This window comes from Oncorhynchus keta, unplaced genomic scaffold (genome assembly GCF_023373465.1).
Source record: "Oncorhynchus keta strain PuntledgeMale-10-30-2019 unplaced genomic scaffold, Oket_V2 Un_contig_17269_pilon_pilon, whole genome shotgun sequence".
NCBI classification, from domain to species: domain Eukaryota; kingdom Metazoa; phylum Chordata; class Actinopteri; order Salmoniformes; family Salmonidae; genus Oncorhynchus; species Oncorhynchus keta.
The window spans coordinates 35,178-107,266 of record NW_026280366.1 but is presented as its reverse complement, the minus strand read 5'-3'; the positions used below and the strand labels follow the sequence as shown (position 1 = coordinate 107,266).

Genomic DNA, 72,089 nt, shown 5'->3' with positions numbered 1-72,089 from the left:
GGGTTAGCTGTAAAAACCCACTGTCCACTGTCTCAGCCTGGGTTAGCTGTAAACCCACTGTCCACTGTCTCAGGCTGGGTTAGCTGTAAAACCCCACTGTCTCAGCCTGGGTTAGCTGTAAACCCCACTGTCTCGGCCTGGGTTAGCTGTAAAACCCCACTGTCTCAGCCTGCGTTAGCTGTAAAACCCCACTGTCTCAGCCTGGGTTAGCTGTAAAACCCCACTGTCTCAGCATGGGTTAGCTGTAACCCCACTGTCTCAGCCTGGGTTAGCTGTAAAACCCACTGTCTCAGCCTGGGTTAGCTGTAAAACCCCACTGTCTCAGCCTGGGTTAGCTGTAAAACCCACTGTCTCAGCCTGGGTTAGCTGTAAAACCCACTGTCTCAGCCTGGGTTAGCTGTAAAACCCACTGTCTCAGCCTGGGTTAGCTGTAAAACCCACTGTCTCAGCCTGGGTTAGCTGTAAAAACCCACTGTCTCAGCCTGGGTTAGCTGTAAAACCCCACTGTCTCAGCCTGGGTTAGCTGTAAAACCCACTGTCTCAGCCTGGGTTAGCTGTAAAACCCACTGTCTCAGCCTGGGTTAGCTGTAAAACCCACTGTCTCAGCCTGGGTTAGCTGTAAAACCCACTGTCTCAGCCTGGGTTAGCTGTAAAACCCACTGTCTCAGCCTGGGTTAGCTGTAAACCCACTGTCTCAGCTTGGGTTAGCTGTAAAACCCACTATCTCAGCTTGGGTTAGCTGTAAACCCCACTGTCCACTGCCTCAGCCTGGGTTATCTGTAAAAACCCACTGTCTCAGCCTGGGTTATCTATACAACTCACTGTCCACTGTCTCAGCCTGGGTTAGCTGTAAAACCCACTGTCTCAGCCTGGGTTAGCTGTAAAACCCACTGTCTCAGCCTGGTTTAGCTGTAAAACCCACTGTCCACTGTCTCAGCCTGGGTTAGCTGTAAAACCCCACTGTCTCAGCCTGGGTTAGCTGTAAAACCCACTGTCTCAGCCTGGGTTAGCTGTAAAACCCACTGTCTCAGCCTGGGTTAGCTGTAAAACCCCACTGTCTCAGCCTGGGTTAGCTGTAAACCCCACTGTCCACTGCCTCAGCCTGGGTTAGCTGTAAAAACCCACCGTCCAGTGTCTCAGCCTGGGTTAGCTGTAAAACCCACTGTCCACAGTCTCAGGCTGGGTTAGCTGTAAACCCCACTGTCTCAGCCTGGGTTAGCTGTAAAACCCCACTGTCTCAGCCTGGGTTAGCTGTAAAACCCCACTGTCTCAGCCTGGGTTAGCTGTAAAACCCACTGTCTCAGCCTGGGTTAGCTGTAGAACCCACTGTCTCAGCCTGGGTTAGCTGTAAAACCCACTGTCTCAGCCTGGGTTAGCTGTAAAACCCACTGTCTCAGCCTGGGTTAGCTGTAAAACCCCACTGTCTCAGCCTGGGTTAGCTGTAAAACCCCACTGTCTCAGCCTGGGTTAGCTGTAAAACCCACTGTCTCAGCCTGGTTTAGCTGTAAAACCCACTGACCACTGTCTCAGCCTGGGTTAGCTGTAAAACCCCACTGTCTCAGCCTGGGTTAGCTGTAAAAACCCACTGTCCGCTGTCTCAGCCTGGGTTAGCTGTACAACCCCACTGTCTCAACCTGGGTTAGCTGTAAAACCCACTGTCTCAGCCTGGGTTAGCTGTAAACCCACTGTCTCAGCCTGGGTTAGCTGTAAAACCCACTGTCTCAGCCTGGGTTAGCTGTAAAACCCCACTGTCTCAGCCTGGGTTAGCTGTAAACCCCACTGTCCACTGCCTCAGCCTGGGTTAGCTGTAAAAACCCACCGTCCAGTGTCTCAGCCTGGGTTAGCTGTAAAACCCACTGTCCACAGTCTCAGGCTGGGTTAGCTGTAAACCCCACTGTCCACTGCCTCAGCCTGGGTTAGCTGTAAAAACCCACTGTCTCAGCCTGGTTTAGCTGTAAAACCCACTGTCCACTGCCTCAGCCTGGGTTAGCTGTAAAACCCACTGTCCACTGTCTCAGCCTGGGTTAGCTGTAAAACCCCACTGTCTCAGCCTGGGTTAGCTGTAAAACCCACTGTCTCAGCCTGGGTTAGCTGGAAAACCGACTGTCTCAGCCTGGGTTAGCTGTAAAACCCCACTGTCTCAGCCTGGGTTAGCTGTAAAACCCCACTGTCTCAGCCTGGGTTAGCTGTAAAACCCACTGTCTCAGCCTGGGTTAGCTGTAAAACCCCACTGTCTCAGCCTGGGTTAGCTGTAAACCCCACTGTCCACTGCCTCAGCCTGGGTTAGCTGTAAAAACCCACCGTCCACTGTCTCAGCCTGGGTTAGCTGTAAAACCCACTGTCCACAGTCTCAGGCTGGGTTAGTTGTAAACCCCACTGTACACTGCCTCAGCCTGGGTTAGCTGTAAAACCCACTGTCCACAGTCTCAGGCTGGGTTAGTTGTAAACCCCACTGTCCACTGCCTCAGCCTGGGTTAGCTGTAAAACCCACTGTCCACTGTCTCAGCCTGGGTTAGCTGTAAAACCCACTGTCCACTGTCTCAGCCTGGGTTAGCTGTAAAAACCCACTGTCCACTGTCTCAGGCTGGGTTAGCTGTAAAACCCACTGTCCACTGTCTCAGCCTGGGTTAGCTGTAAAACCCACTGTCCACTGTCTCAGCCTGGGTTAGCTGTAAAACCCACTGTCCACTGTCTCAGCCTGGGTTAGCTGTAAAACCCACTGTCCACTGTCTCAGGCTGGGTTAGCTGTAAAACCCCACTGTCTCAGCCTGGGTTAGCTGTAAACCCCACTGTCTCGGCCTGGGTTAGCTGTAAAACCCACTGTCTCAGCCTGCGTTAGCTGTAAAACCCCACTGTCTCAGCCTGGGTTAGCTGTAAAACCCCACTGTCTCAGCATGGGTTAGCTGTAACCCCACTGTCTCAGCCTGGGTTAGCTGTAAAACCCACTGTCTCAGCCTGGGTTAGCTGTAAAACCCCACTGTCTCAGCCTGGGTTAGCTGTAAAACCCACTGTCTCAGCCTGGGTTAGCTGTAAAACCCACTGTCTCAGCCTGGGTTAGCTGTAAAACCCACTGTCTCGGCCTGGGTTAGCTGTAAAACCCCACTGTCTCAGCCTGGGTTAGCTGTAAAACCCACTGTCTCAGCCTGGGTTAGCTGTAAAACCCCACTGTCTCAGCCTGGGTTAGCTGTAAAACCCCACTGTCTCAGCCTGGGTTAGCTGTAAAACCCACTGTCTCAGCCTGGGTTAGCTGTAAAACCCCACTGTCTCAGCCTGGGTTAGCTGTAAAACTCACTGTCCACTGTCTCAGCCTGTGTTAGCTGTAAAACCCACTGTCTCAGCCTGGGTTAGCTGTAAAACTCACTGTCCACTGTCTCAGCCTGTGTTAGCTGTAAAACCCACTGTCCACTGTCTCAGCCTGGGTTAGCTGTAAAACCCACTGTCTCAGCCTGGATTAGCGTTATAACCCCACTGTCTCAGCCTGGGTTAGCTGTAAAACCCACTGTCCACTGTCTCAGCCTGGGCTAAATGTAGAACCCACTGTCTCAGCCTGGGTTAGCTGTAAAACCCACTGTCTCAGCCTGGGTTAGCTGTAGAACCCACTGTCTCAGCCTGGGTTAGCTGTAAAACCCCACTGTCCACTGTCTCAGCCTGGGTTAGCTGTAAAAACCCACTGTCCACTGTCTCAGCCTGGGTTAGCTGTAAAACCCCACTGTCTCAGCCTGGGTTAGCTGTAAAAACCCACTGTCTCAGCCTGGGTTAGCTGTAAAAACCCACTGTCCATTGTCTCAGCCTGGGTTAGCTGTAAAAACCCACTGTCCACTGTCTCAGCCTGGGTTAGCTGTAAAACCCACTGTCCACTGTCTCAGGCTGGGTTAGCTGTAAAACCCCACTGTCTCAGCCTGGGTTAGCTGTAAACCCCACTGTCTCAGCCTGGGTTAGCTGTAAAATCCCACTGTCCACTGTCTCAGCCTGGGTTAGCTGTAAAACCCACTGTCCACTGTCTCAGGCTGGGTTAGCTGTAAAACCCCACTGTCTCAGCCTGGGTTAGCTGTAAACCCCACTGTCTCGGCCTGGGTTAGCTGTAAAACCCCACTGTCTCAGCCTGCGTTAGCTGTAAAACCCCACTGTCTCAGCCTGGGTTAGCTGTAAAACCCCACTGTCTCAGCATGGGTTAGCTGTAACCCCCACTGTCTCAGCCTGGGTTAGCTGTAAAACCCACTGTCTCAGCCTGGGTTAGCTGTAAAACCCCACTGTCTCAGCCTGGGTTAGCTGTAAAACCCACTGTCTCAGCCTGGGTTAGCTGTAAAACCCACTGTCTCAGCCTGGGTTAGCTGTAAAACCCACTGTCTCGGCCTGGGTTAGCTGTAAAACCCCACTGTCTCAGCCTGGGTTAGCTGTAAAACCCCACTGTCTCAGCCTGGGTTAGCTGTAAAACCCCACTGTCTCAGCCTGGGTTAGCTGTAAAACCCACTGTCTCAGCCTGGGTTAGCTGTAAAACCCACTGACCACTGTCTCAGCCTGGGTTAGCTGTAAAACCCCACTGTCTCAGCCTGGGTTAGCTGTAAAACCCACTGTCTCAGCCTGGGTTAGCTGTAAAACCCACTGTCTCAGCCTGGGTTAGCTGTAAAACCCACTGTCTCAGCCTGGGTTAGCTGTAAAACCCCACTGTCTCAGCCTGGGTTAGCTGTAAACCCCACTGTCCACTGCCTCAGCCTGGGTTATCTGTAAAAACCCACTGTCTCAGCCTGGGTTAGCTATACAACTCACTGTCCACTGTCTCAGCCTGGGTTAGCTGTAAAACCCACTGTCTCAGCCTGGGTTAGCTGTAAAACCCACTGTCTCAGCCTGGTTTAGCTGTAAAACCCACTGTCCACTGTCTCAGCCTGGGTTAGCTGTAAAACCCCACTGTCTCAGCCTGGGTTAGCTGTAAAACCCACTGTCTCAGCCTGGGTTAGCTGTAAAACCCACTGTCTCAGCCTGGGTTAGCTGTAAACCCCACTGTCTCAGCCTGGGTTAGCTGTAAACCCCACTGTCCACTGCCTCAGCCTGGGTTAGCTGTAAAAACCCACCGTCCAGTGTCTCAGCCTGGGTTAGCTGTAAAACCCACTGTCCACAGTCTCAGGCTGGGTTGGCTGTAAACCCCACTGTCTCAGCCTGGGTTAGCTGTAAAACCCCACTGTCTCAGCCTGGGTTAGCTGTAAAACCCCACTGTCTCAGCCTGGGTTAGCTGTAAAACCCACTGTCTCAGCCTGGGTTAGCTGTAAAACCCACTGTCTCAGCCTGGGTTAGCTGTAAAACCCACTGTCTCAGCCTGGGTTAGCTGTAAAACCCACTGTCTCAGCCTGGGTTAGCTGTAAAACCCCACTGTCTCAGCCTGGGTTAGCTGTAAAACCCCACTGTCTCAGCCTGGGTTAGCTGTAAAACCCACTGTCTCAGCCTGGTTTAGCTGTAAAACCCACTGACCACTGTCTCAGCCTGGGTTAGCTGTAAAACCCCACTGTCTCAGCCTGGGTTAGCTGTAAAAACCCACTGTCCGCTGTCTCAGCCTGGGTTAGCTGTACAACCCCACTGTCTCAACCTGGGTTAGCTGTAAAACCCACTGTCTCAGCCTGGGTTAGCTGTAAAACCCACTGTCTCAGCCTGGGTTAGCTGTAAAACCCACTGTCTCAGCCTGGGTTAGCTGTAAAACCCCACTGTCTCAGCCTGGGTTAGCTGTAAACCCCACTGTCCACTGCCTCAGCCTGGGTTAGCTGTAAAAACCCACCGTCCAGTGTCTCAGCCTGGGTTAGCTGTAAAACCCACTGTCCACAGTCTCAGGCTGGGTTAGCTGTAAACCCCACTGTCCACTGCCTCAGCCTGGGTTAGCTGTAAAAACCCACTGTCTCAGCCTGGTTTAGCTGTAAAACCCACTGTCCACTGCCTCAGCCTGGGTTAGCTGTAAAAACCCACTGTCCACTGTCTCAGCCTGGGTTAGCTGTAAAACCCCACTGTCTCAGCCTGGGTTAGCTGTAAAACCCACTGTCTCAGCCTGGGTTAGCTGGAAAACCGACTGTCTCAGCCTGGGTTAGCTGTAAAACCCCACTGTCTCAGCCTGGGTTAGCTGTAAAACCCCACTGTCTCAGCCTGGGTTAGCTGTAAAACCCACTGTCTCAGCCTGGGTTAGCTGTAAAACCCCACTGTCTCAGCCTGGGTTAGCTGTAAACCCCACTGTCCACTGCCTCAGCCTGGGTTAGCTGTAAAAACCCACCGTCCACTGTCTCAGCCTGGGTTAGCTGTAAAACCCACTGTCCACAGTCTCAGGCTGGGTTAGTTGTAAACCCCACTGTACACTGCCTCAGCCTGGGTTAGCTGTAAAACCCACTGTCCACAGTCTCAGGCTGGGTTAGTTGTAAACCCCACTGTCCACTGCCTCAGCCTGGGTTAGCTGTAAAACCCACTGTCCACTGTCTCAGCCTGGGTTAGCTGTAAAACCCACTGTCCACTGTCTCAGCCTGGGTTAGCTGTAAAAACCCACTGTCCACTGTCTCAGGCTGGGTTAGCTGTAAAAACCCACTGTCCACTGTCTCAGCCTGGGTTAGCTGTAAAACCCACTGTCCACTGTCTCAGCCTGGGTTAGCTGTAAAAACCCACTGTCCACTGTCTCAGCCTGGGTTAGCTGTAAAACCCACTGTCCACTGTCTCAGGCTGGGTTAGCTGTAAAACCCCACTGTCTCAGCCTGGGTTAGCTGTAAACCCCACTGTCTCGGCCTGGGTTAGCTGTAAAACCCCACTGTCTCAGCCTGCGTTAGCTGTAAAACCCCACTGTCTCAGCCTGGGTTAGCTGTAAAACCCCACTGTCTCAGCATGGGTTAGCTGTAACCCCCACTGTCTCAGCCTGGGTTAGCTGTAAAACCCACTGTCTCAGCCTGGGTTAGCTGTAAAACCCCACTGTCTCAGCCTGGGTTAGCTGTAAAACCCACTGTCTCAGCCTGGGTTAGCTGTAAAACCCACTGTCTCAGCCTGGGTTAGCTGTAAAACCCACTGTCTCGGCCTGGGTTAGCTGTAAAACCCCACTGTCTCAGCCTGGGTTAGCTGTAAAAACCCACTGTCTCAGCCTGGGTTAGCTGTAAAACCCCACTGTCTCAGCCTGGGTTAGCTGTAAAACCCACTGTCTCAGCCTGGGTTAGCTGTAAAACCCACTGTCTCAGCCTGGGTTAGCTGTAAAACCCCACTGTCTCAGCCTGGGTTAGCTGTAAAACCCACTGTCTCAGCCTGGGTTAGCTGTAAAACCCACTGTCTCAGCCTGGGTTAGCTGTAAAACCCACTGTCTCAGCTTGGGTTAGCTGTAAAACCCACTGTCTCAGCTTGGGTTAGCTGTAAACCCCACTGTCCACTGCCTCAGCCTGGGTTATCTGTAAAACCCACTGTCTCAGCCTGGGTTAGCTATACAACTCACTGTCCACTGTCTCAGCCTGGGTTAGCTGTAAAACCCACTGTCTCAGCCTGGGTTAGCTGTAAAACCCACTGTCTCAGCCTGGTTTAGCTGTAAAACCCACTGTCCACTGTCTCAGCCTGGGTTAGCTGTAAAACCCCACTGTCTCAGCCTGGGTTAGCTGTAAAACCCACTGTCTCAGCCTGGGTTAGCTGTAAAACCCACTGTCTCAGCCTGGGTTAGCTGTAAAACCCCACTGTCTCAGCCTGGGTTAGCTGTAAACCCCACTGTCCACTGCCTCAGCCTGGGTTAGCTGTAAAAACCCACCGTCCAGTGTCTCAGCCTGGGTTAGCTGTAAAACCCACTGTCCACAGTCTCAGGCTGGGTTAGCTGTAAACCCCACTGTCTCAGCCTGGGTTAGCTGTAAAACCCCACTGTCTCAGCCTGGGTTAGCTGTAAAACCCCACTGTCTCAGCCTGGGTTAGCTGTAAAACCCACTGTCTCAGCCTGGGTTAGCTGTAGAACCCACTGTCTCAGCCTGGGTTAGCTGTAAAACCCACTGTCTCAGCCTGGGTTAGCTGTAAAACCCACTGTCTCAGCCTGGGTTAGCTGTAAAACCCCACTGTCTCAGCCTGGGTTAGCTGTAAAACCCCACTGTCTCAGCCTGGGTTAGCTGTAAAACCCACTGTCTCAGCCTGGTTTAGCTGTAAAACCCACTGACCACTGTCTCAGCCTGGGTTAGCTGTAAAACCCCACTGTCTCAGCCTGGGTTAGCTGTAAAAACCCACTGTCCGCTGTCTCAGCCTGGGTTAGCTGTACAACCCCACTGTCTCAACCTGGGTTAGCTGTAAAACCCACTGTCTCAGCCTGGGTTAGCTGTAAAACCCACTGTCTCAGCCTGGGTTAGCTGTAAAACCCACTGTCTCAGCCTGGGTTAGCTGTAAAACCCCACTGTCTCAGCCTGGGTTAGCTATAAACCCCACTGTCCACTGCCTCAGCCTGGGTTAGCTGTAAAAACCCACCGTCCAGTGTCTCAGCCTGGGTTAGCTGTAAAACCCACTGTCCACAGTCTCAGGCTGGGTTAGCTGTAAACCCCACTGTCCACTGCCTCAGCCTGGGTTAGCTGTAAAAACCCACTGTCTCAGCCTGGTTTAGCTGTAAAACCCACTGTCCACTGCCTCAGCCTGGGTTAGCTGTAAAAACCCACTGTCCACTGTCTCAGCCTGGGTTAGCTGTAAAACCCCACTGTCTCAGCCTGGGTTAGCTGTAAAACCCACTGTCTCAGCCTGGGTTAGCTGGAAAACCGACTGTCTCAGCCTGGGTTAGCTGTAAAACCCCACTGTCTCAGCCTGGGTTAGCTGTAAAACCCCACTGTCTCAGCCTGGGTTAGCTGTAAAACCCACTGTCTCAGCCTGGGTTAGCTGTAAACCCCACTGTCTCAGCCTGGGTTAGCTGTAAACCCCACTGTCCACTGCCTCAGCCTGGGTTAGCTGTAAAACCCACCGTCCACTGTCTCAGCCTGGGTTAGCTGTAAAACCCACTGTCCACAGTCTCAGGCTGGGTTAGCTGTAAACCCCACTGTACACTGCCTCAGCCTGGGTTAGCTGTAAAACCCACTGTCCACAGTCTCAGGCTGGGTTAGTTGTAAACCCCACTGTCCACTGCCTCAGCCTGGGTTAGCTGTAAAACCCACTGTCCACTGTCTCAGCCTGGGTTAGCTGTAAAACCCACTGTCCACTGTCTCAGCCTGGGTTAGCTGTAAAACCCACTGTCCACTGTCTCAGGCTGGGTTAGCTGTAAAACCCACTGTCCACTGTCTCAGCCTGGGTTAGCTGTAAACCCACTGTCCACTGTCTCAGCCTGGGTTAGCTGTAAAACCCACTGTCCACTGTCTCAGCCTGGGTTAGCTGTAAAACCCACTGTCCACTGTCTCAGGCTGGGTTAGCTGTAAAACCCCACTGTCTCAGCCTGGGTTAGCTGTAAACCCCACTGTCTCGGCCTGGGTTAGCTGTAAAACCCCACTGTCTCAGCCTGGGTTAGCTGTAAAACCCCACTGTCTCAGCCTGGGTTAGCTGTAAAACCCACTGTCTCAGCATGGGTTAGCTGTAACCCCACTGTCTCAGCCTGGGTTAGCTGTAAAACCCACTGTCTCAGCCTGGGTTAGCTGTAAAACCCCACTGTCTCAGCCTGGGTTAGCTGTAAAACCCACTGTCTCAGCCTGGGTTAGCTGTAAAACCCACTGTCTCAGCCTGGGTTAGCTGTAAAACCCACTGTCTCAGCCTGGGTTAGCTGTAAAACCCCACTGTCTCAGCCTGGGTTAGCTGTAAAACCCCACTGTCTCAGCCTGGGTTAGCTGTAAAACCCACTGTCTCAGCCTGGGTTAGCTGTAAAACCCACTGTCTCAGCCTGGGTTAGCTGTAAAACCCACTGTCTCAGCCTGGGTTAGCTGTAAAACCCACTGTCTCAGCCTGGGTTAGCTGTAAAACCCACTGTCTCAGCCTGGGTTAGCTGTAAAACCCACTGTCTCAGCCTGGGTTAGCTGTAAAACCCACTGTCTCAGCTTGGGTTAGCTGTAAAACCCACTGTCTCAGCTTGGGTTAGCTGTAAAACCCACTGTCTCAGCCTGGGTTATCTGTAAAAACCCACTGTCTCAGCCTGGGTTAGCTATACAACTCACTGTCCACTGTCTCAGCCTGGGTTAGCTGTAAAACCCACTGTCTCAGCCTGGGTTAGCTGTAAAACACACTGTCTCAGCCTGGGTTAGCTGTAAAAACCCACTGTCTCAGCCTGGGTTAGCTGTAAAACCCCACTGTCTCCGCCTGGGTTAGCTGTAAAAACCCACTGTCTCAGCCTGGGTTAGCTGTAAAAACCCACTGTCTCAGCCTGGGTTAGCTGTAAAAACCCACTGTCCACTGTCTCAGCTGTAAAACCCACTGTCTCAGCCTGGGTTAGCTGTAAAAACCCACTGTCTCAGCCTGGGTTAGCTGTAAAAACCCACTGTCTCAGCCTGGGTTAGCTGTAAAAACCCACTGTCCACTGTCTCAGCTGTAAAACCCACTGTCCACCGTCTCAGCTCTAAAACCCACTGTTCACTGTCTCAGCTGTAAAACCCCACTGTCTCAGCCTGGGTTAGCTGTAAAACCCACTCTCTCAGCCTGGGTTAGCTGTAAAACCCACTCTCTCAGCCTGGGTTAGCTGTAAAACCCACTGTCTCAGCCTGGGTTAGCTGTAAAACCCACTGTCTCAGCCTGGGTTAGCTGTAAAACCCCACTGTCTCAGCATGGGTTAGCTGTAACCCCCACTGTCTCAGCCTGGGTTAGCTGTAAAACCCCACTGTCTCAGCCTGGGTTAGCTGTAAAACCCACTGTCTCAGCCTGGGTTAGCTGTAAAACCCACTGTCTCAGCCTGGGTTAGCTGTAAAACCCACTGTCTCAGCCTGGGTTAGCTGTAAAACCCACTGTCTCAGCCTGGGTTAGCTGTAAAACCCACTGTCTCAGCCTGGGTTAGCTGTAAAACCCCACTGTCTCAGCCTGGGTTAGCTGTAAAACCCACTGTCTCAGCCTGGGTTAGCTGTAAAACCCACTGTCTCAGCCTGGGTTAGCTGTAAAAACCCACTGTCTCAGCCTGGGTTAGCTGTAAAACACACTGTCTCAGCCTGGGTTAGCTGTAAAACCCACTGTCTCAGCCTGGGTTAGCTGTAAAACCCACTCTCTCAGCCTGGGTTAGCTGTAAAACACACTGTCTCAGCCTGGGTTATCTGTAAAAACCCACTGTCTCAGCCTGGGTTAGCTATACAACTCACTGTCCACTGTCTCAGCCTGGGTTAGCTGTAAAACCCACTGTCTCAGCCTGGGTTAGCTGTAAAACCCACTGTCTCAGCCTGGGTTAGCTGTAAAAACCCACTGTCTCAGCCTGGGTTAGCTGTAAAACCCCACTGTCTCAGCCTGGGTTAGCTGTAAAAACCCACTGTCTCAGCCTGGGTTAGCTGTAAAAACCCACTGTCTCAGCCTGGGTTAGCTGTAAAAACCCACTGTCCACTGGCTTCAGCTGTAAAACCCACTGTCTCAGCCTGGGTTAGCTGTAAAAACCCACTGTCTCAGCCTGGGTTAGCTGTAAAAACCCACTGTCTCAGCCTGGGTTAGCTGTAAAAACCCACTGTCCACTGTCTCAGCTGTAAAACCCACTGTCCACCGTCTCAGCTCTAAAACCCACTGTTCACTGTCTCAGCTGTAAAACCCCACTGTCTCAGCCTGGGTTAGCTGTAAAACCCACTCTCTCAGCCTGGGTTAGCTGTAAAACCCACTCTCTCAGCCTGGGTTAGCTGTAAAACCCACTGTCTCAACCTGGGTTAGCTGTAAAACCCACTGTCTCAGCCTGGGTTAGCTGTAAAACACACTGTCTCAGCCTGGGTTATCTGTAAAAACCCACTGTCTCAGCCTGGGTTAGCTATACAACTCACTGTCGACTGTCTCAGCCTGGGTTAGCTGTAAAACACACTGTCTCAGCCTGGGTTAGCTGTAAAACCCACTGTCTCAGCCTGGGTTAGCTGTAAAACCCACTGTCTCACTGTCTCAGCCTGGGTTAGCTGTAAAACTCACTGTCCACTGTCTCAGCCTGGGTTAGCTGTAAAACCCACTGTCTCAGCCTGGGTTAGCTGTAAAACTCACTGTCCACTGTCTCAGCCTGGGTTAGCTGTAAAACCCACTGTCTCAGCCTGGGTCTGTAAAACAGTCTCAGCCTGGGTTAAAAACCCACTGTCTCAGCCTGGGTTAGCTGTAAAACCCACTGTCTCACCTGGGTTAGCTGTAAAACCCACTGTCTCAGCCTGGGTTAGCTGTAAAACCCACTGTCTCAGCCTGGGTTAGCTGTAAAACCCTGTCCACTGTCTCAGCCTGTCTCAGGTTAGCTGTAAAACCCACTGTCCAGCTGGGTCTCAGCTGTAAAACCCACTGTCCACTGTCCACTGTCCACTGTCTCAGCTGTAAAACCCACTGTCTCAGCCTGGGTTAGCTGTAAAACCCACTGTCCACTGTCTCAGCTGTAAAACCCACTGTCCACTGTCTCAGCTGTAAAACCCACTGTCCACGGTCTCAGCTGTAAAACCCACTGTCCACGGTCTCAGCTGTAAAACCCACTGTCCACAGCAGGAAGAAAGGCTGCAGTGCTGCTGTCCATGTTCACTATATCTTCCCTTTTGGTGGGAAACTCAGACACTTTCAGACACAGACACACAGACACTGCTAACCATTGGTTGGCCACAGACACACAGACACACAGACACTGCTAACCATTGGTTGGCCACAGACACACAGACACTGCTAACCATTGGTTGGCCACAGACACACAGACACACAGACACTGCTAACCATTGGTTGGCCACAGACACACAGACACTGCTAACCATTGGTTGGCCATAGACACACAGACACACAGATACTGCTAACCATTGGTTGGCCACAGACACACAGACACTGCTAACCATTGGTTGGCCACAGACACACAGACACTGCTCACCATTGGTTGGCCACAGACACTGCTCACCATTGGTTGGCCATAGACACACAGACACAGAGAGCACTGAGATAATTTTTCAAAGCATGGCGCTTCAGATCTCAAGATGTAATCTTTAGAATAGTCCAAAAGCCCTGCTGATGCTCAGAAATCCCAGCAACCACTGAAGCAGGCCACACAGAAGCACAGCATCCATTTAGCCTAGCAGTGCAGTGAAATATGATTTTGGGAGTCTGGATGAGTCTCCCAGCTGGCTTCACTCACTGTGTCCTGTGAAAACGAGATTGACTGCACCTACCCATCTGCTGTCAGAGTCGTGTGTATAGGTGTCAGGGAAGTCAGGCGCAGGAGAGTCAAACGGAGTGTAAAGTGGAGTGTTTTAATGAATGTCCAGGTAACATGCTCCATAACACTGATAAGACTAGAATATAAACTAACATGGGTACGAGGACCCGTCACGCACCTATACAACAAACACTACACTGACAATAAACCATCTCTGACAAAGACATGAGGGGAAACAGAGGGTTAAATACACAACAGGTAATGAATGGGATTGAAAACAGGTGTGTGGGAAGACAAGACAAAACCAATGGAAAATGAAAAATGGATCAATGGTGGCTAGAAGACCGGTGACGCCGACCACCGAGCACCGCCTGAACAAGGAGAGGCAACGACTTCGGCAAACGTCGTGACATCTGCAGACACTCAAGAAAGGTGTTTAGAGATGCTCTTAGACCACTCTCCTCTCCCCCTTTTCTCTACTTCATCTTCTCATCTCCTCTCCTCTCCTCCCTTCTCTACTTCATCTCCTCTCCTCTCCCCCTTTTCTCTACTTCATCTTCTCATCTCCTCTCCTCCCTTCTCTACTTCATCTCCTCTCCTCTCCTCTCCTCCCTTCTCTACTTCATCTCCTCTCCTCTCCTCTCCCCCCTTTTCACTACTTCCTCTCCTCTCCTCTCCTCCTCTCCTCTCTCCCTCCTCTCCTCTCCTCTCCTCTCCTCTCCTCCCCCTTCTCTCCTCTCCTCTCCTCTCCTCTCTACTTCTCTCCTCTCCTCTCCTCTCTTCATCTCCTCTCCTCTCCTCTCCTTCTCTACTTCATCTCCTCTCCTCTCCCCCTCCCTTCCTCTTCTCCATCTCCTCTCTCCTCCCTTCTCTACTTCATCTCCTCTCCTCTCCCCCCTTTTCTCTACTTCCTCTTCTCCATCTCCTCTCCTCTCCCCCTTTTCTCTACTTCATCTCCTCTCCCCTCCTCTCCCCCCTTTTTTCTTCTTCCTCCTCAACCTCTCCTCTCCTCTCCTCTCCTCTCCTCTCCTCTCTCTCCTCTCCTCTCCTCTCCTCTCCTCTCCTCTCCCCTCCTCTCCTCTCCTCCTTCCTATTCTCATTATCCTTCTCCCCTCTCTCTCTTCCCCTCTCCTCTCCTCCTTCCTATTCTCATTCTCCTTCTCCCCTCTCTCTCTTCTCTTCTCTGTACCTTAGTGCCTGTGTGCCTGGTATTAACCCTCTGGCATTAGGTAGTTCCAGATAAAGTATAGTCATGATTCTATCTAAACAATGCAGCTGTGTATGTCTCGTCTCCTCCTTCAGACACAGAGTACAGGGAACAGGGTTCATTTTACCTTCCTCTCTCTCCACTTACAGAGAACCAGACAGTCATTCCCAGAAGCAGATGCTTCCCTCCTCACATATTGGTGTAAACATGGCTCATATTTCTTATACCAGTCATCCTTTCAACTCCATGATGTGAAGTGAACAAGTGCACACTTTGGGAGACAGGACAGATGATTGGAAAGCAGAGGCGTGAAAAATGATTGGTTTAGTGTCCTCCCTACTTCCAGACAGCCAGTATCATTCCCAGATAGCCAGTTGCTATGTTCCACACATATACAGTACATCTCTATCACCGTATCTATAACTAAGAACCATCGGAGGGTGTTGTCCCATCATGGTGTGTGTGAGACAGACAGACAGACAGACAGACAGACAGACAGACAGACAGACAGACAGACAGACAGACAGACAGACAGACAGACAGACAGGAATGCTTCCTATTCTAGTCAAGTGCCCAATGAGAACACCATGCCAAAATCCATGTTGTCCTGGCTGACATTTTAAAAGCATTTTTAACTGACATGATTGAGCCATAAATCAATCATCCTTGGAAAAAAACTAAAATCCAGATGTGAAAAATGAGCATCGGTTGTGCTTGACATTTGGCAACATGCAAGGTAATGTTCTTCAATATCGCTGATTATGTCTGGGGATACATCGTGCTTGTATTTTAAGCAAGAGAGATTTCCTGTAAAAGGTGGTTAGGAGTTTCGTACCTAGCGACCTCATCACGCTGTACCATTAATTAAGTTAACGCATACCCTCCTGTGTCTAATTTCTTATTTACATAAAAGGAAGTAATTGGAAAGGATAAGGTTTTCATTGTGAAGGTACAGGCAGGTCCCTAACGGCCCCCTGAGAGGGTTAGTAGGTCGGTCATTTAGCATCTAACTAGGGTTGCTGCTACCGCCAGAGCCCCTAACCACTATCCCACTAGCTGCTGACAGGACCTTTATTACTCATTAGTAACTCACGTGCTGCTTCCCTCTGAAACCACTAGCTGCTGACAGGACCTTTATTACTCATTAGTAACTCACGTGCTGCTTCCCTCTGAAACCACTAGCTGCTGACAGGACCTTTATTACTCATTAGTAACTCACGTGCTGCTTCCCTCTGAAACCACTAGCTGCTGACAGGGCCTTTATTACTCATTAGTAACTCACGTGCTGCTTCCCTCTGAAACCACTAGCTGCTGACAGGGCCTTTATTACTCATTAGTAACTCACGTGCTGCTTCCCTCTGAAACCACTAGCTGCTGACAGGGCCTTTATTACTCATTAGTAACTCACGTGCTGCTTCCCTCTGAAACCACTAGCTGCTGACAGGGCCTTTATTACTCATTAGTAACTCACGTGCTGCTTCCCTCTGAAACCACTAGCTGCTGACAGGGCCTTTATTACTCATTAGTAACTCACGTGCTGCTTCCCTCTGAAACCACTAGCTGCTGACAGGGCCTTTATTACTCATTAGTAACTCACGTGCTGCTTCCCTCTGAAACCACTAGCTGCTGACAGGGCCTTTATTACTCATTAGTAACTCACGTGCTGCTTCCCTCTGAAACCACTAGCTGCTGACAGGGCCTTTATTACTCATTAGTAACTCACGTGCTGCTTCCCTCTGAAACCACTAGCTGCTGACAGGGCCTTTATTACTCATTAGTAACTCACGTGCTGCTTCCCTCTGAAACCACTAGCTGCTGACAGGGCCTTTATTACTCATTAGTAACTCACGTGCTGCTTCCCTCTGAAACCACTAGCTGCTGACAGGGCCTTTATTACTCATTAGTAACTCACGTGCTGCTTCCCTCTGAAACCACTAGCTGCTGACAGGGCCTTTATTACTCATTAGTAACTCACGTGCTGCTTCCCTCTGAAACCACTAGCTGCTGACAGGGCCTTTATTACTCATTAGTAACTCACGTGCTGCTTCCCTCTGAAACCACTAGCTGCTGACAGGGCCTTTATTACTCATTAGTAACTCACGTGCTGCTTCCCTCTGAAACCACTAGCTGCTGACAGGGCCTTTCCCTCTGATTACTCATTAGTAACTCACGTGCTGCTTCCCTCTGAAACCACTAGCTGCTGACAGGGCCTTTATTACTCATTAGTAACTCACGTGCTGCTTCCCTCTGAAACCACTAGCTGCTGACAGGGCCTTTATTACTCATTAGTAACTCACGTGCTGCTTCCCTCTGAAACCACTAGCTGCTGACAGGGCCTTTATTACTCATTAGTAACTCACGTGCTGCTTCCCTCTGAAACCACTAGCTGCTGACAGGGCCTTTATTACTCATTAGTAACTCACGTGCTGCTTCCTCCTGAAACCACTAGCTGCTGACAGGGCCTTTATTACTCATTAGTAACTCACGTGCTGCTTCCCTCTGAAACCACTAGCTGCTGACAGGACCTTTATTACTCATTAGTAACTCACGTGCTGCTTCCCTCTGAAACCACTAGCTGCTGACAGGGCCTTTATTACTCATTAGTAACTCACGTGCTGCTTCCCTCTGAAACCACTAGCTGCTGACAGGGCCTTTATTACTCATTAGTAACTCACGTGCTGCTTCCCTCTGAAACCACTAGCTGCTGACAGGGCCTTTATTACTCATTAGTAACTCACGTGCTGCTTCCCTCTGAAACCACTAGCTGCTGACAGGACCTTTATTACTCATTAGTAACTCACGTGCTGCTTCCCTCTGAAACCACTGAAACCACTAGCTGCTGACAGGACCTTTATTACTCATTAGTAACTCACGTGCTGCTTCCTCCTGAAACCACTAGGTGCTGGCAGGACCTTTATTACTCATTAGTAACTCACGTGCTGCTTCCTCCTGAAACCACTAGCTGCTGACAGGGCCTCTATTACTCATTAGTAACTCACGTGCTGCTTCCCTCTGAAACCACTAGCTGCTGGCAGGGCCTTTATTACTCATTAGTAACTCACGTGCTGCTTCCCTCTGAGGACAACACTGAACATCTGAACACACTGGAAATGGACCCTGCAAATTAGCCATTTTCTGCTGATGTTTAAAAGCTCATTTTCTCCCACGCAGATACATACACAGCTTCAAATGATTCCATTCTGTGCATCAAGCCATATCATTGTAGTCTAGATAGCCCACATCCATTTCCAGAAGTAACGAGGGGGATAAACCATATCTGTCTCTGTCCAAAATGGCACCTTTTTCTCTATATGATGCACTATATTTGACCAGAGCCCTATGCAGGCCCTGGTAAAAAAGTAGTGCACTATATAGGGAAAATGGACCCGTCTTAGGCGCGAGTCATAACATTGACGTCTAGATAGCCCACATTCATGTTCAGAAGTATTTAGGGGAATCCATCCAGCATCTCTGTGTTTATGATGTTAAATTCTGCTTATTTCCATATGCTTTCATCTGTAGAATGTGGTGATGACATATGCCTCTCCCTGGAGCTCCCTCTCCTCTCATCTACTCCCCCTCTTCCTCCCTCCTCCTCCTCCTCTTCTCTTTTGTCAATGACTCTCACTGGCAGCTAGATATTGCAGCTTGCCCTATTCAAATCAGCAGAGCCCACATACAGAAACATATCGACAGCATTCACCTGGCTATAGCCTGCTGATGCTAGCCCGTCTGCTACATTCACCTGGCTATAGCCTGCAGATGCTAGCCTGTCTGCTACATTCACCTGGCTATAGCCTGCTGATGCTAGCCCGTCTGCTACATTCACCTGGCTATAGCCTGCTGATGCTAGCCCGTCTGCTACATTCACCTGGCTATAGCCTGCAGATGCTAGCCCGTCTGCTACATTCACCTGGCTATAGCCTGCTGATGCTAGCCCGTCTGCTACATTCACCTGGCTATAGCCTGCTGATGCTAGCCCGTCTGCTACATTCACCTGGCTATAGCCTGCTGATGCTAGCCCGTCTGCTACATTCACCTGGCTATAGCCTGCTGATGCTAGCCCGTCTGCTACATTCACCTGGCTATAGCCTGCTGATGCTAGCCTGTCTGCTACATTCACCTGGCTATAGCCTGCTGATGCTAGCCTGTCTGCTACATTCACCTGGCTATAGCCTGCTGATGCTAGCCCGTCTGCTACATTCACCTGGCTATAGCCTGCTGATGCTGGCCTGTCTGCTACATTCACCTGGCTATAGCTTGCTGATGCTAGCCTGAACCAGACTATAGGGAAAGTGGTGCCCGGACCTCCTGGAGCTCAGTACATCAGGCTGCATCCCAAATGACACCCTATTCTCTATGTAGTTCACTACTTCGAACAGAACCAATAGAGCTCTGGCCAAAAGTAGTTCCCTATGTAGGGACGATCTCCCTATGCAGGACGATCTCTGAGCTCTCCTCACAGGTCACCTGATCTCTATCCATTAAAGCCCATTACTGTAAACGCCATGTTAACAACCCTCCATTACACATTACACTCTCACTCAGAAGGGATCATGGGACTGTAAATAACATGTACAGTTTATAAAGCAATGAGGTATACTCTACTGTGTGTGTGTGTGTGTGTGTGTGTGTGTGTGTGTGTGTGTGTGTGTGTGTGTGTGTGTGTGTGTGTGTGTGTGTGTGTGTGTGTGTGTGTGTGTGTGTGTGTGTGTGTTGTGTGTGTGTGTGTGTGTGTGTGTCTGTGCGTGTGTGTGTGTCTGTGCGTGTGTGTGTGTGTTTGTGCGTGTGTGTGTGTGTGTGTGTGTTTGTTTGTGCGTGTATGTGTGTGTGTGTGTGTGCTTGTGCATGTATGTGTGTGTGATGAAGAGTATAAATCCCTCTCACCAGTCTGCGTATCTCCCTCTCACACTCCCTCTTGATGCGGGTGATCTCCTCCTGGTGTACATGATAAATGGACCGTATCTCAGCAGCCTTGGTCTTGTCTGCCTGGACGGCCAAGTTCAGAGCTTCCTCCATCTGTCTCTTCATGCCTTTCAGCTCATAGATCTCCTGCTGTAGTCTGCTCCTGTCCCCCTCAAAACCACGCCTGGCCTCCTCACGCGCCTCTGCAAACAGAGCCGTCTTCACCTGACAGGGAGGGTAGGTGACCCGGAGGTTAGAGTGGTGGACCAGTAACCAGAATGTCCGCCGTAGGTTCCCTGTTAGACTGGACTGGCTACTGTCTGGCTGCTTGTATCAGAACATTACTAAAATCCACTACCACCTAAACATCTCCCAGGATGCTGCACTGCAGCTGAACCTGTGCTGTATCTAGTCTGTCCTGTGTGTGTATGTATCAGTGGTGTCCAGGGGCCTCCATTCTCTCCTGTGTGTGTGTGTATCAGTGGTGTCCAGGGGCCTCCATTCTCTCCTGTTTGTATATGTATCAGTGGTGTCCAGGGGCCTCCATTCTCTCCTGTGTGTGTGTGTATCAGTGGTGTCCAGGGGCCTCCATTCTCTCCTGTGTGTGTGTGTATCAGTGGTGTCCAGGGGCCTCCATTCTCTCCTGTGTGTGTGTGTATCAGTGGTGTCCAGGGGCCTCCATTCTCTCCTGTGTGTGTATGTATCAGTGGTGTCCAGGGTGACCATTCTCTCCTGTGTGTGTGTGTATCAGTGGTGTCCAGGGGCTCACATTCTCTCCTGTGTGTGTATGTATCAGTGGTGTCCAGGGGCCTCCATTCTCTCCTGTGTGTGTATGTATCAGTGGTGTCCAGGGGCCTCCATTCTCTCCTGTGTGTGTATGTATCAGTGGTGTCCAGGGTGACCATTCTCTCCTGTGTGTGTGTGTATCAGTGGTGTCCAGGGGGCTCACATTCTCTCCTGTGTGTGTGTGTATCAGTGGTGTCCAGGGGCCTCCATTCTCTCCTGTGTGTGTGTGTATCAGTGGTGTCCAGGGGGCTCACATTCTCTCCTGTGTGTGTGTGTATCAGTGGTGTCCAGGGGCCTCCATTCTCTCCTGTGTGTGTATGTATCAGTGGTGTCCAGGGGGCTCCCATTCTCTCCTGTGTGTGTGTGTGTGTGTGTGTGTGTGTGTGTGTGTGTGTATCAGTGGTGTCCAGGGGCTCCATTCTCTCCTGTGTGTGTGTGTATCAGTGGTGTCCAGGGGCCTCCATTCTCTCCTGTGTGTGTGTGTATCAGTGGTGTCCAGGGGCTCCCATTCTCTCCTGTGTGTGTGTGTGTGTGTGTGTGTATCAGTGGTGTCCAGGGGCTCCATTCTCTCCTGTGGTTGTATGTATCAGTGGTGTCCAGGGGGCTCCATTCTCTCCTGTGTGTGTGTGTATCAGTGGTGTCCAGGGGCCTCCATTCTCTCCTGTGTGTGTGTGTGTATCAGTGGTGTCCAGGGGGCTCACATTCTCTCCTGTGAGTGTGTGTATCAGTGGTGTCCAGGGGGCTCACATTCTCTCCTGTGTGTGTGTGTATCAGTGGTGTCCAGGGGCCTCCATTCTCTCCTGTGTGTGTGTGTATCAGTAGTGTCCAGGGGCCTCCATTCTCTCCTGTGTGTGTATGTATCAGTAGTGTCCAGGGGCCTCCATTCTCTCCTGTGTGTGTGTGTATCAGTAGTGTCCAGGGGGCTCCATTCTCTCCTGTGTGTGTGTGTATCAGTGGTGTCCAGGGGGCTCCCATTCTCTCCTGTGTGTGTGTATGTATCAGTAGTGTCCAGGGGCCTCCATTCTCTCCTGTGTGTGTGTGTATCAGTAGTGTCCAGGGGGCTCCATTCTCTCCTGTGAGTGTGTGTATCAGTGGTGTCCAGGGGGCTCACATTCTCTCCTGTGTGTGTGTGTATCAGTAGTGTCCAGGGGCCTCCATTCTCTCCTGTGAGTGTGTGTATCAGTAGTGTCCAGTGGGATGACCATCTCAGGGGGCGAGGGGCCTCATTCTCTCCTGTGTGTGTGTGTATCAGTAGGGGCCTCAGTGTGTGTGTGTATCCAGGGGCTCCATTCTCTCCTGTGTGTATGTATCAGTGGTGTCCAGGGGGCTCCCATTCTCTCCTGTGTATGTATGTATCAATGGTGTCCAGGGGGCTCCCATTCTCTCCTGTGTATGTATGTATCAGTGGTGTCCAGGGGCCTCCATTCTCTCCTGTGTGTATGTATCAATGGTGTCCAGGGGGTTGGGAATAACCAATTTTGACAATGAAGTTGTATTGTATGGTACCTTGTCTGTGGATCCATCTCGCAGCGCATAAACCAGCGCCTGTAGTCTTTGGATCTCTCCGTCTTTGATCTTGATAACCCTCATCAGCTCCAGCTCGTGGGTCCGTAGCAGCGTCTCCCTGAGCCCCTGGAGCTCCTTAGTCTTCTCCTCGTGGAGCTTGGCCTTCAGCTCAGTCACCACCACTGTAGACTTGTGTTGCTCATGTCTCACCTCATGGCTCTTCTCTCTCTCCAGCTTACTAACCTAGAGAAAGAGAGAGAAAGAAAGAGAGAGACAGGGAGAGAGAGATAGGGAGAGAGAGGGGACGAATGGAGAGAAAGCGAGAGAGAGAGAGAGAGAGAGAGAGAGAGAGAGAGAGAGAGAGAGAGAGAGAGAGAGAGAGAGAGAGAGAGAGAGAGAGAGAGAGAGAGAGAGAGAGAGAGAGAGAGAGAGAGAGAGAGAGACTGACAGAGAGAGAGAGAGAGATAGAGGGAGAAATAGAGAGAAAGAAAGAGAGAGAGACAGGGAGAGAGAGAGGGATGGATGGACGGAAAGAAAGCTCGCGAGAGAGAGAGACGGACAGAGAGAGAGAGAGAGAAAGAAAGAGAGAGAGAGAGAGAGAGGGAGAGAGGGGGACGGACAGAAAGAGAAGCGAGAGAGAGAGAGAGAGAGAGATGGACAGAGAGAGAGAGAGAGAGAGAGAGAGAGAGAGAGAGAGAGAGAGAGAGGGAGAGAGAGAAAGAAAGAAAGAGAGAGAGAGAGATAGACAGGGAGAGAGGGAGACGGACGGAGAGACAGAGAGAGAGAGAGAGAGAGAGAGAGAGAGAGAGAGAGAGAGAGAGAGAGAGAGAGAGAGAGAGAGAGAGAGAGAGAGAGAGAGAGAGAGAGAAAGAGAGAGAGAGAGAGAGACAGAGAGAGAGAGAGAGAGAGAGAGAGAGAGAGAGAGAGAGAGAGAGAGAGAGAGAGACAGAGAGAGAGAGAGAGAGAGAGAGAGAGAGAGAGACATAGAGGAGAGAGAGAGAGAGGAGAGAGAGAGGGGGGGGAGGGAGAAGTCTCATTCACTAGAGAAAACCTTATCATGTCATATCTTGTCATGACATTCCATACACTCACAGCCCAAGTTGAACAGACCTCTCTGTATGTCTAGTTTATTGACCAACAGAGAGAGATGGACGGACGGAGAGACACCAGACAGAGCGACATCAGACATCACAGACACTCACAGCCCAGCAGCAGAACCACTCAGAACACATTGTCAGATGGACTCTAGCCAGTGTTCTGAAATGCTGAAAGAGTTGATGTTATGCCTCCAGGATTCATACTGTGCTGTCACTTTAGATGAGGGAGATCCATTGTTACAGTAGGTTGTAGAGATTGGAGGTCACGTCGGGTCTTCTGATTTTGTACACTGCTGGTACTTGCTGTTTATTATCTATGCATAGTCACTTCACCCCAACCTACATGTAGAAATGACCTCCACTAACCTGTACCCCTGCAACACTGACTCAGTACAGATACCCCCTGTATAGAGCCTCATTATTGTTATTTTATTGTTACTTTTTATTTTAGTCTACTTGGTAATTATTTTCTTAACTCTTTCTTGAACTGCACTGTTGGTTAAATACGGGCTTGTAAATACGTGGAATATAATATTTCACGGTAAAGTCTACACGTGTTGTATTCAGTATTTCACGGTAAAGTCTACACTTGTTGTATTCAGTATTTCACGGTAAAGTCGACACGTGTTGTATTCAGTATTTCACGGTAAAGTCTACACTTGTTGTATTCAGTATTTCACGGTAAAGTCTACACGTGTTGTATTCAGTATTTCACGGTAAAGTCTACACGTGTTGTATTCAGTATTTCACGGTAAAGTCTACACTTGTTGTATTCAGTATTTCACGGTAAAGTCGACACGTGTTGTATTCAGCATTTCACGGTAAAGTCGACACTTGTTGCATTCAACACATGTGACAGATAAAGTTTGATTTGACTTGATATCTAGCCTACATGTAGAGGAGTTCCCACTGGCTCTAAGTCATACTTCATAGTATGTGTCTTCTGACCCCTCCTGACTTGATATCTAGCCTACATGCAGAGGAGTTCCCACTGGCTCTAAGTCATACTTCATAGTATGTGTCTTCTGACCCCTCCTGACTTGATATCTAGCCTACATGCAGAGGAGTTCCCACTGGCTCTAAGTCATACTACATAGTACGTGTCTTCTGACCCCTCCTGACTTGATATCTAGCCTACATGCAGAGGAGTTCCCACTGGCTCTAAGTCATACTACATAGTATGTGTCTTCTGACCCCTCCTGACTTGATATCTAGCCTACATGTAGAGGAGTTCCCACTGGCTCTAAGTCATACTTCATAGTACGTGTCTTCTGACCCCTCCTGACTTGATATCTAGCCTACATGCAGAGGAGTTCCCACTGGCTCTAAATCATACTACATAGTACGTGTCCCCCCTAGTAACCCACGGGTTTATTTGGGGTCATATTGAGTCTCTCCCACCACTTTAACACTGACTGACAGGTGCTGCTCCAGGCACGCCAACCACAAATAGCCCTGCACCAGAACGGACCACTACAGAGGCTCCAATGTACTGTATGCATGGCTAGACAAACAACAGCTTACAGAGTACTAATGGGAGGAGGGAGGGAGGGAGGAGGGAGGGAGGGAGGGAGGGAGGGAGGGAGGGAGGGAGGGAGGGTGGGAGGGAGGGTGTGACTACAGAGGGATCCAATGTACTGTATGCATGGCTAGACAAACAACAGCTTACAGAGTACTAATGGGAGGGTGGGAGAGGGAGGGAGGGAGGGAGGGAGGGTGTGACTAATGGGAGGAGGGAGGGAGGGAGGGTGTGACTAATGGGAGGAGGGAGGGAGGGAGGGAGGGAGGGAGGGAGGGAGGGAGGGAGGGAGGGTGTGACTAATGGGAGGTGGGGGAGGGAGGGAGGGAGGGAGGGAGGGTGTGACTAATGGGAGGTGGGAGGGAGGGAGGGAGGGAGGGAGGGGGAGGAGGAGGGAGGGAGGGTGTGACTAATGGGAGGAGGGAGGGAGGGAGGGAGGGTGTGACTAATGGGAGGTGGGAGGGAGGGAGGGAGGGAGGGTGTGACTAATGGGAGGTGGGAGGGAGGGAGGGAGGGAGGGTGTGACTAATGGGAGGAGGGAGGGAGGGAGGGAGGGAGGGAGGGTGTGACTAATGGGAGGTGGGAGGGAGGGAGGGAGGGAGGGAGGGAGGGAGGGAGGGAGGGAGGGGGAGGGTGTGACTAATGGGAGGAGGGAGGGAGGGAGGAGGAGGGTGTGACTAATGGGAGGAGGGAGGGAGGGAGGGAGGGAGGGAGGGAGGGAGGGAGGGAGGGAGGGAGGGAGGGAGTGACTAATGGGAGGAGGAGGAGGGAGGGAGGGAGGAGGGAGGGAGGGAGGGAGGGAGGGTGTGACTAATGGGAGGAGGGAGGAGGGAGGGAGGGAGGGAGGGAGGGAGGGAGGGTAATGGGAGGAGGGAGGGAGGGAGGGAGGGTGTGACTAATGGGAGGAGGGAGGGAGGGAGGGAGGGAGGGAGGAGGGAGGGAGGGAGGGAGGGAGGGAGGGAGGGTGTGACTAATGGGAGGTGGGAGGGAGGGAGGGAGGGAGGGAGGGTGTGACTAATGGGAGGTGGGAGGGAGGGAGGAGGGAGGGAGGGAGGGAGGGAGGGAGGGAGGGAGGGAGGGGGTGTGACTAATGGGAGGGAGGAGGGAGGGAGGGAGGAGGGAGGGAGGGAGGGAGGGAGGTGTGACTAATGGGAGGTGGGAGGGAGGGAGGGAGGGAGGGAGGGAGGGAGGGAGGGAGGGTGTGACTAATGGGAGGAGGGAGGGAGGGAGGGAGGGAGGGAGGGAGGGAGGGAGGGAGGGAGGGAGGGAGGGAGGGAGGGAGGGAGGAGGGAGGGTGTGACTAATGGGAGGAGGGAGGGAGGGAGGGAGGGGGAGGGAGGGAGGGAGGGGGAGGGAGGGAGGAGGGAGGGTGTGACTAATGGGAGGAGGGAGGGAGGGTGTGACTAATGGGAGGAGGGAGGAGGGAGGGAGGGAGGGAGGGGGGGAGGGAGGGTGTGACACTAAAGTGGGAGGAGGGAGGGAGGAGGGGGAGGGAGGGAGGGAGGGTGTGACTAATGGGAGGAGGGAGGGAGGGAGGGAGGGAGGGAGGGTGTGACTAATGGGAGGTGGGAGGGAGGGAGGGAGGGAGGGTGTGACTAATGGGAGGAGGGAGGGAGGGAGGGAGGGGGGGTGTGACTAATGGGAGGAGGGAGGGAGGGAGGGAGGGAGGGAGGGAGGGAGGGAGGTGGGAGGGAGGGAGGGAGGGTGTGACTAATGGGAGGTGGGAGGGAGGGAGGGAGGGAGGGAGGGAGGGTGTGACTAATGGGAGGTGGGAGGGAGGGAGGGAGGGAGGGTGTGACTAATGGGAGGAGGGAGGGAGGGAGGGAGGGGAGGGAGGTGTGACTAATGGGAGGTGGGAGGGGGAGGGAGGGAGGGAGGGAGGGAGGGAGGGAGGGTGTGACTAATGGGAGGAGGGAGGGAGGGAGGGAGGGAGGGAGGGTGTGACTAATGGGAGGTGGGAGGGAGGGAGGGAGGGAGGGAGGGTGTGACTACAGAGGATCCAATGTACTGTATGCATGGCTAGACAAACAACAGCTTACAGAGTACTAATGGGAGGTGGGAGGGAGGGAGGGGAGGGAGGGAGGGAGGGAAAGGGAGGGAGGGAGGGAGTAGGGTGGGGGGAGGGAGGGAGGAGGGAGGGAGGGAGGGTGTGACTACAGAGGATCCAATGTACTGTATGCATGGCTAGACAAACAACAGCTTGGGAGGGAGGGAGGGTGGGAGGGAGGAGGGAGGGAGGGAGGGTGGGAGGGAGGGAGGGAGGGAGGGAGGGGAGGGAGGGTGGGAGGGAGGGAGGGAGGGAAGGGAGGGAGGGAGGTGTGACTACAGAGGATCAATGTACTGTATGCATGGCTAGACAAACAACAGCTTATTCAGAGTACTAATGGGAGGTGGGAGGGAGGGGGAGGGAGGGAGGGAGGGAGGGAGGGAGGGAGGGAGGGAGGGAGGGACAGGGTATTCAGTAGGGAGGGTGGGAGGGAGGGAGGGAGGAGGGAGGGAGGGAGGGAGGGTGTGACTACAGAGGATTCAATGTACTGTATGCATGGCTAGACAAACAACAGCTTACAGAGTACTAATGGGAGGTGGGAGGGAAGGGAGGGACTAATGGGAGGAGGGAGGGAGGGAGGGAGGGAGGGAGGGAAGGGAGGGAGGGAGGGAGGGAGGGTGTGACTACAGAGGATCCAATGTACTGTATGCATGGCTAGACAAACAACAGCTTACAGAGTACTAATGGGAGGTGGGAGGGAGGGAGGGAGGGAGGGAGGGAGGGAGGAGGGAGGGTAGGGAGTAGGGAGGAGGGAAAGTCATGACTACAGAGGATCCAATGTACTGTATGCAGGCTAGACAAACAACAGCTTACAGAGTACTAATGGGAGGTGGGAGGGAGGGAGGGAGGGACTAATGGGAGGAGGGAGGGAGGGAGGGAGGGTTGTAGGGAGGGAGGGAGGGAAGGGAGGGTGTGACTACAGGGGATCAATGTACTGTATGCATGGCTAGACAAACAACAGCTTACAGAGTAAATGGGAGGTGGGAGGGAGGGAGGGAGGGACTTTACCAGGAGGGAGGGAGGGAGGAGGGAGGGAGGGAGGGAGGGAGGGAGGGAGGGAGGGAGGGACCAGGGTGGGAGGGAGGGAGGGAGGGAGGGAGGGTGACTACAGAGGATCCAATGTACTGTATGCATGGCTAGACAAACAACAGCTTACAGAGTACTAATGGGAGGTGGGAGGGAGGGAGGGAGGGAGGGAGGGAGGGAGGGAGGGAGGGAGGGAGGGAGGGACTAATGGGAGGAGGGAGGGAGGGAGGGAGGGAGGGACTAATGGGAGGAGGGAGGGAGGGAGGGAGGGAGGGAGGGAGGGAGGGAGGGTGTGACTACAGAGGATCTATGTACTGTATGCATGGCTAGACAAACAACAGCTTACAGAGTACTAATGGGAGGTGGGAGGGAGGGAGGGAGGGAGGGAGGGAGGGAGGGAGGGAGGGTGTGACTACAGAGGATCCAATGTACTGTATGCATGGCTAGACAAACAACAGCTTACAGAGTACTAATGGGAGGTGGGAGGGAGGGACTAATGGGAGGAGGGAGGGAGGGAGGGAGGGAGGGAGGGAGGGAGGGAGGGAGGGTGACTACAGGGGATCAATGTACTGTATGCATGGCTAGACAAACAACAGCTTACAGGTACTAATGGGAGGTGGGAGGGAGGGAGGGAGGGACTAATGGGAGGAGGGAGGGAGGGAGGGAGGGAGGGAGGGAGGGAGGAGGAGGGAGGGAGGGTGGGAGGGAGGGAGGGAGGGTGTGACTACAGAGGATCCAATGTACTGTATGCATGGCTAGACAAACAACAGCTTACAGAGTACTAATGGGAGGTGGGAGGGAGGGAGGGAGGGAGGGAGGGAGGGAGGGAGGGAGGGAGGGAGGGACTAATGGGAGGGAGGGAGGGAGGGGAGGGAGGGAGGGAGGGAGGGAGGGAGGGAGGGAGGGAGGGAGGGGGGAGGGAGGGAGGGAGGGAGGGACTAATGGGAGGGAGGGAGGAGGGAGGAGGGAGGGAGGGAGGGAGGGAGGGAGGGAGGGAGGGTGGGAGGGAGGGAGGAGGGAGGGGAGGGAGGACTACAGAGGGTACTGTATGCATGGCTAGACAAACAACAGCTTACAGAGTACTAATGGGAGGAGGGAGGGAGGGAGGGTGGGACTAATGGGAGGAGGGAGGGAGGAGGGAGGGAGGGAGGGAGGGTGACTAATGGGAGGAGGGGGAGGGAGGGAGGGAGGTGTGAGTACTGTATGCATGGCTAGACAAACAACAGCTTACAGAGTACTAATGGGAGGAGGGAGGGAGGAGGGTGGGACTAATGGGAGGGAGGGAGGGAGGGAGGGAGGGAGGAGGTGTGACTACAGAGGAGTACTGTATGCATGGCTAGACAAACAACAGCTTACAGAGTACTAATGGGAGGTGGGAGGGAGGGAGGGAGGGAGGGAGGGAGGGAGGGAGGGAGGAGGGGAGGGAGGGAGGGGAGGGAGGGAGGGACTAATGGGAGGAGGGAGGGAGGGAGGGTGGGAGGGGAGGGAGGGAGGGAGGGAGGGAGGGAGGGAGGGAGGGTGTGACTACAGAGGATCCAATGTACTGTATGCATGAAACAACAGCTTACAGAGTACTAATGGGAGGTGGGAGGGAGGGAGGGAGGGACTAATGGGAGGAGGGAGGGAGGAGGGAGGGAGGGAGGGAGGGAGGGAGGGAGGGAGGGAGGAGGGAGGGAGGGAGGGTGTGACTACAGGGGATCCAATGTACTGTATGCATGGCTAGACAAACAACAGCTTACAGAGTACTAATGGGAGGTGGGAGGGAGGGAGGGAGGGACTAATGGGAGGAGGGAGGGAGGGAGGGAGGGAGGGAGGGAGGGAGGGAGGGAGGGAGGGGAGGGAGGGTGGGAGGGAGGGGAGGGAGGGAGGGAGGGTGTGACTAAGAGGATCCAATGGGAGGCATGGCTAGACAAACAACAGCTTACAGAGTACTAATGGGAGGTGGGAGGGAGGGAGGGAGGGAGGGAGGGAGGGAGGGAGGGAGGGAGGGAGGGACTAATGGGAGGAGGGAGGAGGGAGGGAGGGAGGGACTAATGGGAGGAGGGAGGGAGGGAGGGAGGGACTAATGGGAGGGAGGGAGGGAGGGAGGGGGAGGAGGGAGGGAGGGAGGGGAGGTGGGAGGGAGGGAGGGGGTGTGACTAAGAGGATCCAATGTACTGTATGGAGGGACAAACAGCTTACAGAGTACTAATGGGAGGTGGGAGGGAGGGAGGGAGGGAGGGAGGGAGGGAGGGAGGGAGGGGGAGGGAGGGAGGGTGGGAGGGAATGGGAGGGAGGGAGGGAGGGAGGGTGTGACTACAGAGGATCCAATGTACTGTATGCATGGCTAGGGAACAGCTTACAGAGTACTAATGGGAGGTGGGAGGGAGGGAGGGAGGGACTAATGGGAGGAGGGAGGGAGGGAGGGAGGGAGGGAGGGAGGGGGTGTGACTACAGGGGAGGAGGGAGGGATGGCTAGACAAACAACAGCTTACAGAGGGACTAATGGGAGGTGGGAGGGAGGGAGGGAGGGACTAATGGGAGGAGGGAGGGAGGGAGGGAGGGAGGGAGGGAGGGAGAGGGAGGGAGGGAGGGACTAGGGAGGGAGGGAGGGAGGGAGGAGTGGGAGGGAGGGGGAGGGAGGGAGGGTGTGACTAAGAGGAGGGAGGGAGGGAAACAACAGGAGGGTGTGACTAATGGGAGGTGGGAGGGAGGGAGGGAGGGAGGGAGGGAGGGAGGGAGGGAGGGAGGGAGGGAGGGAGGGTGGGACTAATGGGAGGGAGGGAGGGAGGGAGGGAGGGACTAATGGGAGGAGGGAGGGAGGGGGGGAGGGAGGGAGGGTGGGACTAATGGGAGGAGGGAGGGGGGAGGGAGGGAGGGAGGGGGAGGGGGGAGGGTGTGACTACAGGGAGGTACTGGCATGGCTAGACAAACAACAGGACAGGGACTAATGGGAGGAGGGAGGGAGGGAGGGTGGACTAATGGGAGGAGGGAGGGGGGGGGAGGGAGGGTGTGACTAATGGGAGGAGGGAGGGAGGGAGGGAGGGAGGGAGGGTGTGACTAATGGGAGGTGGGAGGGAGGGAGGGTGAGTACTAATGGGAGGAGGGAGGGAGGGAGGGTGGGACTAATGGGAGGGAGGGAGGGAGGGAGGGAGGGAGGGAGGGAGGGAGGGAGGGAGGGAGGGAGGGAGGGTGTGACTAAGAGGATCCAATGGGAGGCATGGAGGGAGGGAGGGTGAGTACTAATGGGAGGTGGGAGGGAGGGAGGGAGGAGGGAGGGAGGGTGGGTGGGAGGGATGGGAGGGAGGGAGGGAGGAGGGAGGGAGGAGGGAGGAGGGAGGGAGGGAGGGAGACTAATGGGAGGGAGGGAGGGAGGGAGGGTGTGACAAACACTAATGGGAGGTGGGAGGGAGGGAGGGAGGGAGGGAGGGAGGGAGGGAGGGACTAATGGGAGGAGGGAGGGAGGGGAGGGAGGGAGGGAGGAGGGAGGGGGAGGGAGGGAGGGACTAATGGGAGGAGGGAGGGAGGGAGGGTGTGACTAATGGGAGGAGGGAGGGAGGGGGAGGGAGGGAGGGGGGAGGGAGGGAGGGAGGGTGTGACTAATGGGAGGGAGGGACAAACAACAGATTACAGAGTACTAATGGGAGGTGGGAGGGGGAGGGAGGGACTAATGGGAGGAGGGAGGGAGGGAGGGAGGGGGAGGGAGGGAGGGAGGGAGGGAGGGACTAATGGGAGGAGGGAGGGAGGGAGGGAGGGTGTGACTAATGGGAGGAGGGGAGGGAGGGAGGGTGTGACTAATGGGAGGAGGGAGGGAGGGAGGGTGTGACTAATGGGAGGAGGGAGGGAGGGAGGGAGGGAGGGAGGGAGGGTGTGACTAATGGGAGGAGGGAGGCTAGAGGAGTACTAATGGGAGGTGGGAGGGAGGGAGGGAGGGAGGGAGGGAGGGAGGGAGGGACTAATGGGAGGAGGAGGGAGGGAGGGAGGGGGAGGGAGGGAGGGAGGGACTAATGGGAGGAGGGAGGGAGGGAGGGAGGGAGGGAGGGAGGGAGGAGGGAGGGAGGGAGGGTGTGGAGGGAGGGAGGGAGGGACAAACAACAGCTTACAGGGTGTGACTAATGGGAGGAGGGAGGGAGGGAGGGTGGGACTAATGGGAGGGGGGGAGGGAGGAGGGAGGGAGGGAGGGTGTGACTAATGGGAGGAGGGAGGGAGGGAGGGAGGAGGGTGGAGGGAGGGATCCAATGTACTGTATGCATGGCTAGACAGGGGTGTGACTAATGGGAGGAGGGAGGGGGAGGGTGGGACTAATGGGAGGGAGGAGGGGAGGGAGGGAGGGAGGGTGTGACTACAGAGGGAGCATGGCTAGACAAACATTCAGGGATGTGACTAATGGGAGGGGGAGGGAGGGACCTTTATTTAAGGGAGGGAGGGAGGGTGGGAGGGAGGGAGGGACTAATGGGAGGGAGGGAGGGAGGGAGGGAGGGAGGGAGGGAGGGAGGGAGGGAGGGAGGGTGTGACTAAGAGGAGAATGGACCCGATGCATGGCTAGGTAAACAACAGGGAGGGAGGGGGAGGGAGGGAGGGAGGGAGGGAGAGGACTAATGGGAGGAGGGAGGGAGGGAGGGACTAATGGGAGGCAGGGAGGGAGGGAGGGACTAATGGGAGGGAGGGGAGGGAGGGAGGGGAGGGACTGGGAGGGGGGAGGGAGGGAGGGAGGGAGGGAGGGAGGGAGGGAGGGAGGGAGGAGGGAGGGAGGTGTGACTAAGGGATCCAATGTACTGTATGGGCTAGGATTACAGATGTACTAATGGGAGGGGGAGGGAGGGAGGGACTAATGGGAGGGATGGAGGGAGGGAGGGAGGGAGGGGAGGGAGGGAGGGAGGGAGGGAGGAGGGAGGGAGGGAGGGAGGGTGTGACTAATGGGAGGGAGGGAGGGAGGGAGGGAGGGAGGGAGGGTGTGACTAATGGGAGGGGGGGAGGGAGGGGGTGACTAATGGGAGGTGGGAGGAGGAGGGAGGGAGGAGGGAGGGAGGGAGGGTCTGGGAGGGAGGGAGGGAGGGAGGGAGGGAGGAGTGGACTGTATGCATGGCTAGACAAACAACAGCTTACAGAGTATAATGGGAGGTGGGAGGGAGGGAGGGTGTAACTATATGGGAGGTTAGGGAGGGAGGGAGGGAGGGAGGGAGGAGGAGGGGGGATTTAGGGAGGGAGGGAAGGCAAGTGTATCCTCTGCCTAGTGGTTAGAACTGATATCCTCTGTTACTAATGATATAGGGACTGTGATCCTCTGTTAGTCTAAGAGGTTGAACTATTCGGGAGTCTACAAGGTAAAATTGGACTAGTAACTTGCTAACCCTGAACAAGGTAAACAAGGCAGATCCTCTGTTAGTCTACAGATGTTATAACTGTATCCTCTGTTAGTCTACAGATGTTATAACTCTATCCTCTGTTAGTCTACAGATGTTATAACTATATCCTCTGTTAGTCTACAGATGTTATAACTCTCCTCTGTTAGTCTACAGATGTTATAACTATATCCTCTGTTAGTCTACAGATGTTATAACTATATCCTCTGTTAGTCTACAGATGTTATAACTATATCCTCTGTTAGTCTACAGATGTTATAACTATATCCTCTGTTAGTCTACAGATGTTATAACTCTCCTCTGTTAGTCTACAGATGTTATAACTATATCCTCTGTTAGTCTACAGATGTTATAACTATATCCTCTGTTAGTCTACAGATGTTATAACTATATCCTCTGTTAGTCTACAGATGTTATAACTCCGCTCTGTTAGTCTACAGATGTTATAACTATATCCTCTGTTAGTCTACAGATGTTATAACTATATCCTCTGTTAGTCTACAGATGTTATAACTATATCCTCTGTTAGTCTACAGATGTTATAACTCCGCTCTGTTAGTCTACAGATGTTATAACTATATCCTCTGTTAGTCTACAGATGTTATAACTCTCCTCTGTTAGTCTACAGATGTTATAACTCTCCTCTGTTAGTCTACAGATGTTATAACTCTCCTCTGTTAGTCTACAGATGTTATAACTATATCCTCTGTTAGTCTACAGATGTTATAACTCCGCTCTGTTAGTCTACAGATGTTATAACTCTCCTCTGTTAGTCTACAGATGTTATAACTATATCCTCTGTTAGTCTACAGATGTTATAACTATATCCTCTGTTAGTCTACAGATGTTATAACTCCGCTCTGTTAGTCTACAGATGTTATAACTATATCCTCTGTTAGTCTACAGATGTTATAACTCTCCTCTGTTAGTCTACAGATGTTATAACTATATCCTCTGTTAGTCTACAGATGTTATAACTCTCCTCTGTTAGTCTACAGATGTTATAACTCTCCTCTGCCTGCCTGCCTGTTATAACCTGCCTGTTAGCCTGCCTGCCTCTGTGCCCGCCTGCCCGCCCGCCCGCCCGCCCGCCCGCCTGCCCGCCCGCCCGCCCGCCCGCCCGCCTGAGATCAACAGTAGAACAGCAGGCCATACCGCTGAGTGAAAACTGAAAACCCCCAACCTAACTGTAGCTCTAACAGAGAGCCATTTATCCATTTGACACGAGATGACATCCAGGCTGTCATCAGGCCTCGGTGAGTTATGACCGGCTGGCCTCCATTTGACACGAGATGACATCCAGGCTGTCATCAGGCCTCGGTGAGTTATGACCGGCTGGCCTCCATTTGACACGAGATGACATCCAGGCTGTCATCAGGCCTCGGTGAGTTATGACCGGCTGGCCTCCATTTGACACGAGATGACATCCAGGCTGTCATCAGGCCTCGGTGAGTTATGACCGGCTGGCCATGCAGCAGTGTGGCAGTGCAGGGGCTGGGACGGTTCAGTACGTGTGGCAAGTCTAGCCGGAGGGCCATGGTGTCACTCCGTGTGTGTCCTATCGGTGACCCAGTCATCCGTTAAATTAATTACACCCAACAGAGAAGACCACACATACTGTAGAGCATAAACACTTTACAGTATATGCAGTAATTACAGATGATTTTACCGAATGAAACACATTTATGCAGTAAATGATATTGTCACTACTAGGTCAAAATAATAGGTAGAAATAGTGTAATAGTAATAATAATACTACCAATATATTATATACCGGTATACATTTACATTTACATTTAAGTCATTTAGCAGACGCTCTTGTCCAGAGCGACTTACAAATTGGTGCATACACCTTATGACATCCAGTGGAACAGCCACTTTACAATAGTGCATCTAAATCTTTTTAGGGGGGTGAGAAGGATTACTTATCCTATCCTAGGTCTTCCTTTAAGAGGTGGGGTTTCAGGTGTCTCCGGAAGGTGGTGATTGACTCCGCTGTCCTGGCGTCGTGAGGGAGTTTGTTCCACCATAGGTAGCCAGATAGCGTAACAGTTTTGACTGGGCTGAGCCAACTGTACTTCCTCAGTGGAAGGGAGGCGAGCAGGCCAGAGGTGGATGAACGCAGTGCCCTTGTTTGGGTGTAGGGCCTGATCAGAGCCTGGAGGTACTGAGGTGCCGTTCCCCTCACAGCTCCGTTAGGCAATACCATGGTCTTGTAGCGGATAGCTTCAACTAAGCCAGTGGAATAACGGTAGCGGGGTACGTGAGAGAACTAAGGTTAACACCAGACGGGCTGCGGCATTATATGAGTTGTATACTTTAATGGCACTAGGGAGCCCAGCCAACCTATTAGTAATCCAGATGGGAGATGACAAGTGCCTGGAATAATACCTGCGCTATAACTTCCTGTGTAGGCAGGGCCTATATATAACTGCGGATGTTGTAAGCATGAACCTACTACTACACCGCCTTGATGTAGTTGATACAGCCTGTTATCTAGGATCACGCCACTATAGCGCCCTGTTATATATATCTATACTAAACCTGTTATCTATAACTAAACCTGTTATATCATACAGCCTGTTATCTATAACTAAACCTGTTATCTATAACTAAACCTGTTATATCATACAGCCTGTTATCTATAACTAAACCTGTTATATCATACAGCCTGTTATCTATAACTAAACCTGTTATCTATAACTAAACCTGTTATATCATACAGCCTGTTATCTATAACTAAACCTGTTATATCAATAACAGTGTTATCTATAACTAAACCTGTTATCTATATAACTAAACCTGTTATCTATAACTAAACCTGTTATATCATACAGACTGTTATCTATAACTAAACCTGTTATCTATAAAAACCTGTTATATCATAACAAACCTGTTATCTATAACTAAACCTGTTATCTATAACTAAACCTGTTATATCATACAGCCTGTTATCTATAACTAAACCTGTTATATCATACAGCCTGTTATCTATAACTAAACCAGCCTGTTATCTATAACTAAACCTGTTATCTATAACTAAACCTGTTATACAGCCTGTTATCTATAACTAAACCTGTTATATATAACTAAACCTGTTATCTATAACTAAACCTGTTATCTATAACTAAACCTGTTATATCATACAGCCTGTTATCTATAACTAAACCTGTTATCTATAACTAAACCTGTTATCTATAACTAAACCTGTTATATCATACAGCCTGTTATCTATAACTAAACCTGTTATCTATAACTAAACCTGTTATCTATAACTAAACCTGTTATATCATACAGCCTGTTATCTATAACTAAACCTGTTATCTATAACTAAACCTGTTATCTATAACTAAACCTGTTATATCATACAGCCTGTTATCTATAACTAAACCTGTTATATCATACAGCCTGTTATCTATAACTAAACCTGTTATATCATATAGACTGTTATCTATAACTAAACCTGTTATCTATAACTAAACCTGTTATCTATAACTAAACCTGTTATCTTTAACTAAACCTGTTATATCATACAGCCTGTTATCTATAACTAAACCTGTTATCTATAACTAAACCTGTTATCTATAACTAAACCTGTTATCTATAACTAAACCTGTTATCTATAACTAAACCTGTTATATCATACAGCCTGTTATCTATAACTAAACCTGTTATATCATATAGACTGTTATCTATAACTAAACCTGTTATATCATACAGCCTGTTATCTATAACTAAACCTGTTATCTATAACTAAACCTGTTATCTATAACTAAACCTGTTATCTTTAACTAAACCTGTTATATCATACAGCCTGTTATCTATAACTAAACCTGTTATATCATACAGCCTGTTATCTATAACTAAACCTGTTATCTATAACTAAACCTGTTATATCATACAGCCTGTTATCTATAACTAATCCTGTTATATCATACAGCCTGTTATCTATAACTAAACCTGTTATCTATAACTAAACCTGTTATATCATACAGCCTGTTATCTATAACTAAACCTGTTATATCATACAGACTGTTATCTATAACTAAACCTGTTATCTATAACTAAACCTGTTATATCATACAGCCTGTTATCTATAACTAAACCTGTTATCTATAACTAAACCTGTTATATCATACAGACTGTTATCTATAACTAAACCTGTTATCTATAACTAAACCTGTTATATCATATAGACTGTTATCTATAACTAAACCTGTTATCTATAACTAAACCTGTTATCTATAACTAAACCTGTTATATCATACAGCCTGTTATCTATAACTAAACCTGTTATATCATACAGCCTGTTATCTATAACTAATCCTGTTATATCATACAGCCTGTTATCTATAACTAAACCTGTTATCTATAACTAAACCTGTTATATCAAACAGCCTGTTATCTATAACTAAACCTGTTATCTATAACTAAACCTGTTATATCATACAGCCTGTTATCTATAACTAAACCTGTTATCTATAACTAAACCTGTTATATCATACAGCCTGTTATCTATAACTAAACCTGTTATCTATAACTAAACCTGTTATCTATAACTAAACCTGTTATATCATACAGCCTGTTATCTATAACTAAACCTGTTATATCATACAGCCTGTTATCTATAACTAAACCTGTTATCTATAACTAAACCTGTTATCTATAACTAAACCTGTTATATCATACAGCCTGTTATCTATAACTAAACCTGTTATATCATACAGCCTGTTATCTATAACTAAACCTGTTATATCATACAGCCTGTTATCTATAACTAAACCTGTTATCTATAACTAAACCTGTTATATCATATAGACTGTTATCTATAACTAAACCTGTTATATCATATAGACTGTTATCTATAACTAAACCTGTTATATCATACAGCCTGTTATCTATAACTAAACCTGTTATATCATACAGCCTGTTATCTATAACTAAACCTGTTATATCATACAGCCTGTTATCTATAACTAAACCTGTTATCTATAACTAAACCTGTTATATCATACAGCCTGTTATCTATAACTAAACCTGTTATCTATAACTAAACCTGTTATATCATACAGCCTGTTATCTATAACTAAACCTGTTATCTATAACTAAACCTGTTATATCATACAGCCTGTTATCTATAACTAAACCTGTTATCTATAACTAAACCTGTTATATCATACAGCCTGTTATCTATAACTAAACCTGTTATCTATAACTAAACCTGTTATATCATACAGCCTGTTATCTATAACTAAACCTGTTATATCATACAGCCTGTTATCTATAACTAAACCTGTTATATCATACAGCCTGTTATCTATAACTAAACCTGTTATCTATAACTAATCCTGTTATCTATAACTAAACCTGTTATATCATACAGCCTGTTATCTATAACTAAACCTGTTATCTATAACTAAACCTGTTATATCATATAGACTGTTATCTATAACTAAACCTGTTATCTATAACTAAACCTGTTATCTATAACTAAACCTGTTATATCATACAGCCTGTTATCTATAACTAAACCTGTTATATCATACAGCCTGTTATCTATAACTAAACCTGTTATCTATAACTAAACCTGTTATCTATAACTAAACCTGTTATCTATAACTAAACCTGTTATATCATACAGCCTGTTATCTATAACTAAACCTGTTATATCATACAGCCTGTTATCTATAACTAAACCTGTTATCTATAACTAAACCTGTTATCTATAACTAAACCTGTTATCTATAACTAAACCTGTTATATCATACAGCCTGTTATCTATAACTAAACCTGTTATCTATAACTAAACCTGTTATATCATACAGACTGTTATCTATAACTAAACCTGTTATCTATAACTAAACCTGTTATATCATACAGCCTGTTATCTATAACTAAACCTGTTATCTATAACTAAACCTGTTATATCATATAGACTGTTATCTATAACTAAACCTGTTATATCATACAGCCTGTTATCTATAACTAAACCTGTTATCTATAACTAAACCTGTTATCTATAACTAAACCTGTTATATCATACAGCCTGTTATCTATAACTAAACCTGTTATATCATACAGCCTGTTATCTATAACTAAACCTGTTATCTATAACTAAACCTGTTATATCAAACAGCCTGTTATCTATAACTAAACCTGTTATCTATAACTAAACCTGTTATATCATACAGCCTGTTATCTATAACTAAACCTGTTATATCATACAGCCTGTTATCTATAACTAAACCTGTTATATCATATAGACTGTTATCTATAACTAAACCTGTTATCTATAACTAAACCTGTTATATCATACAGCCTGTTATCTATAACTAAACCTGTTATCTATAACTAAACCTGTTATCTATAACTAAACCTGTTATCTATAACTAAACCTGTTATATCATATAGACTGTTATCTATAACTAAACCTGTTATATCATACAGCCTGTTATCTATAACTAAACCTGTTATCTATAACTAAACCTGTTATATCATACAGCCTGTTATCTATAACTAAACCTGTTATCTATAACTAAACCTGTTATATCATACAGCCTGTTATCTATAACTAAACCTGTTATCTATAACTAAACCTGTTATATCATACAGCCTGTTATCTATAACTAAACCTGTTATCTATAACTAATCCTGTTATATCATACAGCCTGCTCTACAGTATATAACTAAACCTGCATTGGTTGGGTCATACATGCAGAGCAGAGAGCATTGTTCATTCAGACAGCCAAACAACAGGGAAGGGACCCCCTGGCCTCCACAGACACACAGACAGACAGTAGTGTCTATCATTAGACGTCACAATGGTCTCTTTGAAATGGACTGTTACTGGGGGTAGATAGCTGTTCATCTGGAGCAGAGCCAGGAGCACTGGGCTGACCCCCTTACTCAGGAGCACTGGGCTGACCCCCTTACTCAGGATCACTGTGCTGACCCCCTTACTCAGGAGCACTGGGCTGACCCCCTGACCCAGGAGCACTGGGCTGACCCCCTTACTCACGAGCACTGGGCTGACTCCCTTACCCAGGAGCACTGGGGTGACCCCCTTACTCAGGAGCACTGGGCTGACCCCCTTACTCACGAGCACTGGGCTGACCCCCTTACTCACGAGCACTGGGCTGACCCCCTTACCCAGGAGCACTGGGCTGACCCCCTTACTCAGGAGCACTGGGCTGACCCCCTTACTCAGGAGCACTGGGCTGACCCCCTGACCCAGGAGCACTGGGCTGACCCCGTTACTCACGAGCACTGGGCTGACCCCCTTACTCAGGAGCACTGGGCTGACCCCCTTACCCTGGAGCACTGGGCTGACCCCCTTACTCACGAGCACTGGGCTGACCCCTGACCCAGGAGCACTGGGCTGACCCCTTACTCAGGAGCACTGGGCTGACCCCTTACCCAGGAGCACTGGGCTGACCCCTTACCCAGGTGCACTGGGCTGACCCCCTCACTCAGGAGCACTGGGCTGACCCCTTACTCAGGAGCACTGGGCTGACCCCTCACTCAGGAGCACTGGGCTGACCCCCTCACTCAGGAGCACTGGGCTGACCCACTCACTCAGGAGCACTGGGCTGACCCCTTACTCAGGAGCACTGGGCTGACCCCTTACCCAGGAGCACTGGGCTGACCCCCTTACCCAGGAGCACTGGGCTGACCCCTGACCCAGGAGCACTGGGTTGACCCGCTCACTCAGGGCACTGGGCTGACCCCTTACTCACGAACACTGGGCTGACCCCCTTACTCAGGAACACTGGGCTGACACCCTTACTCACGAACACTGGGCTGACCCTCTGACCCAGGAGCACTGGGCTGACCCCTTACTCAGGAGCACTGGGCTGACCCCTTACTCACGAGCACTGGGCTGACCCCTTACTCAGCACTGGGCTGACCCCTTACCCAGGAGCACTGGGCTGACCCCTTACTCACGAGCACTGGGCTGACCCCCTTACCCAGGAGCACTGGGCTGACCCCGTTACTCACGAGCACTGGGCTGACCACCTGACCCAGGAGCACTGGGCTGACCCCGTTACTCACGAGCACTGGGCTGACCCCTTACTCAGGAGCACTGGGCTGAACCCTTACCCAGGAGCACTGGGCTGACCCCCTTACTCACGAGCACTGGGCTGACACCCTGACCCAGGAGCACTGGGCTGACCCCTTACTCAGGAGCACTGGGCTGACCCCCTTACCCAGGAGCACTGGGCTGACCCCCTTACCCAGGTGCACTGGGCTGACCCCCCTCACTCAGGAGCACTGGGCTGACCCCTTACTCACAAGCACTGGGCTGACCCCTCACTCAGGAGCACTGGGCTGACCCACTCACTCAGGAGCACTGGGCTGACCCCCTTACTCAGGAGCACTGGGCTGACCCCCTTACCCAGGAGCACTGGGCTGACCCCCTTACCCAGGAGCACTGGGCTGACCCCCTGACCCAGGAGCACTGGGTTGACCCGCTGGAGCACTGGGCTGACCCCTTACTCAGGAGCACTGGGCTGACCCCTCACTCAGGAGCACTGGGCTGACCCCCTTACCCAGGAGCACTGGGCTGACCCCCTTACTCAGAAGCACTGGGCTGACCCCTTACTCAGGAGCACTGGGCTGACCCCTTACTCAGGAGCACTGGGCTGACCCCCTTACCCAGGAGCACTGGGCTGACCCCTGACCCAGGAGCACTGGGCTGACCCCCTGACTCAGGAGCACTGGGCTGACCCCTCACTCAGGAGCACTGGGCTGACCCCTCACTCAGGAGCACTGGGCTGACCCCTCACTCAGGAGCACTGGGCTGACCCCCTTACCAAGGAGCACTTGGCTGACCCCTCACTCAGGAGCACTGGGCTGACCCCTTACCCAGGAGCACTGGGCTGACCCCCTCACTCAGGAGCACCGGGCTGACCCCCTTACCCAGGAGCACTGGGCTGACCCCTCACTCAGGAGCACTGGGCTGACCCCCTTACCCAGGAGCACTGGGCTGACCCCTGACCCAGGAGCACTGGGCTGACCCTCTCACTCAGGAGCACTGGGCTGACCCCTTACCCAGGAGCACTGGGCTGACCCCTGACCCAGGAGCACTGGGCTGACCCCCTCTCACTCAGGAGCACTGGGCTGACCCCATACTCAGGAGCACTGGGCTGACCCCTCACTCAGGAGCACTGGGCTGACCCCTTACTCAGGAGCACTGGGCTGACCCCCTTACTCAAGAGCACTGGGCTGACCCACTCACTCAGGAGCACTGGGCTGAGAGCACTGGGCTGACCCCTCACTCAGGAGCACTTGAACTCAGGAGCACTGGGCTGACCCCTTACTCAGGAGCACTAGGCTGACCCCCTTACTCAGGAACACTAAGCTGACTAGACTACTGTAGAATGGTAGAATAGCATTAACACCAGGCTGACTAGGCTACTGTATAGTGGTAGAATAGCATTAACACCAGGCTAACTAGGACTACTGTATAGTGGTAGAATAGCATTAACACCAGGCTGACTAGACTACTGTAGAATGGTAGAATAGCATTAACACTAGGCTGACTAGGATACTGTATAGTGGTAGAATAGCATTAACACCAGGCTGACTAGACTACTGTAGAATGGTAGAATAGCATTAACACCAGGCTGACTAGACTACTGTAGAATGGTAGAATAGCATTAACACCAGGCTGACTAGACTACTGTAGAATAGCATTAACACTAGGCTGACTAGACTACTGTAGAATAGCAGGAGCCCTAGCTAGTCTCTTCCCCCAGTTACTTTCCAGTGAGCCTAAAGCCAGACTGACAGAATGGGGCTCATAATGTAAACCATGTCCTGACAAGTTAAACAGACACTCAGCAGTGGAAAGTTAGCTCGTGTCCCAGCTCCTCCCCTGTACAAGGCATTCACACACGGCCAATGACATGGACATGTCATTAACAGTCTCAGCTATGCAATTAGCTCCCCAAGCTGTCAAACAAAACACACAGCCAATGACGGGCACATGTCAGGCATGCCCCTCCAGCCGAACCATTAGACCCTCAGGCTGTCAGTCAACTAGCACACTGACATTGAAACAGTCCTATCGAGCACAGATTACATAGGCTTGCTTCCCAAATGGCACCCTATTCTCTTTACAGCGTATTACAGGGCCCATAGGGATCAAGGCCTATAGTAGTGTACTTTAGTAGGGAGTAGGGATCCATTTGTGACTCAGCCATAGACAGGAATACGTATTAGCCAAACTGTACTACAGTAATGCCACATTACTCCTGTAATGAATTAACACAGAGGAGATCGTTCAGTGCAGAGAGAAGTATAATCTACAGGGGAAGAGACGTCTGTCGGAATACTGGGCTCCCGAGTGGCGCAGCGGTCTAAGGCACTGCATCTCAGTGTTAGAGGTGTCACTACAGACCCTGGTTCGATTCCAGGCTGTATCACAGCGGTCTAAGGCACTGCATCTCAGTGTTAGAGGTGTCACTACAGACCCTGGTTCGATTCCAGGCTGTATCACAGCGGTCTAAGGCACTGCATCTCAGTGTTAGAGGTGTCACTACAGACCCTGGTTCGATTCCAGGCTGTATCACAGCGGTCTAAGGCACTGCATCTCAGTGTTACAGGTGTCACTACAAACCCTGGTTTGATTCCAGGCTGTATCACAGCGGTCTAAGGCACTGCATCTCAGTGTTAGAGGTGTCACTACAGGCCCTGGTTCGATTCCAGGCTGTATCACAGCGGTCTAAGACACTGCATCTCAGTGTTAGAGGTGTCACTACAGACCCTGGTTCGATTCCAGGCTGTGGTTCCACAACCTGGCCGTGATTGGGCATCCAATAGGGCGGAGCACAATTGGCCCAGGGCCGTCCAGATTTGGCCGGTGTAGGCCGTCATTGTAAATAAGAATTTGTTCTTAACTGACTGGCCTTGTTAAAATAAAAATACAAACAATATACTGCCAGCGGCTGCTTTGAGTTGAGTCACATCATTTTATCCCACTATGAGACAAACTTCACTCCTTCTCAAGTTCCTCCTCATCAAATATTGAAAGTCACAGACCTTATTGGTAACCTGTCTGTATACCTCTCCATCTTCCTCGAAACACCAATCTAAAAACCACTGCCTGTCCTGTAGTGCCTCAGGCCTTGGCAAAGAGGCCTTCTAACAATCAATGAGACTTCCTGGTTGAATACATGGTGAATCAACGCGTGTCTCATAGTTCCCACCTTGCTTTTCTCCTGCTGCAGTTCGATCTGGATGTCTGTGAGTTTGGCCCTCAGATCTTCATTGGCAGCCTGCAGGGCCGCCAACGTATCGGCCCTCTCCATCTTGCCTCGGCCCCCGGCCCCCCCGGGCCACTTCTTGGACATGGTGAAGCTCTGGAGGTGGTGCTCCAAGGGACCAAACCCCCCACCCCTCCCTCCCCTCCCCCTCTCTCCGGAGGAAGCACCTGAGAACCTTCTCTAGTGTCTTCAGCCTTCTGTCAGCCTGTCGTCCTCAGCTACATCTTCTGGTCCACCTGGAACAACAAGACACAACACAACATTTTAGTGAAGAGGCTGTCGATCCTTTTCTAACAAGTTAGGCTGTCGATCCTTTTCTAACAAGTTAGACTGTTGATCCTTTTCTGACAAGTTCTCAGTGCTAGATCCTTTTCACTACAGACCCTGTTGGATTCCAGGCTGTATCACACTGCATCTCAGGCTAGACACTGCATCTCAGTGCTAGAGGCGTCACTACAGACCCTGGTTCGATTCCAGGCTGTATCACAGCAGTTTAAGGCACTGCATCTCAGTGCTAGAGGAGTCACTACAGACCCTGGGTCGATTCCAGGCTGTATCACAAACGGCCGTGATTGGGAGTCCAATAGGGCGGCGCAAAATTGGCCCAGCGTCGTCCGGGATAGGCCGTCATTGAAAATAACAATTTGTTCTTAACTGACATGCCTAGTTAAATAAAGATTACATTTTTATTTTTAAAGTTAGACTGTTGATCCATTCATACATAACAAGTTAGACTGTTGATCCATTCATAACAAGTTAGACTGTTGATCCATTCATAACAAGTTAGACTGTTGATCCATTCATAACAAGTTAGACTGTTGATCCATTCATAACAAGTTAGACTGTTGATCCATTTATAACAAGTTAGACTGTTGATCCATTCATAACAAGTTAGACTGTTGATCCATTCATAACAAGTTAGACTGTTGATCCATTCATAACAAGTTAGACTGTTGATCCATTCATAACAAGTTAGACTGTTGATCCATTCATAACAAGTTAGACTGTTGATCCATTCATAAACAAGTTAGACTGTTGATCCATTCATAACAAGTTAGACTGTTGATCCATTCATAACAAGTTAGACTGTTGATCCATTCATAACAAGTTAGACTGTTGATCCATTCATACATAACAAGTTAGACTGTTGATCCATTCATAACAAGTTAGACTGTTGATCCATTCATAACAAGTTAGACTGTTGATCCATTCATAACAAGTTAGACTGTTGATCCATTCATAACAAGTTAGACTGTTGATCCATTCATACATAACAAGTTAGACTGTTGATCCATTCATAACAAGTTAGACTGTTGATCCATTCATAACAAGTTAGACTGTTGATCCATTCATAACAAGTTAGACTGTTGATCCATTCATAACAAGTTAGACTGTTGATCCATTCATAACAAGTTAGACTGTTGATCCATTCATACATAACAAGTTAGACTGTTGATCCATTCATAAGAAGTTAGACTGTTGATCCATTCATAACAAGTTAGACTGTTGATCCATTCATACATAACAAGTTAGACTGTTGATCCATTCATAACAAGTTAGACTGTTGATCCATTTATAACAAGTTAGACTGTTGATCCATTCATAACAAGTTAGACTGTTGATCCATTCATAACAAGTTAGACTGTTGATCCATTCATAACAAGTTAGACTGTTGATCCATTCATAACAAGTTAGACTGTTGATCCATTCATACATAACAAGTTAGACTGTTGATCCATTCATAACAAGTTAGACTGTTGATCCATTCATAACAAGTTAGACTGTTGATCCATTTATAACAAGTTAGACTGTTGATCCATTCATAACAAGTTAGACTGTTGATCCATTCATAACAAGGAGGAGATTTATAGAAGGAGGTTGAATTCATAAGGAGTTAGAGTTGAATTCAGTTCCATTCATAAGGAAGTTAGAAGGGGGAATTTAGGAGGAGGAAGTTAGAGGAGGAAGAGAAGGATGAGGGAGGAGAAATTTATAAAAGGAGGATCCAAGAGAGGAGGAAGGAAGAAGAGGAGGAAAAGAGAAGTTAGAGGAGGAGGAGGAAGAAGTTAGAGGATCCATTCATACATAACAAGGAGAAAGTTGAAGGAGGAAGAGGAAGGAAGTTAGGAAGAGAGGGGAAGAAGTTAGACTGGATCCATTCAGAACAAGAGAGGAATGAAGAGAGGATGAAGATAGGAAAAGGAGGAGAAAGAGGAGGAGGAAGAGGAGGAAGAGAAGGAAGAAGAGGAGGAGAAAGAGGAGGAGGAGGAGGAATAGAAGGAGGAAGAGAATGAGGAAAAGGAGGAGAAAGAGGAGGAGGAAGAGAAGGAGGAAAAGGAGGAGAAAGAGAACAGGAATATGATCCATAGGGAGGGTGTCTAGAATTATTCCAACTGTAAGTGTGTCAACAATTCAAGCTCTACTACAGCATATCCAAGCAGCCTTGCAGACAGACTTGCAGACAAGACTTGCAGACAGACTTGCAGCCAGACTTGCAGCCAGAATTGCAGACAGACTTGCAGACAGACTTGCAGACAGACTTGCAGACAGACTTGCCTCACACCGGTTTCCACCAGCACTTCCAAAGGGTAACTTCAGGTTCCCAAGCCTTTTCGGTTTCCCATTCTGTGGAATCTCTGAGAAATTAAGGCTAGGCAAAACGTAGACTAAATGATTCAGATAATATAAACATCAGGAGGAGGAGTCTTTGAAAGTCTTCTCCAACATTGTGTCATGACAAAGTAAATCTGCATCAGGTCACGCCGACCCAATCCTCTAATCCTCTTGTCATCGTCAGCCTCCTGTAATAACATTCTATCCCGGTCAAACAGACTGACCGCTGTGCTCACCTGAAGTAAAACACAATGGGATAATAATAACAATAATAATAACAATAATAATAATAACTATAATAATAATAATAATAACAATAATAATAATAATAATAACTATAATAATAATAATAATAATAATAATAATAATAATAATAATAATAATAATAATAATAATAATAGTAATAATAATAATAATAATAATAATAATAATAATAATAATAATAATAGTAATAATAATAATAATAATAATAATAATAATAATAATAATAATAATAGTAATAATAATAATAATAATAATAATAATAATAATAATAATAATAATAATAATAATAATAATAATAATAATAATAATAATAATAATAATAATAATAATAATAATAATAATAATAATAATAATAATAATAATAATAGTAATAATAATAATAATAATAATAATAATAATAGTAATAATAATAATAATAATAATAATAACAATAATAATAATAACAATAATAATAATAATAATAATAATAATAGTAATAATAATAATAGCAATAATAATAATAATAATAATAATAATAATAGTAATAATAATAATAATAGTAATAATAATAATAATAATAATAATAATAATAATAATAATAATAATAATAATACTAATAATAATAATAATAATAATAATAATAATAATAATAATAATAATAATAGTAATAATAATAATAACAATAATAATAATAACAATAATAATAATAACAATAATAATAATAATAATAATAATAATAATAATAATAATAATAATAATAATAATAATAATAATAATAATAACAATAATAATAATAATAATAATAATAATAATAATAATAATAATAATAATAACAATAATAATAATAATAATAATAATAATAATAATAATAATAATAATAATAATAATAATAATAATAATAATAATAATAATATTAATAATAATAATAATAATAATAATAATAATAATAATAATAATAATAATAATAATAATAATAATAATAATAATAATCTCATGAGATCAGACTGGTTCCAACAAGCTCATAACATTCACCTGTGTTCAACAAATCGAGCACATAAAAAACATCATTGACTTGCCCTGTTAGTTTTTTCGTACCAGCAGATAACATCAGCTATGTGTACAGTGAATACACTAATGTTCGTGTATATTCCTTGGCATATTCACTCCCATTAAATCAGATGTTATTGGTCACATATGCACATATTTATCAGTTGTTATTGGTCACATATACACATGTTTAGCAGATGTTATTGGTCACATATACACATGTTTAGCAGATGTTATTGGTCACATATACACATGTTTATCAGATGTTATTGGTCACATATACACATGTTTATCAGATGTTATTGGTCACATATACACATGTTTAGCAGATGTTATTGGTCACATATACACATGTTTAGCAGATGTTATTGGTCACATATACACATGTTTATCAGATGTTATTGGTCACATATACACATATTTAACACATGTTATTTGTCACATATGCACATGTTTAGCAGATGTTATTGGTCACATATACACATATTTAACAGATGTTATTGGTCACATATACACATGTTTAGCAGATGTTATTGGCCACATATACACATATTTAACAGATGTTATTGGTCACATATACACATGTTTAGCAGATGTTATTGGCCACATATACACATATTTGACAGATGTTATTGGTCACATATACACATATTTGACAGATGTTATTGGTCACATATACACATGTTTATCAGATGTTATTGGTCACATATACACATATTTGACAGATGTTATTGGTCACATATACACATGTTTAGCAGATGTTATTGGTCACATATACACATGTTTATCAGATGTTATTGGTCACATATACACATATTTGACAGATGTTATTGGTCACATATACACATGTTTAGCAGATGTTATTGGTCACATATACACATATTTACCAGATGTTATTGGTCACATAGTGATGGCTGTTTAACAGTCTGGTTGAGTAACCAGGTAGTAAACGGCTAGTGATGGCTGTTTAACAGTCTGGTTGAGTAACCAGGTAGTAAACGGCTAGTGATGGCTGTTTAACAGTCTGGTTGAGTAACCAGGTAGTAAACAGGCTAGTGATGGCTGTTTAACAGTCTGGTTGAGTAGCCGGGTGGTAAACGGGCTAGTGATGGCTGTTTAACAGTCTGGTTGAGTAACCAGGTAGTAAACGGCTAGTGATGGCTGTTTAACAGTCTGGTTGAGTAGCCAGGTAGTAAACGGCTAGTGATGGCTGTTTAACAGTCTGGTTGAGTAACCAGGTAGTAAACGGCTAGTGATGGCTGTTTAACAGTCTGGTTGAGTAACCAGGTAGTAAACAGCTAGTGATGGCTGTTTAACAGTCTGGTTGAGTAACCAGGTAGTAAACGGCTAGTGATGGCTGTTTAACAGTCTGGTTGAGTAACCAGGTAGTAAATGGCTAGTGATGGCTGTTTAACAGTCTGGTTGAGTAACCGGGTAGTAAATGGCTAGTGATGGCTGTTTAACAGTCTGGTTGAGTAACCAGGTAGTAAACGGCTAGTGATGGCTGTTTAACAGTCTGGTTGAGTAACCAGGTAGTAAATGGCTAGTGATGGCTGTTTAACAGTCTGGTTGAGAAATGGGCTAGTGATGGCTGTTTAACAGTCTGGTTGAGTAACCGGGTAGTAAACGGCTAGTGATGGCTGTTTAACAGTCTGGTTGAGTAACCGGGTAGTAAATGGCTAGTGATGGCTGTTTAACAGTCTGGTTGAGTAACCAGGTAGTAAATGGCTAGTGATGGCTGTTTAACAGTCTGGTTGAGTAACCAGGTAGTAAATGGCTAGTGATGGCTGTTTAACAGTCTGGTTGAGTAACCAGGTAGTAAATGGCTAGTGATGGCTGTTTAACAGTCTGGTTGAGTAACCAGGTAGTAAATGGCTAGTGATGGCTAACAGTCTGGTTGAGTAACCGGGTAGTAAACGGCTAGTGATGGCTGTTTAACAGTCTGGTTGAGTAACCAGGTAGTAAATGGCTAGTGATGGCTGTTTAACAGTCTGGTTGAGTAACCAGGTAGTAAATGGCTAGTGATGGCTGTTTAACAGTCTGGTTGAGTAACCAGGTAGTAAATGGCTAGTGATGGCTGTTTAACAGTCTGGTTGAGTAACCAGGTAGTAAATGGCTAGTGATGGCTGTTTAACAGTCTGGTTGAGTAACCAGGTAGTAAATGGCTAGTGATGGCTGTTTAACAGTCTGGTTGAGTAACCAGGTAGTAAACGGCTAGTGATGGCTGTTTAACAGTCTGGTTGAGTAACCAGGTAGTAAATGGCTAATGATGGCTGTTTAACAGTCTGGTTGAGTAGCCGGCTGGAAGCCGTATGTACATCTATGTGAATGTCTACCAGTCTAAATATATCCATGTCAGCCTTCGGTGCAGCTTGGTTTGTGGTCCTACAGTATGTTAGCTTACAATCTAACCCCACCCCCCGTGTTGAACCACTGATCGACAGTATGTCCAACAGGCAACACACAGACCCTGGTACCTGAGGACTACAGTAAACACAGGCACTTTGTTGTGTTGAGAAATCCAATACAGTGACACGTTTTCCAAGCCACAACTCTCCCTCTACCCGACCAGCACGCTAGTTGAATTATACATGAGCCAGTCCAGACTGGACCCAAAAGAATCGAGAGAGAGAGAGAGAGAGGTGCAAAACCTGTGAATTGTCAAGATTCTACAGGACACAGGTTCATATATGTTCATGCCCCTGAACAGGCAGTTAACCCACTGTTCCTAGGCCGTCTTTGAAAATAAGAATTTGTTCTTCACTGACTAGTTAAATAAAGGTAAAAGAAATATGACGACATTTGAAGGACCACAGAATATGACAGACAGTTTGAGCAGTTCACATCCCCACCAAAAAGACAGAGAAACGATCACTAAAACAATACATTTTAAACGATGGAGAAATGAGTCTGTTGTGACAGACTGCTGCATAAATACCAAATCCACCAGCACAGAGATGAAATGAACTAGAAACAAACACATCTAGAATATAGCTTTCTCCCCAAACCCATGGTATGTAAAGTCAGCAAACAGTTCAACAGCCTGGGCTTCTCCCTGAATCATCTCCTTACAGACCAGACAGTAGAGACACTCATCCATCACAGTGACAGAGCAGGAATAGGGACATAGAGGGAGGTAGGGAGATAGAGAGGGGGAGATAGAGAGGGGGGAGGAGAGCGAGAGAGAGAGAGAGAGAGAGGGGAGAGACAGACACAGAGACACAGAGAAACAGAGAGAGAAAGAGAGGGAGGGAAGGAATGATAGAGAGATAGATAGCTTTCTAGAGAGCGAGAGACAGAGAGAGACACAGAGAGAGACACAGAGAGAGAGAGAGAGAGAGAGAGAGAGAGAGAGAGAGAGAGAGAGAGGGAGAGAGAGAGAGAGAGAGAGAGAGAGAGAGAGAGAGAGAGAGAGAGAGAGAGAGAGAGAGGGAGAGAGAGGGGGGGAGATGGAGAGCGAGAGAGAGAGAGGGAGAGACAGACACAGAGAGAGAGAGAGAGGGGAAGGAGATAGACAGAGACACAGAGAAACAGAGAGAGAGAACAGAGAGGGAGGGAAGGAGAGAGAGAGAGAGAGATAGCTTTCTAGAGAGCGAGAGACAGAGAGAGAGAGAGAGAGAGAGAGAGAGAGAGAGAGAGAGAGGGAGAGAGAGAGAGAGAGAGAGAGAGAGAGAGAGAGAGAGAGAGAGAGTGGGAGGGAGGGAAGGAATGATAGAGAGATAGATAGCTTTCTAGAGAGCGAGAGACAGAGAGAGACACAGAGAGAGAGAGAGAGAGAGAGAGAGAGAGAGAGAGAGAGAGAGAGAGAGAGAGAGAGGGGGGAGAGGGAGAGAGAGAGAGAGAGAGAGAGAGAGAGAGAGAGAGAGAGAGAGAGAGAGAGAGAGAGAGAGAGAGAAAGAGGGAGAGGGTGTGTTCACTAGAGAGACCCTTGGCATGTCGTATGAGAAATGATGTGCCTCTAACACAGTAACACCTATAATAATGTAATAGGCAGCTATATATCGACCACATTGAGTAATAACGTATCTCTGGACCACTGGGAATATCTCTCACGCCACAGCAGAGAAGTGAGCAGTGTACTGGCATTCAATAAAAACTATTTGAACGCTCAACCTTCAGTGAAGAAATATCCAGAAAAAATATAAATAAAATTATAACTACGGCAAGTTGGCAACAATATTCCTAAAGAGAAGACATTTTGATCTGACAGTTACCAAAACACCAGCTGTCTGACAGTTACCAAAACACTAGCTGTCTGACAGTTACCAAAACACTAGCTGTCTGACAGTTACCAAAACACTAGCTGTCTGACAGTTACCAAAACACTAGGTGTCTGACAGTTACCAAAACACTAGCTGTCTGACAGTTACCAAAACACTAGGTGTCTGACAGTTACCAAAACACTAGGTGTCTGACAGTTACCAAAACACTAGCTGTCTGACAGTTACCAAAACACTAGGTGTCTGACAGTTACCAAAACACTAGGTGTCTGACAGTTACCAAAACACTAGGTGTCTGACAGTTACCAAAACACTAGCTGTCTGACAGTTACCAAAACACTAGGTGTCTGACAGTTACCAAAACACTAGGTGTCTGACAGTTACCAAAACACTAGGTGTCTGACAGTTACCAAAACACTAGCTGTCTGACAGTTACCAAAACACTAGGTGTCTGACAGTTACCAAAACACTAGGTGTCTGACAGTTACCAAAACACTAGGTGTCTGACAGTTACCAAAACACTAGGTGTCTGACAGTTACCAAAACACTAGGTGTCTGACAGTTACCAAAACACTAGGTGTCTGACAGTTACCAAAACACTAGGTGTCTGACAGTTACCAAAACACTAGGTTTCTGACAGTTACCAAAACACTAGCTGTCTGACAGCGCAGAAATACAGTACAATTGGACATTGGAGTGGAAACATTTATTCCTGGACCAAGCGAAGCTGTACCGTATCCCCTGGGCTGTTCTGTATCTCATACAGACAGTGTTCATGCCAATGCTACTGTGTCCCAGTGCCCACCAGGCCAGTACTGTCACAATCTAGTCCACGTAACAGATGTGACTATTCCCCTTCACAAACCCTGACCTCTGACAGACAGAGCAGGAGAGGAGGAATATAGAGAGGAGGGATACAGAGAGGAGGGATACAGAGTGCAAAACAGGAGGAGGAGAAGAGGGATGCAGAGAGGAGGAATACAGAGAGGAGGGATGCAGAGAGGAGGGATACAGAGAGGAGGAATACAGAGAGGAGGGATACAGAGAGGAGGGATACAGAGAGGAGGGATACAGAGAGGAGAGATACAGAGAGGAGGAATACAGAGAGGAGGGATACAGAGAGGAGGGATACAGAGAGGAGGAATACAGAGAGGAGGAGATACAGAGAGGAGGGATACAGAGGAGGAGGGATACAGAGAGGAGGGAATACAGAGAGAGAGGGGTACAGAGAGGAGGGATACAGAGAGGAGGGATACAGAGGGGAGGGATACAGAGAGGGATACAGGAGGAATACAGAGAGGAGGAGAGGAGGGATACAGAGAGGAGGGATACAGAGAGGAGGGATACAGAGGGAGGGATACAGAGGGGGATACAGAGAGGAGGGATACAGAGAGGAGGATACAGAGAGGAGGGATACAGAGAGGAGGGATACAGAGAGGAGGAGAGGAGGGATACAGAGAGGAGGAATACAGAGAGGAGGGATACAGAGAGGAGGAAGACAGGAGGAATACAGAGGGAGGGATACAGAGAGGGAGGGATACAGAGGAGAGAGGAGGGATACAGAGAGGAGGGATACAGAGAGGAGGAGAGGAGGGATACAGAGAGGAGGGATACAGAGGGAGGGATACAGAGAGGGGATACAGAGAGGAGGGATACAGAGAGGAGGAGAGGAGGGATACAGAGAGGAGGGATACAGAGAGGAGGGATACAGAGGGGAGGGATACAGAGAGGAGGGATACAGATACAGAGAGGAGGGATACAGAGAGGAGGGATACAGAGAGGAGGAGGGATACAGAGAGGAGGGATACAGAGAGGAGGGATACAGAGGGAGGGATACAGAGAGGAGGGATACAGAGAGGAGGGATACAGAGAGGAGGGATACAGAGAGGAGGGATACAGAGAGGAGGGATACAGAGAGGAGGGATACAGAGAGGAGGAATACAGAGAGGAGGGATACAGAGAGGAGGGATACAGAGAGGAGGGATACAGAGAGGAGGGATACAGAGAGAGGAGGGATACAGAGAGGAGGGATACAGAGAGGAGGGATACAGAGAGGAGGGATACAGAGGTGAGGGGGATACAGAGAGGAGGGATACAGAGAGGAGGGATACAGAGAGGAGGATACAGAGAGGAGGAATACAGAGAGGAGGAATACAGAGAGGAGGGATACAGAGAGGAGGGATACAGAGAGGAGGAATACAGAGAGGAGGGATACAGAGAGGAGGAATACAGAGGAGGATAAGAGAGGAGGGATACAGAGAGGAGGAATACAGAAAGGGATACAGATACAGAAGGAGGAGGAGGAGGAGGAGGAATACAGAGAGGAGGGATACAGAGAGGAGGGATACAGAGGGGAGGGATACAGAGAGGAGGGATACAGAGAGGAGGGATACAGAGAGGAGGGATACAGAGAGGAGGGATACAGAGAGGAGGGATACAGAGGGGAGGGATACAGAGAGGAGGGATACAGAGAGGAGGGATACAGAGAGGAGGAGGATACAGAGAGGGGGATACAGAGAGGAGGAATACAGAGAGGAGGGATACAGAGAGGAGGGATACAGAGAGGAGGAATACAGAGAGGAGGATACAGAGAGGAGGGATACAGAGAGGAGGGATACAGAGAGGAGGGATACAGAGAGGAGGAATACAGAGAGGAGGAATACAGAGAGGAGGGATACAGAGAGGAGGAGAGGAGGGATACAGAGAGGAGGAATACAGAGAGGAGGGATACAGAGAGGAGGGATACAGAGAGGAGGGATACAGAGAGGAGGAATACAGAGAGGAGGAATACAGAGAGGAGGGATACAGAGGAGGGAGGAGGGATACAGAGAGGAGGAATACAGAGAGGAGGGATACAGAGAGGAGGGATACAGAGAGGAGGGATACAGAGAGGAGGGATACAGAGAGGAGGGATACAGAGAGGAGGGATACAGAGAGGAGGGATACAGAGAGGAGGATACAGAGAGGAGGAGAGGAGGGATACAGAGAGGAGGGATACAGAGAGGAGGGATACAGAGGAGGAGAGGAGGAGGGATACAGAGAGGAGGAATACAGAGAGGAGGAATACAGAGAGGAGGGATACAGAGAGGAGGGATACAGAGAGGAGGATACAGAGAGGAGGGATACAGAGAGGAGGGATACAGAGAGGAGGGATACAGAGAGGAGGGATACAGAGAGGAGGAGAGGAGGGATACAGAGAGGAGGGATACAGAGAGGAGGGATACAGAGAGGAGGGATGCAGAGAGGAGGGATGCAGAGAGGAGGGATACAGAGAGGAGGGATACAGAGAGGAGGGATACAGAGAGGAGGATGTGAGCTCCACACTAATGCCTGTATCTTTATTGATTTAACCCTTTGACCAGGTCAGTTGACTGAGAACACATTCTCTTCTACAGCAACGACCTAGGGAATAGTGACAGGGGAGAGGAGGGGGGATGAATGAGCCAATTGTGAACTGGTGCGGCAGGTAGCCTAGTGGTTAGAGTGTAGGGACGGCAGGTAGCCTAGTGGTTAGAGTGTAGGGACGGCAGGTAGCCTAGTGGTTAGAGCGTTGGGCCAGTAACGGAAAGGTTGCAAGATCGAATCTCAGAGCTGACATTCGATCTGTCATTCTGCCCCTGAACAAGGCAGTTTAACCCACTGTTCCCCGATAGGCGGTCATTGTAAATAAGAATTTGTTCTTAACTGACTTACCTAGTTGAGTACATAAATAAAATGATACGGTGATGGTTTGAGGACAAGATTGGGAATTGGCACCCTATCTTGTGTGCTACTTTTGGCCAGAGCCCTTTGGAGATAGTAGTGCTATAGGGAATAGGGTCCTGGTCTAAAGTAGTGCACTATATAGGGAATAGGGTGCCATTTGGGACACAAACACCCTGGATACCTAGTCTAACACCTCTGATGACACAGATACCTAGTCTAACAGCTGATACCTAGTCTAACACCTCTGATGACACAGATACCTAGTCTAACAGCTGATACCTAGTCTAACACCTCTGATGACACAGATACCTAGTCTAACAGCTGATACCTAGTCTAACACCTCTGATGACACAGATACCTAGTCTAACACCTCTGATGACACAGATACCTAGTCTAACAGCTGATACCTAGTCTAACACCTCTGATCACACAGATGCCTAGTCTAACAGCTGATACCTAGTCTAACACCTGATACCTAGTCTAACACCTGATACCTAGTCTAACACCTGATAGCTAGTCTAACACCTGATAGCTAGTCTAACACCTGATACCCAGTCTAACACCTGCTACCTAGTCTAACACCTGATAGCTAGTCTAACACCTGATAGCTAGTCTAACACCTGATACCCAGTCTAACACCTGCTACCTAGTCTAACACCTCTGATCACACAGATACCTAGTCTAACACCTGATACCTAGTCCAACACCTGATACCTAGTCCAACACCTGATATCTATTCTAACACCTGATACCTAGTCTAACACCTGATACCTTGTCTAACACCTGATACCTAGTCCAACACCTGATATCTATTCTAACACCTGATACCTAGTCTAACACCTGATACCTAGTCTAACACCTGATACCTAGTCCAACACCTGATATCTATTCTAACACCTGATACCTAGTCTAACACCTGATACCTAGTCTAACACCTGATACCTAGTCCAACACCTGATATCTATTCTAACACCTGATACCTAGTCTAACACCTGATACCCAGTCTAACACCTGCTACCTAGTCTAACACCTCTGATCACACAGATACCTAGTCTAACACCTCTGATCACACAGATACCTAGTCTAACACCTGATACCTAGTCCAACACCTGATACCTAGTCCAACACCTGATATCTATTCTAACACCTGATACCTAGTCTAACACCTGATACCTTGTCTAACACCTGATACCTAGTCCAACACCTGATATCTATTCTAACACCTGATACCTAGTCTAACACCTGATACCTAGTCTAACACCTCTGATCACACAGATACCTAGTCCAACACCTGATACCTAGTCCAACACCTGCTATCTATTCTAACACCTGATACCTAGTCTAACACCTGATACCTAGTCTAACACCTGATACCTAGTCCAACACCTGATATCTATTCTAACACCTGATACCTAGTCTAACACCCGATACCTAGTCCAACACCTGATATCTATTCTAACACCTGATACCTAGTCTAACACCTGATACCTAGTCTAACACCTCTGATCACACAGATGCCTAGTCTAACAGCTGATACCTAGTCTAACAGCTGATACCTAGTCTAACAGCTGATACCTAGTCTAACACCTGCTACCTAGTCTAACACCTGATACCTAGTCTATCACCTGATACCTAGTCTAACAGCTGATACCTAGTCTAACACCTCTGATCACATAGATGCCTAGTCTAACAGCTGATACCTAGTCTAATACCTGATACCTAGTCTAACACCTGCTAGCTAGTCTAACACCTGATAGCTAGTCTAACACCTGATACCGAGTCTAACACCTGCTACCTAGTCTAACACCTCTGATCACACAGATACCTAGTCTAACACCTCTGATCACAAAGATACCTAGTCTAACACCTGATACCTAGTCTAACACCTGATACCTAGTCTAACACCTGATACCTAGTCTAACACCTGATACCTAGTCTAACACCTGATACCTAGTCTAACACCTGATACCTTGTCTAACACCTGATACCTAGTCTAACACCTCTGATCACAAAGATACCTAGTCTAACACCTGATACCTTGTCTAACACCTGATACCTAGTCTAACACCTCTGATCACAAAGATACCTAGTCCAACACCTGATACCTAGTCCAACACCTGATATCTATTCTAACACCTGATACCTAGTCTAACACCTGATACCTTGTCTAACACCTGATACCTAGTCCAACACCTGATATCTATTCTAACACCTGATACCTAGTCCAACACCTGATACCTAGTCCAACACCTGATATCTATTCTAACACCTGATACCTAGTCTAACACCTGATACCTAGTCTAACACCTGATACCTAGTCCAACACCTGATATCTATTCTAACACCTGATACCTAGTCTAACACCTGATACCTAGTCTAACACCTGATACCTAGTCCAACACCTGATATCTATTCTAACACCTGATACCTAGTCTAACACCTGATACCCAGTCTAACACCTGCTACCTAGTCTAACACCTCTGATCACACAGATACCTAGTCTAACACCTCTGATCACATAGATGCCTAGTCTAACAGCTGATACCTAGTCTAACACCTGATACCTAGTCTAACACCTGATAGCTAGTCTAACACCTGATAGCTAGTCTAACACCTGATACCGAGTCTAACACCTGCTACCTAGTCTAACACCTCTGATCACACAGATACCTAGTCTAACACCTCTGATCACAAAGATACCTAGTCTATCACCTGATACCTAGTCTATCACCTGATACCTAGTCTAACATCTGATACCTAGTCTAACATCTGATACCTAGTCTAACACCTGATACCTAGTCTAACATCTGATACCTAGTCTAACATCTGATACCTAGTCTATCACCTGATACCTAGTCTAACATCTGATACCTAGTCTAACACCTGATACCTAGTCTAACACCTCTGATACCTAGTCTAACACCTGATACCTAGTCTAACACCTGATACCTAGTCTAACACCTGATACCTAGTCTAACACCTGATACCTAGTATAACACCTGATACCTAGTCTAACACCTGATACCTAGTCTATCACCTGATACCTAGTCTAACACCTGATACCTTGTCTAACACCTGATACCTAGTCTAACACCTCTGATCACAAAGATACCTAGTCTAACACCTGATATCTAGTCTAACATCTGCTACCGAGTCTAACATCTGATACCTAGTCTAACACCTGATACCTAGTCTAACACCTGATACCTAGTCTAACACCTGATACCTTGTCTAACATCTGATACCTAGTCTAACACCTGATACCTAGTCTAACATCTGATACCTAGTCTAACACCTGATACCTAGTCTAACACCTGATACCTAGTCTAACACCTGATACCTAGTCTAACACCTGATACCTAGTCTAACATCTGATACCTAGTCTAACATCTGATACCTAGTCTAACACCTGATACCTAGTCTAACACCTGATACCTAGTCTAACACCTGATACCTAGTCTAACATCTGATACCTAGTCTAACACCTGATACCTAGTCTAACACCTGCTAGCTAGTCTAAGACCTCTGATCACACTGCTAGCTGCTAGCACTGCTAGCTAGTCTAAAACCTCTGATCACACTGCTAGCTAGTCTAAAACCTCTGATCACACTGCTAGCTGCTAGCACTGCTAGCTAGTCTAAAACCTCTGATCACGCTGCTAGCTAGTCTAAAACCTCTGTTCACACTGCTAGCTAGTCTAAAACCTCTGATCACACTGCTAGGTAGTTTACCAGCTCTGATCACACTGCTAGCTAGTCTAAAATCTCTGAACACACTGTTAGCTAGTCTAACAGTTGTCAGTTGGTTTTTCATAGCCGAGCATTCAGAGGTTGAGACAGCAGGTGGAGTAGAGAGAGAGGTGTGTGTGTGTCAGGCTAGCTGATACAGCATTTGTTTAATGAGCATGTCTCCCTGGGATCCTGTCGTAGGAGGAAGGTTCCTCATTTTATATTTATTCATACTGCCAGCTATTCAAACATTTAATACTGCTGTACTGTACTGTACCAATTAAAACTACACATCTAAACTACAGACACAAATACAAGCATATCACCCTGACAGCATTTAATACTGCTGTACTGTACTGTACCAACTAAAACTACACATCTAAACTACAGACACAAATACAAGCATATCACCCTGACAGCATGTAATACTGCTGTACTGTACTAACTAAAATTACACATCTAAACTACAGACACAAATACAAGCATATCACCCTGACAGCATTTAATACTGCTGTACTGTACTAACTAAAACTACACATCTAAACTACAGACACAAATACAAGCATATCACCCTGACAGCATGTAATACTACTGTACTGTACTGTACTAACTAAAACTACACATCTAAACTACAGACACAAATACAAGCATATCACCCTGACAGCATTTAATACTGCTGTACTGTACTGTACTAACTAAAACTACACATCTAAACTACAGACACAAATACAAGCATATCACCCTGACAGCATTTAATACTGCTGTACTGTACTGTACTAACTAAAACTACACATCTAAACTACAGACACAAATACAAGCATATCACCCTGACAGCATTTAATACTGCTGTACTGTACTGTACTAACTAAAACTACACATCTAAACTACAGACACAAATACAAGCATATCACCCTGACAGCAGAGGGGACGAGAAAATCATCTGTCACAACCTAAATGTCCCAGGCACCAGCATGCTTCTCTTGGTGAGGTGAGAAGAGAGAGGGGTGTGTTGTGTCTGTCACAACCTAAACCTCCCAGGCACCAGCATGCTTCTCTTGGTGAGGTGAGAAGAGAGAGAGGTGTGTTGTGTCTGTCACAACCTAAACCTCCCAGGCACCAGCATGCTTCTCTTGGTGAGGTGAGAAGAGAGAGAGGTGTGTTTTGTTGGTCATTATAGTTGAACTATGAATACAAACCTTAATCCCAGCTTGAATTATTCTCAAAGCCATTACCCTGTTCTACACTCATAGAAAAAAGGGGTCTTTGTCTGTCCCCGTATGAGAACCCTTTTGGGTTCCAGGTAGAACCATCTGTAGAAAGAGTTCTACATGGAACCCAAAAGGTTAGAACTCTTGCTACAGAGGGTTCTACCTCATGGCTTGGTTTTTGCTCTGTCAAGCACTGTCAACTGTGGGACCTTATATAGACAGGTGTGTGCCTGTCCAATCATGTCCAAATCAATTGAATTGACCACAGGTGAACTCCAATCAAGTTGTAGAAACATCTCAAGGATGATCAATGGAAACAGGATGCACCTGAGCTCAATGTTGAGTCTCGTAGCAAAGGGTCTGAATACTTCTGTAAATAAGGTATTTCTGTTTCTAAAAACCTGTTTTTGCTTTGTCATTATGGGATGTTGTGTTTATATGGCTGAGGATTATTTTTAATGTAATCCATTTTAGAATACGGCTGTAAAGTAACAATGTTATAAGGGTGACTAACTACCCCACCACAGAGTTGTTCTGTATTAAGAGTGACTAACTACCCCACCACAGAGTTGTTCTGTAATAAGGGTGACTAACTACCCAACCACAGAGTTGTTCTGTAATAAGGGTGACTAACTACCCCACCACAGAGTTGTTCTGTATTAAGGGTGACTAACTACCCCACCACAGAGACCACAGAGTTGTTCTGTAATAAGGGTGACTAACTACTCCACCACAGAGTTGTTCTGTATTAAGGGTGACTAACTACCCCACCACAGAGTTGTTCTGTATTAAGGGTGACTAACTACCCCACCACAGAGACCACAGAGTTGTTCTGTATTAAGGGTGACTAACTACCCCACCACAGAGACCACAGAGTTGTTCTGTATTAAGGGTGACTAACTACCCCACCACAGAGTTGTTCTATAATAAGGGTGACTAACTACCCCACCAGAGAGTTGTTCTGTAATAAGGGTGACTAACTACCCCACCACAGAGTTGTTCTGTATTAAGGGTGACTAACTACCCCACCACAGAGTTGTTCTGTAATAAGGGTGACTAACTACCCCACCACAGAGACCACAGAGTTGTTCTGTATTAAGGGTGACTAACTACCCCACCACAGAGTTGTTCTGTATTAAGGGTGACTAACTACCCCACCACAGAGACCACAGAGTTGTTCTGTAATAAGGGTGACTAACTACCCCACCACAGAGTTGTTCTGTATTAAGGGTGACTAACTACCCCACCACAGAGACCACAGAGTTGTTCTGTAATAAGGGTGACTAACTACCCCACCACAGAGTTGTTCTGTAATAAGGGTGACTAACTACCCCACCACAGAGACTACATAGTTGTTCTGTAATAAGGGTGACTAACTACCCCACCACAGAGACCACAGAGTTGTTCTGTAATAAGGGTGACTAACTACCCCACCACAGAGACCACAGAGTTGTTCTGTAATAAGGGTGACTAACTACCCCACCACAGAGTTGTTCTGTAATAAGGGTGACTAACTACCCCACCACAGAGACTACATAGTAGTTCTGTAATAAGTGTGACTAACTACCCCAGCACAGAGTTGTTCTGTATTAAGGGTGACTAACTACCCCACCACAGAGACCACAGAGTTGTTCTGTAATAAGTGTGACTAACTACCCCAGCACAGAGTTGTTCTGTATTAAGGGTGACTAACTACCCCACCACAGAGACCACAGAGTTGTTCTGTAATAAGGGTGACTAACTACCCCACCACAGAGTTGTTCTGTAATAAGGGTGACTAACTACCCCACCACAGAGACCACAGAGTTGTTCTGTAATAAGGGTGACTAACTACCCCACCACAGAGTTGTTCTGTATTAAGGGTGACTAACTACCCCACCACAGAGACCACAGAGTTGTTCTGTAATAAGGGTGACTAACTACCCCACCACAGAGTTGTTCTGTATTAAGGGTGACTAACTACCCCACCACAGAGTTCTTCTGTAATAAGGGTGACTAACTACCCCACCACAGAGTTGTTCTGTATTAAGGGTGACTAACTACCCCACCACAGAGTTGTTCTGTAATAAGGGTGACTAACTACCCCACCACAGAGACCACAGAGTTGTTCTGTAATAAGGGTGACTAACTACCCCACCACAGAGTTGTTCTGTAATAAGGGTGACTAACTACCCCACCACACAGACCACAGAGTTGTTCTGTAATAAGGGTGACTAACTACCCCACCACAGAGACCACAGAGTTGTTCTGTAATAAGGGTGACTAACTACCCCACCACAGAGTTGTTCTGTAATAAGGGTGACTAACTACCCCACCACAGAGTTGTTCTGTATTAAGGGTGACTAACTACCCCACCACAGAGACCACAGAGTTGTTCTGTAATAAGGGTGACTAACTACTCCACCACAGAGTTGTTCTGTATTAAGGGTGACTAACTACGCCACCACAGAGTTGTTCTGTATTAAGGGTGACTAACTACCCCACCACAGAGACCACAGAGTTGTTCTGTATTAAGGGTGACTAACTACCCCACCACAGAGTTGTTCTGTATTAAGGGTGACTAACTACCCCACCACAGAGTTGTTCTGTATTAAGGGTGACTAACTACCCCACCACAGAGTTGTTCTGTAATAAGGGTGACTAACTACCCCACCACAGAGACCACAGAGTTGTTCTGTAATAAGGGTGACTAACTACCCCACCACAGAGTTGTTCTGTATTAAGGGTGACTAACTACCCCACCACAGATTTGTTCTGTAATAAGGGTGACTAACTACCCACCACAGAGTTGTTCTGTATTAAGGATTGACTAACTACCCCACCACAGAGTTGTTCTGTATTAAGGGTGACTAACTACCCCACCACAGAGACCACAGAGTTGTTCTGTAATAAGGGTGACTAACTACCCCACCACAGAGTTGTTCTGTATTAAGGGTGACTAACTACCCCACCACAGAGTTGTTCTGTAATAAGGGTGACTAACTACCCCACCACAGAGTTGTTCTGTAATAAGGGTGACTAACTACCCCACCACAGAGTTGTTCTGTATTAAGGGTGACTAACTACCCCACCACAGAGTTGTTCTGTAATAAGGGTGACTAACTACCCCACCACAGAGTTGTTCTGTATTAAGGGTGACTAACTACCCCACCACAGAGTTGTTCTGTATTAAGGGTGACTAACTACCCCACCACAGAGACCACAGAGTTGTTCTGTAATAAGGGTGACTAACTACCCCACCACAGAGTTGTTCTGTATTAAGGGTGACTAACTACCCCACCACAGATTTGTTCTGTAATAAGGGTGACTAACTACCCACCACAGAGTTGTTCTGTATTAAGGGTGACTAACTACCCCACCACAGAGTTGTTCTGTATTAAGGGTGACTAACTACCCCACCACAGAGACCACAGAGTTGTTCTGTAATAAGGGTGACTAACTACCCCACCACAGAGTTGTTCTGTATTAAGGGTGACTAACTACCCCACCACAGAGTTGTTCTGTAATAAGGGTGACTAACTACCCCACCACAGAGTTGTTCTGTAATAAGGGTGACTAACTACCCCACCACAGAGTTGTTCTGTATTAAGGGTGACTAACTACCCCACCACAGAGTTGTTCTGTAATAAGGGTGACTAACTACCCCACCACAGAGTTGTTCTGTATTAAGGGTGACTAACTACCCCACCACAGAGTTGTTCTGTATTAAGGGTGACTAACTACCCCACCACAGAGACCACAGAGTTGTTCTGTAATAAGGGTGACTAACTACCCCACCACAGAGTTGTTCTGTATTAAGGGTGATTAACTACCCCACCACAAAGACCACAGAGTTGTTCTGTAATAAGGGTGACTAACTACCCCACCACAGAGACCACAGAGTTGTTCTGTAATAAGGGTGACTAACTACCCCACCACAGAGTTGTTCTGTATTAAGGGTGACTAACTACCCCACCACATAGTTGTTCTGTATTAAGGGTGACTAACTACCCCACCACAGAGACCACAGAGTTGTTCTGTAATAAGGGTGACTAACTACTCCACCACAGAGTTGTTCTGTAATAAGGGTGACTAACTACCCCACCACAGAGTTGTTCTGTATTAAGGGTGATTAACTACCCCACCACAAAGACCACAGAGTTGTTCTGTAATAAGGGTGACTAACTACCCCACCACAGAGACCACAGAGTTGTTCTGTAATAAGGGTGACTAACTACCCCACCACAGAGTTGTTCTGTATTAAGGGTGACTAACTACCCCACCACAGAGACCACAGAGTTGTTCTGTAATAAGGGTGACTAACTACTCCACCACAGAGTTGTTCTGTAATAAGGGTGACTAACTACCCCACCACAGAGTTGTTCTGTATTAAGGGTGACTAACTACCCAACCACAGAGTTGTTCTGTAATAAGGGTGACTAACTACCCCACCACAGAGACCACAGAGTTGTTCTGTAATAAGGGTGACTAACTACCCCACCACAGAGTTGTTCTGTATTAAGGGTGACTAACTACCCCACCACAGATTTGTTCTGTAATAAGGGTGACTAACTACCCACCACAGAGTTGTTCTGTATTAAGGATTGACTAACTACCCCACCACAGAGTTGTTCTGTATTAACCATGACTAACTACCCCACCACAGAGACCACAGAGTTGTTCTGTAATAAGGGTGACTAACTACCCCACCACAGAGTTGTTCTGTATTAAGGGTGACTAACTACCCCACCACAGAGTTGTTCTGTAATAAGGGTGACTAACTACCCCACCACAGAGTTGTTCTGTAATAGGGTGACTAACTACCCCACCACAGAGTTGTTCTGTATTAAGGGTGACTAACTACCCCACCACAGAGTTGTTCTGTAATAAGGGTGACTAACTACCCCACCACAGAGTTGTTCTGTATTAAGGGTGACTAACTACCCCACCACAGAGTTGTTCTGTATTAAGGGTGACTAACTACCCCACCACAGAGACCACAGAGTTGTTCTGTAATAAGGGTGACTAACTACCCCACCACAGAGTTGTTCTGTATTAAGGGTGACTAACTACCCCACCACAGATTTGTTCTGTAATAAGGGTGACTAACTACCCACCACATAGTTGTTCTGTATTAAGGGTGACTAACTACCCCACCACAGAGTTGTTCTGTATTAAGGGTGACTAACTACCCCACCACAGAGACCACAGAGTTTCTGTAATAAGGGTGACTAACTACCCCACCACAGAGTTGTTCTGTATTAAGGGTGACTAACTACCCCACCACAGAGTTGTTCTGTAATAAGGGTGACTAACTACCCCACCACAGAGTTGTTCTGTAATAAGGGTGACTAACTACCCCACCACAGAGTTGTTCTGTATTAAGGGTGACTAACTACCCCACCACAGAGTTGTTCTGTAATAAGGGTGACTAACTACCCCACCACAGAGTTGTTCTGTATTAAGGGTGACTAACTACCCCACCACAGAGTTGTTCTGTATTAAGGGTGACTAACTACCCCACCACAGAGACCACAGAGTTGTTCTGTAATAAGGGTGACTAACTACTCCACCACAGAGTTGTTCTGTATTAAGGGTGACTAACTACCCCACCACAGAGTTGTTCTGTATTAAGGGTGACTAACTACCCCACCACAGAGACCACAGAGTTGTTCTGTAATAAGGGTGACTAACTACCCCACCACAGAGTTGTTCTGTATTAAGGGTGACTAACTACCCCACCACAGAGTTGTTCTGTATTAAGGGTGACTAACTACCCCACCACAGAGTTGTTCTGTATTAAGGGTGACTAACTACCCCACCACAGAGTTGTTCTGTATTAAGGGTGACTAACTACCCCACCACAGAGACCACAGAGTTGTTCTGTAATAAGGGTGACTAACTACTCCACCACAGAGTTGTTCTGTAATAAGGGTGACTAACTACCCCACCACAGAGTTGTTCTGTATTAAGGGTGATTAACTACCCCACCACAAAGACCACAGAGTTGTTCTGTAATAAGGGTGACTAACTACCCCACCACAGAGACCACAGAGTTGTTCTGTAATAAGGGTGATAACTCCCCACCACAGACCTTGTTCTGTATTAATGACTAAACTACACCATCACCACAGAGACCATAGAGTTGTTCTGTAATAAGGGTGACTAACTACTCCACCACAGAGTTGTTCTGTAATAAGGGTGACTAACTACCCACCACAACTACAATATGTTTCAACCATCTCTACACACATGAACGTACCCAGAACAACTACAATATGTACATCCTTAACACACTATAAGTCACCATCCAGGACCTATATAAAATGCTGTGTCATGTTATAAGTCTTCATCCAGGACCTATATAAATGCTGTGTCATGTTATAAGTCACCATCCAGGACCTATATAATATGCTGTGTCATTCTATCAAACTCCGGAAAGACCACCCAAGTCATAGACTGTGTTCTCTGCTACCGCACGGTGAGTGGTACCGGAGCACCAAGTCTGGGTCCAAAAGGCTCCTCAACTGCTGAACAATTAATCCCTGAAGCCATCAGACTGAACAATTAATCAAACGCCCCCCTGAAGCCATCAGACTGCTGAACAATTAATCAAACGCCCCCCTGAAGCCATCAGACTGCTGAACAATTAATCAAACCCCCCCCGAAGCCATCAGACTGCTGAACAATTAATCAAATGCCCCCCTGAAGCCATCAGACTGCTGAACAATTAATCAAACGCCCCCCCCCTGAAGCCATCAGACTGCTGAACAATTAATCAAACGCCCCCCTCCTCCTGAAGCCATCAGACTGCTGAACAATTAATCAAACGCCCCCCTCCCCTGAAGCCATCAGACTGCTGAACAATTAATCAAACGCCCCCCATTTGTTTTGTACACTGCTGCTTCTCGCTGTTTATTATCTTTGCACAGTCACTCCACCCCTACCTTTCATTTCACCTTTTATTTAACCAGGTAGGCTAGTTGAACAACCACAGTGCGTTTTCAACTGTACCTACATGTACAAATGACCTCAACTAACTTGTACTCCTGCACACTGACTCTGTACCAGTACCCCCTGTATATAGACTCGATATTGTTATTTTATCGTGTTCATTTTTTTTATAAATGTTTAACTTTAGTTTATTTGGTAAATGTTTTCTTAATTCTTCTTGAACTGTTAACTGTTGGTTAAGGGCTTGTAACTAAGCATTTCACTGTCAATTCGACATTTGACAAATAAAGTTTGATTTGATTTGAACATACAAATTGCAGGCAGTTTTGGATCTTGCACCTGTCAAAATAATTACATCATCTCTGGCTGGCAGAGACTGGAGCGACCCGACCAACATCTCTGGCTGGCAGAGACTGGAGCGACCCGACCAACATCTCTGGCTGGCAGAGACTGGAGCGACCCGACCAACATCTCTGGCTGGCAGAGACTGGAGCTGGGCTGGCAGAGACTGGAGCGACCCGACCATGGCTGGCAGAGACTGGAGCGACCCGACCAACATCTCTGGCTGGCAGAGACTGGCTGGCAGACCCGACCAACATCTCTGGCTGGCAGAGACTGGAGCGACCATCATCTCTGGCTGAGAGACTGGAGCATCCTCTGGCTGGCAGAGACTGGAGCGACCCGACCAACATCTCTGGCTGGCAGAGACTGGAGCGACCCGACCAACATCTCTGGCTGGCAGAGACTGGAGCGACCCGACCAACATCTCTGGCTGGCAGAGACTGGAGCGACCCGACCATCATCTCTGGCTGGCAGAGACTGGAGCGACCCGACCAACATCTCTGGCTGGCAGAGACTGGAGCGACCCGACCAACATCTCTGGCTGGCTGGACCCATATTGTTTTACATAGAGAGAGAGAGAGAGATGCTGCGGCAGCTTCCACTAACAGAGAGGTTTAACACACAACAAGGCCCACATGCATCCTCATTACCATTATACTGAAGCACAACAAGCTATCTGACAGACACACATCACAGTCACAGATACACGCCACAGTCACAGATACACATCACAGTCACAGATACACGCCACAGTCACAGATACACGCTACAGTCACAGATACACATCACAGTCACAGTTAAACATCACAGACACACATCACAGTCACAGATACACATCACAGTCACAGATACACATCACAGTCACAGATACACATCACAGTCACAGTTAAACATCACAGTCACAGATACACGCCACAGTCACAGATACATGTCACAGTCACAGATACACATCACAGTCACAGTTAAACATCACAGTCACAGATACACGCCACAGTCACAGATACACGCCACAGTCACAGATACATGTCACAGTCACAGATACACATCACAGTCACAGATACACGCCACAGTCACAGATACATGTCACAGTCACAGTTACACATCACAGTCACAGATACACATTACAGTCACAGATACACAACACAGTCACAGTTAAACATCACAGTCACAAATACACATCACACCTACAGATAGCAGAAGGTATGCATCAGCTCCACCCTGCAGCATTCTCTGCCATACCTCTCTACCTCTCTCTCTCTAGCTCTCTCCAACAGGAACTCAAACAAGCGTATGATTAGAGTTAGACCAACCTTAAAACCATGATCCAGTTTGTGACGTGAGCGCTGTCTGTCTGTCTGCTCCCTTGCCTGCCTTAGCTGGGGAACTGTGCTAGAATCGCCATTTTCTGCTATGAGCTGTGGCACATTCTCCTAAAACGAACACAGAACAGTCTTCTGCATGTCTATCTCTCTAGTGTCTCTACCGTACAGCCAGATCTGCTTCCCTGAGTCACAGCCCTCATCTCTCTCTCTCTCGCTCTCTCTGATAATGGAGTATTAAGATGGGAGGCTGCCTGCATGCAATCCCTGACTAACTAGCCTCCACATACAGCAGCACCCACAATCCCTGAAATAACACAGGCAGAGAGAGGATAATGATTCATCACAAAAAGGGAGGAGGCACAAAAGAGGAGAGAGGGAAAATCCAGTTGAGATGAAGGAAGAGCAGGATTGTGATGCTTACCGTGAACACACAGCCCTCCCTGGTGGAGAGAGGGAACCAGGCAGCCGGTAGGAGACAGGAAGCAGAGGAGGAGGAGGAGGAGGACGAGGGAGGAGGAGGACGAGGAGGAGGAGGAGGAGGAGGCAGGAGGAGGAGGAGGGTGGAGAGAGGGAACCAGGCAGGGTAGGAGGAGGAGGAGGAGGAGGAGGAGGAGGAGGAGGAGGAGGAGGAGGAGGAGGAGGAGGAGGAGGAGGAGGAGGAGGAGGAGGAGGAGAAGGAGGAGGAGGAGGAGGAGGAGGAGGAGGAGGAGGAGGAGGCAGAGGAGGATGCGCAGGTGTGTGTGTGCTGCGTACCTAGCCAGTGATGCTCTGTGATGTATGCTGTGTGCTGTGAGCTGTGAGCTGTGAGCTTGGCTCACCTTCTGGGGGATGTGTTGAATGCCAGTCTCTGCCTGCCTCCATGCAGACTCCGTCACCCCCCTGGCCCCTGCAGGCTCTAGCCCAGCTCCAGACACCCACCTTGGCCTCCGTCAGGCTCTAGCCCAGCTCCAGACACCCCCTGGACTCCGTCAGGCTCTAGCCCAGCTCCAGACACCCCCTGGCCTCCGTCAGGCTCTAGCCCAGCTCCAGACACCCCCTGCAGGCTCTAGCCCAGCTCCAGACACCCCCTGGCCACTGCAGGCTCTTTCCCAGCTCCAGACACCCCCCTGCAGGCTCTAGCCCAGCTCCAGACACCCCCCTGCAGGCTCTAGCCCAGCTCCAGACACCCCCTGGCCTCTGTCAGGCTCGAGCCCAGCTCCAGACACCCCCTGGCCTCCGTCAGGCTCTAGCCCAGCTCCAGACACCCCCTGGCCTCCGTCAGGCTCTAGCCCAGCTCCAGACACCCCCCTGCAGGCTCTAGCCCAGCTCCAGACACCCCCTGGCCACTGCAGGCTCTAGCCCAGCTCCAGACACCCCCTGGCCTCTGTCAGGCTCTAGCCCAGCTCCAGACACCCCTCTGCAGGCTCTAGCCCAGCTCCAGACACCCCCTGGCCACTGCAGGCTCTAGCCCAGCTCCAGACACCCCCTGGCCACTGCAGGCTCTAGCCCAGCTCCAGACACCCCCTGGCCACTGCAGGCTCTCGCCCAGCTCCAGACACCCCCCTGCAGGCTCTAGCCCAGCTCCAGACACCCCCCTGCAGGCTCTAGCCCAGCCCCAGACACCCCCTGGCCTCCGTCAGGCTCTAGACCAGCTCCAGACACCCCCTGGCTCCGACAGGCTCTAGCCCAGCTCCAGACACCCCTCTGCAGGGTCTAGCCCAGCTCCAGACACACCCTGGCCCCTGCAGGCTCTAACCCATCTCCAGACACCCCCTGGCCTCCGTCAGGCTCTAGCCCAGCTCCAGACACCCCCTTGTCCTCCAACAGGCTCTAGCCCAGCTCCAGACACCCCCTGGCCCCTGCAGGCTCTAGCCCAGCTACAGACACCCCCTGGCCCCTGCAGGCTCTAGCCCAGCTCCAGACACCCCCTGGCCTCCGTCAGGCTCTAGCCCAGCTCCAGACACCCCCTGGCTCCGACAGGCTCTAGCCCAGCTCCAGACACCCGCCTGGCCTCCGTCAGGCTCTAGCCCAGCTCCAGACACCCCCTGCAGGCTCTAACCCAGCTCCTAACACCCCCTGGGCCCTGCAGGCTCTAGCCCAGCTCCAGACACCCCCTGGCCCCTGCAGAATCTAGCCCAGCTCCAGACACCCCCTGGCTCCGACAGGCTCTAGCCCAGCTCCAGACACCCCCTGGCTCCGACAGGCTCTAGCCCAGCTCCAGACACCTCCTGGCCACTGCCGGGTCAGAGCAGCTCCATTCCTCCACAGCACACAGACACGTCACTACAGAGAGAGAACAAACACCATTGTAAATACAACCCATATTCATGCGTATTTATTTTCCTTAACATTGTTACAACACTGTATATATATATATATATATATATATATATATATATATATATATATAATGACATTTGTAATGTCTGTATTGTTCTGAAACTTCTGTATGTGGAATGTTTACTGTTAATTTTGATTGTTTATTTCACTTTTGTATATTATCTACCTCACTTGCTTTGGCAATGTTAACAGATGTTTCCTATGCCAATAAAGCCCCTTGAATTGAATTGAATTGAGAGAGAGGAGAGAAGGGAGCTCCCATCATGGTTGTTCATTTATTTATAGCATTACAATGATGAGGAATCGTTTTTATATCTCACCATAAAGAGCTACTTTGACCAGAGATGTCAGTGATTTCAGGCTGTTATATGTGGAAGGAGCCAGGGAGTATTCAGCCAGGGCTGTGGTTTTATCTGTCTGCATCTCTTATCTGATGGAGGACACAGGGGAGGGAGGGTGCCATTGTGATGGAATACTGATGGAGGACACAGGGGAGGGA

The 72,089-nt window shown here is 48.4% G+C and overlaps 1 protein-coding gene across 1 annotated transcript; it reads right to left on the bottom strand.

The window, feature by feature from the left end:
* Positions 1 to 19,262: 19,262 nt before the first annotated feature.
* Positions 19,263 to 69,562, bottom strand: LOC127919627 (janus kinase and microtubule-interacting protein 3-like; the record flags this gene model as incomplete). Its single annotated transcript, XM_052503369.1, has 4 exons — positions 69,260 to 69,562; positions 43,853 to 44,145; positions 21,612 to 21,854; positions 19,263 to 19,544 (listed from the first exon to the last, which is right to left on the bottom strand). Coding segments are annotated over exons 2-4 (669 nt in total), but the record flags the coding sequence as incomplete, so codon positions are not given.
* Positions 69,563 to 72,089: the final 2,527 nt, after the last annotated feature.